Source organism: Quercus robur, chromosome 9 (assembly GCF_932294415.1).
Source record: "Quercus robur chromosome 9, dhQueRobu3.1, whole genome shotgun sequence".
Classification (NCBI taxonomy): Eukaryota; Viridiplantae; Streptophyta; class Magnoliopsida; order Fagales; family Fagaceae; genus Quercus; species Quercus robur.
Genome location: NC_065542.1, coordinates 50,139,880 through 50,211,968, shown reverse-complemented (window position 1 = coordinate 50,211,968; position 72,089 = coordinate 50,139,880). Strand labels below are relative to the sequence as shown.

General features: G+C 36.4%; 2 protein-coding genes and 1 long non-coding RNA gene across 3 annotated transcripts in view; 1 reads left to right on the top strand and 2 right to left on the bottom strand.

The window, feature by feature from the left end:
* The window catches only part of LOC126698909 (uncharacterized), a 7,283-nt gene extending 6,626 nt beyond the window's left edge, over positions 1 to 657 (bottom strand). The window contains exon 1 of the mRNA XM_050396413.1: positions 500 to 657. Coding sequence (XP_050252370.1) covers positions 500 to 517 — 18 coding nt within the window. The 5' untranslated portion in view covers positions 518 to 657. The remainder of the gene's footprint in view (positions 1 to 499) is intronic.
* Positions 658 to 26,872: 26,215 nt separating this feature from the next.
* On the bottom strand, positions 26,873 to 57,920 carry LOC126698907 (uncharacterized). Its single transcript, XR_007646637.1, has 2 exons — positions 57,887 to 57,920; positions 26,873 to 31,406 (listed from the first exon to the last, which is right to left on the bottom strand). It is a non-coding gene; the product is annotated as an uncharacterized LOC126698907 (long non-coding RNA).
* A 13,663-nt stretch (positions 57,921 to 71,583) lies between these two features.
* LOC126698906 (protein FAR1-RELATED SEQUENCE 5-like) overlaps positions 71,584 to 72,089 on the top strand; it is a 5,001-nt gene continuing 4,495 nt past the window's right edge. Inside the window, exon 1 of the mRNA XM_050396410.1 lies at positions 71,584 to 71,634. Within this exon, the coding sequence (XP_050252367.1) occupies positions 71,633 to 71,634 (2 nt within the window). The 5' untranslated portion in view covers positions 71,584 to 71,632. The remainder of the gene's footprint in view (positions 71,635 to 72,089) is intronic.

Below are 72,089 nucleotides of genomic sequence, written 5' to 3'. Positions count from 1 at the left end.
AATTGACACCATTAGTTTTGGTCCAAAATAAAATCGAAGTACCTCTAACAATTTTATTTCAACCCAATCCTTAGGGGGTTAAATGAAACAATTGAAAAAACTTGTGGGACTAAATTGTGATTAGGCCTAACCATAAAGGGTAAATTTTTATGTACAAAATGCAAAATTTGTTAATTCAAACTGTAAATGTAGAAACTCAAAATTTGAAAACTAAATTGTGATAGGTTCAAACCACAACAAATTTGAAGAAACTATATGGTAGTACTTCAAAGGAAAAGGAGGTGTCCTTTTAACTTGTGATGCCCATGAATGATCGCATTATAATAAAAACTGCATTTAGGATATATGAACTCCCAACTGAATTGAAGAACCTATATATATATATATATATATATGTAGTTTTGAGTATATTCATGAACAGTAAATAAATACCCAAAAACAAAAAATGTCATAGTTATGAAACAGAGAGTTAGAGAGTTCAAGACTAAGAGGGTCTTACAGAATTTGACGTCTTCATGTGAACATTTTAGAAGAACACAACAGAGAGCAAATTCTAGAGAGAGATATATATATAGTATAGTATAGCCAATGTTATTAGACTATGATATAATATGAAATAGTCAAATAGATACATATGTTTGTTGTTGTATTCTAAGTTAAAAAAAAAAAAAAAAAAAAAAGTCGTGCAGAAGGTTGAGCAGTGTTTAAGTTACTTGAAGCTACAAAAGTTGCTAACAAAGTAAGGAACCTCACGTGTATCACGAATCTCCAGACAACAACGGATACAACGAAAGGCGCGTGAAGACATAACTCGAGCACCGTTAATTATGTTGTGGTGTGTATATACGGTGTGTATAATTTCTCCTTATAAAAGTTTTTTTTTTTTTTTAAAGAATATTACGTATTTTAATACACACACATAGGAGAGAGGAAAATGCATTAAAAAAACTGACTGTAGTGTATATTCAAAATGGTCTAACTTTTAAATAAACAGCACAGATTTTAAATCTCTTTAACTCACACTTATTTTCCGATGCAGAATTAACTTACTGTTTTTTTCTTTTGGAAATACTAAGTATTTAAACATACACATAAGTTATATTCTTTTGTTTGAGCCTTCTAACTTTGATATATAAAAAAAAAAGTGCTGAAATTCAATAGCTCTTTACCTTGTGTAAGCAAGTGGAATCATTCTCAAATTCACTACAATTCATTTATGGGAAAAGTTAATGGATGCTCTAATGGAATTGATTTAGGAAAAATTTTTAGAAATTTTTCATGGAAAAAAAAACAACTAACTTTTTTATAAAATTTTTATATTTCCCATCAAAGTGATATTTAGACTTTTCTAAAATGATCCATTAACAAATATCCTAAGGGCACCCATTAAGGTACCCTTATTTTATTGTCGTCAATATCAATAAAAGAAACAAAAATGTGTTTAATTCTAAAGAATATTAAAAATAAAAATAAGAAGAGAGAAAAATTAATAGACCGGTCCTTAAAAGTTGGAAAGAAAACAAAACATTCTTCCAAGTGTTTTTATTGCAATATAAGGGTGCATGCAAGGCATAGTAATTGGGTCGTTATGGCTTTAGTATTTAAGGGTGAGAGAGTGTTTGAGGAGATGAGAGTAAGACTATGTAATTACCAAGGCTCAAATTAGGAGAATTATCTATCTCTCTCTCAACAACCTTCCGCATAAGACTCTCTCATTAATTGAGACATCATTATTTACTCTTTCCACCTTTTCTCTTCTCTTCTTTTTTGGCATACCTAAACAATATTTAATGTAAAGGTAAGGATTTGCTACAAACTATGTTGTAACAACTATTACAAAATGCACACATGTCAAGTGACTATTTTGTGAAAAATTCAATTTTAACAAGGAAGTTTTCATTTAAATATAAGTCTGGACAGGTGTCTATCTGAGGCATTGACACGTGCATTTTTGCAGGAGTTGCGGCAACTTAGTTTGCAACAAATCCTTGCCCTTTACATAAACCCATTACTCTTTTCACCTCTTACTATTCTCCTTCGGCTGAGATCTTGAAGAAGCGCAAGGAGTATCTCAACCTTCCCCTACTACAATTTTTTTGCCCTCACAAAAATATATAGGGTAAATTGCAAATTACACTCTTAAAGTTTGAGGATGTTTGAATTTTACACCCCGAAGGTTCAAAATTTGGCATTTAAACCCTGAAATTTGAGGGTGTTTGATTTTACACCCTAATGTTTTAAAATTTGGATTTTACCCCCTAAAGTTTGGGAGTGTTAGGATTTTACAACCCCAAATTCTAAAACTTTTAGAATGTAAAATCCAAACACCCCCAAACTTTAGGAAATAAAATCCAAACACTCCTAAAATTTAGGAGCTAAAATTTAAATTTTGAAACGTTATGGTGTAAAATCCAAACACCCCCAAACTTTAGGGAGTAAAATCTAAATTTTGAAATTTTAATGTGTAAAATTTAAACACCTCTAGACTTTAAGGGTGTAATTTGCAATTTATCCAAATATATATTTGCAAGGGTGTTGTGCAATCCTCAAGAAGGTCTTGTCACTAAAAGCCATTTTCCTTGTAATGTATGCATTAACATATTTTCACATGCTTAACCATCATCCATTATCACGTAATACATATTGAAACACTCTCTTATTATCCTATGTTAATTCATTTTTAAATCATCACTTGTTCATGCATTTCAAGATTTTTGCATCTTATTGTTACTTAAAGTATATGTTAACTTCAATTTAGAATCTAATTTCAATATTTTTCATATTATGTTTTGTCCATTTAATTTTTATTTTTTTTATAATTCGATAGTTACAACGAGGAAGAAGGATTTAAACCCTAAATGTCTCTGTCAGAAATTTCAAAAAGTGCCTACTAATTAAGTTACAACACTCTTCACATGTGATGTTTAGTATATGTCACTGTTCCCTTTTTTTTGGTAGTTTCCTTTTGCTATTCATAGTAATATTATATTTAATTTATGATTTGGATGAGTAAATGAACTATATTGACCAATACACAACCGAGGGGACAATTTCTCCTTGTCCCACCAAAATTTCCTTTGTATTTTATTTTTTATATACAAAGTTTCATCGGAAAAAAAATATAAAGAATATATTTCCTATCTTATCAGTGTTCTTTAAGTTTTGAAAGTTAAACAAGGATAGGCACCCAAAAAAAAAAAAAAAAAGCAAAAGTTTTTATCAAAGAAAAGAAAGTATACTATTAGATTTTAGGATTTTAAAAAGTGTTAAGAGCTTAAATTCTTCTAAAAAAAGCTTAAATTCTTTATATATTATTTTGTTAATTTTCATTAAAATGAATGTATAATTAATAAAATTTGAAATTAGTTGTATAATAAATTCATAATTTTGATATTATTTTTAAATTAACCTCAAAAGGTTTAGACAAACAAATGATTACTCTATGTCTATGGTTTAAAATGGGCAGCTTGGACCATTTCTCCTCTCATCCTTCGGACCTCAAGCACTTTGTGTATGGGGAGGTACCAATTCAGCTACAAGGCTCTAGGTTTAAAATTATTTTTAAAATATTTTATTGCTTTAACAAATGTTGATATAAGCTATACTTGAAATTCATAACTATGTAAAAATGTCATGACACTTCCTGAACTTTGGGATAGTTGCACTTACACCACTTAACTTTTATTTTAGCCAATTTAATACATGGACTTTAATTCATATAGCAAATAGTCTCCCATAACTTTTTCTTTAACCAAATTAGTGCATAAATTTTTATATTGTAGCAATAAGACCCTTTTTAACTCTTTTTTTTTTTTTTTAAATGTGGCCAATTAACCTCTTTTTGCACAAAATCAGAAAAAAAAAAAAAAAAAAAAAAAAAAAAAAAAAAAAAAACCTCTTTTCGCACCAAATCATTAAAAATAAAGAAAATGAATTTTTGCAACAACATAAAAGTTAGAGTGGTCTATTTTTTACGGTGCTAAAGTTTATGTACTTAATTGCCTAAAATAAAAGTCCAAAGTCAGGGTGCAAATACAACTCCAAAGTTTAGGGGATGTCAAGGCATTTTACACCTTATGATTATTAAAAATCATAGCCTTGAACTTATAGGTGGAATATTATTTTGAAAAAGATAAACACCATGTATTTGTATATTAAAAAATCTAAACAAATGAGCATAATATAATTGATATTGTAGACACTTGATTCTGCACCCATGATTTAATCAAGGAAGATGACTAGAGTGACTATTCATATACCCAAAACTCATGATTGCATTACATACATTAATTCATTCATTGCATATCATAAAAATGATTTTGAGGTTCTAATAGTCGCAACAGTATGTCCGATTTCCAAATCGGACCGTCAAATTGGAAGATATCACATAATCAAGTTTGCACGATTTGCGTGCATTTTGTTTAGAAAGAACCAACCACACATGATTAATTTAAATTAATTCTGATTGGCTAGACAATTTGTTGAAATATGAAATTTTCAACATAAAAAGTGGTAACTTAAAAATTGCCAAGCAAAATTTATCAAAATAATAATAATAATTAAAGTTTTGAACGAGTTTATGGGGGTCAAAAATATATGTCCTCTTAAAAATAAAAATAAAAATCAAAGATGGAAGGAAAGCAACGTGGATAAGGAAATGGTTAGTTGCACTTGCAACATGTCACCTAAAAATAAGGGAATTGACATCACATGAGTCCAAAAATATAAATATATATATATATATATATATAAATATATATATATATATATATACATATATATATATATTAAAACAAAATACCTATAAAACCCCACACCTCAAAAGTAGTGGTGTAGCTGCCAACTACCTGAAAAGTTGAAATAAAAGATGAAGTACATCCTGTTACGGGTGCATGCTTCCTTCCTCTCACAAGCTAGTGAGACTCATTAGTCGTGGGTCTCATATAAGCTAGTGGGACCCATCAATTGTGGGTCTTACCAGCTATGAGAGGAGAGAAACATACACCCGTAACAGGGTGTATTTTCTTGAAATAAAAGGGCATGGCTGAACATGAAATTAGGAGTTGCAGAGGAAAAATTGACGCAAACTGCTCCATGAACTGATTAGTTAAGAGATAAAATAGGGAAAAACTGCTTCTAAGTTTCTCTATAAATTAGAGAGGAACACATAAAAAAAAATCAAAAAAAAAAAAAAAAAGACACACGCAAACACAAAAAAATACAACAAACACACAGACAGCAAAAACACAAAGAAAAAAGAAGAAGAGAGACACAAACAGAGATAAAGAGCAACAAGCAGAATAGAAACACACAGCATTAGGTTGGGATTTTATCAGTCCCTTTCTTCTCTAAATCTCTCCCTCTTCTTCTTCTTCAAATCTGAATTTTTTGTTTGGTAAAACAAGTAGGGTTTGGTTTCATGAGGAGTTCCTAACTCCATGCATGAAGCTTTAGATACGACCCTGACTCATAAATTCTATTTGAACATTACCAAATAAAAATTCTTTCAAACTTTGGTTTAGTGTTTTCTCAACTAGAGTCCTTAACTCTACCAAATCAAATCCATCCATGGAGTCCTTGACTCTTCCACATTTTAATGGAGTCCTTGACTCTACCAAATTTTAATAGAGTCCTTGACTCTACCCAATTAATGGAGTCCTTGACTCTACCATATTTTAATTTTTTTAATGGAGTACTTGACTCTACCCAAATCAATGGAGTCCTAGACTCTACCCAAATCAATGGAGTCCTTGACTCCTAAAGTTATGATTCTAATTCCTTAAAATTCCAACATGGCTAAATTTTTTGGGGATTCCTAATTTCTTAATCAAGATTGAAGTTAACAATGCCCAAAATAAAATGACCATAAAAATTTGATTTGAGGAAATTTTCCAATTCCTAAAACATGTTCATAAAAAATAAAATTGCTTCAAAGGAGTTTTCTTTCCCTTAATTAAATTTGGGAACCTCAATCAAAATATCATTAAATTGGGCAAAATCAATTTGGGGATCTTAAATCTAAAACCTCAAATTAAGAACTACGAATTGGCTTAATCCCAGTCAAGGGTATGTAGGCAACCTAAATAAATTATTAGATGCAGCCACAAATAAATAAAAACCCATATCCCCTTAAACATGAAAATAAATAAATTTATGTACAAAGATGACGTGGTTGGAATCAATGGTCTTCCCTTGAAACAAGGGATTGTAATTAAGAGATACATTATCTTGAATGGACACTACTCACATCAATAAAACTTATACACCAAAAGGCCTATGGGTGAAATTATGTTTGATGAATTAAACATAATTTAACAATTCTTGTTAAACATAATTTGACAATGTTTGTTAAACATAATTTGACAACGTTTGTTTAACATAATTTGAAAACATTTGTTAAACATAATCTAATAATTATTGTTAAACATGGGTTAACAATTTTCGTCAACACAATTAAAATTAATTAAATAATTTTGTGATTGGTTCTTAATTAGTGTCAAAACTAGGCTTGCTTGTATGGGAATAAAGAGGATAATCAGATAACAACAAAATTGTGGATAATCAAGACTTTTTGGAGTATTTATTTACAAGATAATTATTGCTGTAGAGACCTGAATCACCAGAAAAGAAGTTAATTTTTAGAATATAGAATAAAAACGCGTTAAGTGGAAGTCCCGGCTCAAAAAACCTCAAAAAATGAATATAAAGTAGAATAAAACTCAAACATGGGACCGGCACCCAAAAGGGCCATTCGACACTTTTGGCATGCCAATTGGCATGAACGCAAGCCACAGCCGAAGGGCATTTGAATTGAGATAAATCTTACCTTTTACGATTTTTTAGAGATAAGGACGTATCCCAATTCATGTTCTGATCATTTAGCTAATTTTTCGAACATCCCAGCCTCTATAAATAGAGGAGGCCTCTCAAAATTCAGCACACTTTTTTCACGCTTTCTATGCCCCCCTCTTTCTGGCTCTTCTATTCTTTTCTTTTCTCCCTTACGTTAAAGACGAACTAGTGGCTCTTGCCTTAGGAATTTCTTTTCTGTAAGCAAAATATTTTAGCTTCAAAGAATTGAATAAATTTCTTTGAATCCTAAAATATTCCTTGACTAAGAAGAGCACACTCATGCAAGAGGTAGTTTATTTCTTTCCCTTTCTTTTTCTGTTCCTTTCTATTAATTTTGTTTGATGATGCATGAATAGGTTTAAGATTTTTTTTATATATAATCACCATGTTTGGTTTGAAATTTTCCTTTAAATATGTTTTTAGATGATTGTTTGTTGTAATCTTTTTCTTAAATTTCAAAATCTGCCAATCATCAAAAATCTTTTTTTAAGCTAAAAACTGATCTGATTCTTTCAAAACTAAAAACTAGTCAGAATTTTCAAATCTGAATTTTTCTAACAGATAAAAATTGATTTGTATTTTCATTAAAAACTAATCTAATTTTTTTTACATATAAAAACTAATCTATATTTTCATTCAATACAGATCTGAACTTTTCTAACCCATAAAAACTTATCTGTATTTTCATTAAATACATATTTGATTTTTTTAAAGAAAATTTTCTATCACAAAATAGCAAATTTTGAAATTTAAAAGAGGAAATTAAAAGTTGAGATGATTTCTGTTTGATGCATGTAACATAGATTTATTTCATGACTGTAGTTCCTCTTCTAAAAGAGTCTTTTTCTTATTTTATTCATAAAAAACAGATTTGATTTTTTTTCTCTACAAATCTAGATTTTCTTATTCACAAAATAGATCTAATTTTTCTTAATGAAAATCACCACTCTTAACTTTGCTCCAAAACAAATATGATTTTTTTTTTAGCAAAAACCTTATTCTTTTTATTTACACAAAAACATATATGATTTTCTTCACAAAACTTTTTTTTTTTTTTTATCTACACAAAAACAGATCTGATTTCTTTTTAATGAATCAATTTTTTTTTTTTTATTTACAAAAATAGATCTGAATTTTTTCTAAAAAAGAGGATATATTCATAAGATAGATTTATGTAAGTAGTTTTGGTCAAGTGTGTCATGTATGTTCACATATCATTCACATCATGCAAAAATGGTATATTAGTCATTAGAGTTTAGAAGACCAGACTCTGTCTAGGCGGAATGGATTCCTAACACCTTCCCATTTCGTAACCTAGCCTCCGAATTTAGTTCTTTTGGATAGGTAGACCTGTGCTTTGTCTTTCCTTTTATCTTTGGGTAGATTATAACTAGGACAAAAACCCATGTATTCTTTTGGTAGATTGTAACTAGGAACCAAAGCCTTATAAGGTTAATTTACCAAAGTTGTACTTTTCTATTCAATCAATGACAATGAAGCATTTTGATCATGTAATTTTGTATTTTCTTTTTTTCCTTTTTTTTTTGTATAAAATAAATAAATGGCAACTTTACACCACTTACCCAAAAAAAGAGGTGCCCTTAAAAGCACCCAAATCTCTTTTTTGAGAGCACCCTTTCTCATTAGAAGTTTGTAGTCTCTCACAGATATGTTATTTTTTAATGAGCTTAATAATATAAAAATACTAAATATTTACATGAGTGACATTTTATTGTCCAAATTGATCTTAAGTATTATACAAAGCATGCACAATGTATGTGTTTATGAAGATATATGTTCTTTAGTTATACATTTTTCCCATTTTGAAGTCAAATCTTATCCTATAGCCATTGTTATTAGTGCAGTTGACCAACATCGTCCCACTTTATAACTTAGTGCCATAAATGTTAGTTCTTTTAATTTTGATTAAAAGTATTTTTTGCCATTGACTTACATTTTGCTTGGAAAGTAATAAGAACTAAATCAGTGAACTCAAAAGAATTGATAACAAAATGATAAATATAATTTTAGCCCTAAACATACAAATACACATGTTTATACATTAAAACATTTTCGGTGAAAAATTCTTGAAAAGCAAGATAATTTCCTATATTTTGTGATCCAAAAATGAAATAAAGGATACAATTAAATTTTTTTTTCCTAAAGGCTTGTATATACATGATGTTAGAAAATTGTTATAGTCGCCTATGCATTGAAAGAGTATGTGTTGGCTTATGTAAGCAAAAATGTTAAGATTTAAAATAAAACAACTAAATTAATACACAAATATCGATATTAGTGAAACAGTGAATACAATGTTTGTTTTTGCTTTTTGTTTTGGTCGTAGGGGGTTTTATGTTTGGTTGAAGTATGTTCCAAGCATTAGCTTTAGAATAGATAATGAGCCTTTCAAAGTCTCTATCTCTCTGGAAAAAAAAAAAAGTGAGTTTTAACCTTTTAAGTATATAAGCTTTGTTATAAGTATCTTACATATCTTGAAATTGTAGATGGCAATGCAAAAATTTACCTAGATAATTGTTCAAATGATGAAGGATGAAAATTTCTGGCTTCATCTATGGTTTAACTATGCTAATATCTGGTTTAGGAAGATCGAAAGCATCCAGAAGGCTATTAAGTTATGTGAACTATCTACGTTTTTAGTTTCAATGGAATTCAACATTCCTAATGTCGAGTTTCACTTTAATTTTTTTAAAATTTTTGCAACGTGACATTTTTTAATTCAAAAACGACACATCAACATTGCCACTGGGCCAGATCTATATCAAAATTGACATGTGTTGAGGTCTAAAAAGGATCATAGTAAAGGAAGCCCAAAAGAATAAATCAAGCCCAAAAGGATAAGTCAAGTCCAAAAAGGAAAAATTAAGCTAAGCCCAAAAGTAGTAGATACAGGAGACCCATGAGGAAATAAAAGAAAGGCCCAGAGGATCCTGAAGCCCAGAAAAAGAAGCATCCAAAAAAAAAGAGGACCACGGCAAGGGATAAGAAGCAAGGATCCTCAGGAACCATCAATAGGCGCGGATCCCTTCAGGCACAAAGAAAAAGGAAGACTGGGACAGCTCGAAAGAAAAAGACAGAAGAAGAAAACAAGAAACAAAAGCAAAAAAGAACGCAAACACCAGAAGAACCCAGCGACCTCTTATGGCACAGACAGAAAAGGCCTCAGGGAACCAGGACAAGGAAGAAGAATGATAGCAAATGACTTTCAAAATGGCAGAACAGGATTCCGCCCAAATAGGAAAGAAAAGGGAAAAGTGGAAGACGCCAGAAATAGGGATGCCGAAAAGGGCATACCTCAGCACGTCCCAAAGAAGATGGCCAACCAGGAACTTTCAAAAGAATCAAAGCTGAAAGAAGGAAAGAATGAGAAAAAACGGAAAATGGACTTACCAAGACGATGAGAATAGGACATGCTTTGTTTGCAAAAAGCAAAACAGGGGAACCAACGGTTCCTCGGGAAGACCAAAAAACTCCATTATAAAAGGAGGGGATGGGTTGTGAAGAAAAGGCAGGGAAAAAATAGAGAAACACTAGAAAGAAGAAATTCTCTAGAAAAACTGTCAGAAAATCTGTGGAGAAGAGAAAATACTAAGGGAAAAACAAATATTGCTTCCCGATATCCTGTAAAAGCCACTATTGCACATACTCAGATTCAACGAGAATCAAACTTTGCAAGTTTTGAAGGCTGAAATAGCCATTCAAGACTGTAATTTTTGAGCTTGACTGAACCTTGTATCACGTCCTAGTGAGCTTTCTGTAATCAAACAGATAATGTATTAATGAAACATGCTTCATATTTCTCAGGATCCCCTCAGCATTAATCTCTTATCGCTTTGCTAATCCTGTTTCTTTCCTTTTGAATTTACCTTGTTAATCTTTGGCACTCTTCGATATCCTTCCTTGTCATTTTTTATATTGTCAGGAACATCCTCTGTATCCCACTTGATTCTTAAACAGCTCGTTAGCTGCGGTGAGTCAAGGCCCGGTTCACCAAATCCTCCTTTTTCATTTAGACTCGAGATCCTTGGGCCTGAATGTCACGAAAAAGGCACTCTCACATTTTGGCGACTCCGCTGGGGACTGGGCAAAGAAGAAGGAAGAAGCAATCCCTTCACAGAGAATGCCTCCAAGACAAAGAAACAGCAAAGGAACTAATGTGCCACCTACGGCCTCCGAGCCCGTAGGAGAAAACGAGGTAGCTTCCAGGCAAGGAGGCGGGATACCCCTGGTAGAACAGGAGGTTGTGTCAGAACAAAGACACGCAAGGCAGGAACCAGACCTCATGGCCAGGATGACAGCAATGTTGAAGGATCTGGAGCAAGAAGTTCGTCTTCTCAAAGAGGGCAGGACACAGGAAATCAGAGGCAATGTTCCCCCTACTGGCCACCAAGATGGGACACAGCCAGAAGGAGGGTCAGCAGTGGGAGGAAGAGCCAACCCTCAGTACTTAACACTGGCAGATGTCAATACCCTCCTGGAGCAAGAAAGGGAAAAACTCTCAGGGATCCCCAAGCAATTCTCTCGGGATCCCCCGTTCCCTCTAGAACTTCTTGGCAAACCATACCCTAAGGGGTACGAACCCCCAAAGTTCCATCCTTTCGATGGAAGAAATGGAAGTGCCGTGGAACATATGAGTAGGTTTGTCCACACTACGGGCCCCTATGCAGGAGACAGAGAATTATGTCTAAGGGAATTCGCCAAGTCCTTAGTGGATAGGGCCTACACTTGGTACACCACGCTGAGACCCGGGTCCATCAAAACCTGGGATGAGATGATGGAAAAATTCTGCGCCAAATATTCCCCTGGTAAAGACAAGATCACTTTCCAGAATTTGCAAATGGTGAGGCAAAGACCTAGAGAGGATCCCGTCCAATTCATTAAAAGATTTGAAGATGTGTCCCTAGACTGCTATGGGGACCATGAAGAAAAGGAGCTCGTGGAAACCTGTGTAGCCAACATGCTTTTTGACTACAAGCTCAACCTTGAAAATCTATGTATCACACAGTTTGCTGACCTGCTACAGAGAACCAGAAGGACGGCACAAACCATGAGGACAAAAAGGCTGCCCGTGTCCCAAGCTATGACAGCATCAGTAGGAGAAAAGAGGAAGAGACCAGATGGGAAGGTGTTCGAGGAACCACCAGTGATCCCATGTATAGCTGAGGAGTTAAGCCATGTCTTAGACAAGTGGATCAGAGATGGGGTTGTTAGGCCATTCACTGTGTCCAGGCCACCAACTGAAGAAGAAAGGAAGAATCCTTTATTTTGCAGAATCCATAATTATGTCAAGCACTCCACCAAGGATTGCTGGACCCTTCGCAGACTCTTCCATAAAAAGTTGAGAGAAGAAACCCTGGAACTCACTCAAAAGGAGCCAGAAGTGCAGAGGAACCCCTTGCCTAACCACAAAGGAAAAGGGGTGGTAGCAGTAGTAATACATGGGAACCCGGCAGAAGCAGGAGAATCTGAAGGATCTTTCCACCCGAGTACAGTCAGGACCCTCCAGAAGAATCCTAAGTTCAAGTCACTATTCAATCAATTAGGATTCGGACCAGAAGCAAGAAGAGTGGCCACAAAGTCTCTCATGAGCATAGCAGCAGATTCAGTGATGGAATGCTTTACAACAGAGTCACATGCTAGTCGAGCTTTCCTAGAGATAACCAATGCAATAACCTTCACTGATGAAGACATGGAGGTTGAGCACCCAGACCACCGTAGACCCCTTTATTTGATGGCCACCATAAACGGCGTTCAAGTCAGAATAGCACTGGTGGACACGAGGGCATCACTCAATCTCATAGCGTTGAGTACCCTGGAAGCTGTAGGCTTAGTTGACAGAAGGATCCTAGGAGCTCCCATGGAAATAACAGGATTTGGAGGATCGGTGGAATCAACAGAAGGATAAGTGCAGCTAACCTTAAGGGTAGGGCCAATAGTAGCCCTGACAAGGTTTCATGTGATTAATGCAGAAGTTTCTTATCATGTGTTGCTGGGACGCCCGTGGCTTCATAAACATCGCCTTATTCCATCCACGTTCCATCAATGCATTAAAGAGAGATTGAATGGGAGGCCCATAAGGATCCCTGCCAACCATAATCCTTTCAGCCAGAGAGAAGTGAACTTTGCAGAAACGATGTTTTATGATGAATTGGAGCCAGATGTTGAGAACCCAGCCCCGAGGACCCCAAGGGCACCTATCCTAGAAGAAGAAGAAGGAGGGAGGGGCACCCGTGACCTGAGGAACCTTCTGGAAAGAAAAAGACAAAAAAGGGAGCCTAGCTCTTCAAGATCCCGAGAATGTGTGGTGGTGCGGGAACCTGGGGGAAGGCTAATCTATCGTTTGTGAAGGTGCGCGGGACCCGAATGCATTGTGCAAGAAGGTCCCGAACCACCAAGCTGCATGATGGCCCAAGAAGAAATTCCAGAAGAACCAGTTAAGGAGGCCCAGATTCAGCCTGAGGAAAAATTAAAGGAAATAGATTTGGGAACAGAACCGGGATCCCGAAAGCCTGTCTTCATTAGCAGTCAATTGGTGGCGCAAGAAAGAGAACAACTAGTAACCTTGCTTCAAAAATACAGAGATGTGTTTGCATGGACCTATGATGAGATGCCTGGTCTAGACCCAGGGTTGGTAGTCCATTCTCTTAATGTGGACCCAAGGATGAGGCCAGTAGTCCAACCAGCTAGGGTTTTCCACACTGAGGTGGAAGCTCAAATAGTTCAAGAGGTCAAAAAACTGCTAACAGCTGGTTTTATTAAACCCATCCAACACCCAAAATGGCTTTCCAACATTGTACCTGTGAAGAAGAAAAACGGTCAGATTCGTTGCTATGTAGACTTTCGCAACTTGAACAAGGCATGTCTTAAAGATGAATTCTCCTTCCCAATATCGACCTCCTTGTAGATTCAGCTGCAGGAAGCTCAATGTTCTCATTTATGGATGGGTATAGTGGGTACAACCAAATCCGCATGGTAGCCAAAGATGCAGAGAAGACGGCATTCAGAACTCCGATTGGGAACTTTTACTACACTGTAATGCCCTTTGGCCTCAAAAATGCGGGGGCTACGTATCAGCGGACCATGACAGCCATTTTCCATGACATGATACATGAGGAGATGGAAGATTATGTAGATGATATTGTGGTCAAGTCGAAAACCAGAACAGGACATCTCCAAGTACTTGAGCAAGTCTTTGAAAGATGCAGGAAGTACAAGTTACGTATGAACCCCATGAAGTGTGCCTTTGGAGTGTCTGCTGGAAAGTTCCTTGGGTTCCTGATACATCACAAAGGCATAAGTGTGGATCCAGCCAAGACCACAGCTATCGCCACAATGAGAAGACCAACTACTGTTAGGGAACTCAAAAACTTCCTGGGAAGGGTCTCCTATATTAGGAGATTTGTGCCTGGTTTAGCCTCAACTACAGCAGGTCTGTCCAAACTGTTGAAAAAGGGGAATGAATTTACCTGGGGGACGGAGCAGCAGGAAGCTTTTCAAAGAATTCAGGGCATCATGAATCATTTGCCCACCCTCCAGGCACCAGTATGTGGGCGACCTCTGTTGCTATACTTAGCATCAAACTCCCAGGCAATAGGAGTTTTGCTGGCACAAGAAGATGACCAAGGAAATGAGCAGCCTGTATATTATGTAAGCAGAACACTCAAGGATACCGAGACCAGGTACCCCAGAATAGAGAAAGCCTGCCTAGTGATCATTTATGCATCCCAAAGGCTGAAGAGGTACTTCTCAGCTCACCAAATCCTCTTGGTAACCAAGTCTCACCCCATAAAAGCACTCTTACACCAACCCCTTCTTACGGGAAGGGTAACACAGTGGCTAGTGTTGCTCTCTCAATATGATATAGGTATAAGAACTCCCAAGGCTGTCAAGAGCCAGGCCATAACAGATTTGCTAGCTCAATTCCCAGGGAAGGAGGAAAGCCCGCTGAGCGAAGAAATCCCTGGTGAGGTAGCAGTGATGGAGATCCTAGGGAAGAAATGGACCATGAGGTTTGACGGGTCTGCTACAGCAACTTCAAATGGGTTAGGAATTGTATTAAGCTGTGAAAATGGGGATATCATGCCCTTGTCTTTCAAGCTTGGTTTCTCATGCTCTAATAATGCAGCTGAATATGAAGCATACTTAATTGGGTTGACTATAGCACTCAGCATAGGAGTGAAGCATATGAGAGTGTTGGGGGATTCCAATCTTGTAGTCTCCCAAGTGAAAGGTGACTTCGCATTACGGGAACAAAGCTTAGCAACATACAGGACTTGGGCACAAAGGCTGGAGATGGAATTTCAGACCTTCAGCATAGAATACACTCAAAGAAGTGAAAACATGTTTGCTGATGCACTTGCCACCCTGGGATCCCAAATACCATTTAATGGGAGAGATACGCTGATAAAAATAGGAAGGCAGGAACATTCTATTGTAAGGATCCTCCAAGGGATGTACCCCGGAGAGTCCAAACAGTGGGACTGGAGGGACGAAGTCAAAGAAAAGATGAAAGAGGCAGGGCCTAGAGGGAACATCAAAGAACTAATGGATTACATTCAGATAGAAGGAGAATTGTATAGAAGGCTGCCAGGAGGAATATTGTCCAGATGTATCGCCAAGAAGGAAGGAAAGTTGAAACTAGAAGAATTACACACCCAAGCATGTGGAGTTACAGAAAAGGTCAGCCTATATAGAAGGATGCAACGCATGGGGTATTACTGGCCAGATATGGACAAGGAAGCAGCAATTATACAAGGGAAATGCCAAGAGTGTCGTTTGGCAATTGATAAAGAAGAAAGCTACGCGGTGTTTATTGTAGAAAATTGGCGGGTTCCTTTCATAGGATACCTAGCTCAGGGGATCCTACCAACCGACAGGAAACTGGCCCACAAGCTCAAAAAGCTAGCGTGCAGGTATTTCCTGCAGAACGACATTTTATTCAAAAAGGGATACCATGGGGATCCCCTCAGGTACCTGGGACCAAAGGAAGCTAGAGAAGTAGTCAGAGAAGTACATTCTGGAGATTGTGGAAGTCACCCAGGGAAGAGAAGGCTGTACAAGCAGTTACTGTTGTTGGGATATTACTGGCCAACGATGAAAAGAGACTCTGAGGAGCTGGTTAAAACATGTCATGCTTGCCAAGTCCTGGGAGATGCAATTCACACTCACCCAAATGTCCTACAGGATATGATGACGCCATGGCCTTTTCATACTTGGGGGCTTGATCTCATAGGGCCTATAAACCCTCCATCCAACGGTTATATATGGATCCTAGCAGCCACGGAGTACTTTATAAAATGGGTAGAGGTCATCCCTTTGAAAAAAGCTACTGGAGCAGCTGTAGCAAATTTCATTCGAGACCACATCATTACAAGGTTCAGGATCCCTAAAAGATTGATCAGTGACAATGGAACCCCATTCATAAACAAAAATATGAAGGGGTTAACTGAAGCATACCACATCAAGCATGGAAGATCTACCCCATACTACCCATAAGGAAACGGCCAAGCTGAAACTACTAATAGGGTAATGTTGAAGATCCTTAAGAAAATGAAGCATGAGTATGGAGGGAAATGAAGTGACCATCTGGCAGATGTGCTTTGGGCATGTAGAAGCTCTGTAAAGACAGCCACAGGATTCTCCCCATTCTCCCTGATCTATGGAACAGAAGCCATCAGCCCCGTGGAGTTAGTCATCCCTACACCACCAAAGGTAGTTCTGGAGGAAAATCAAGGAGAAAGTGAGGACGCAAACAATGAAAAGAGGCTAGCAGATCTGGAAGGGGTAGAAGAAGAAAGAGAGCTGGCCAAAAAAAGGAGCCAGAGATACCAGCAAAGAATGACAAGAGCATATGCACAAGCAGTACGCCCAAGAGTGTTCACTGAAGGGCAATTAGTACTAAGGATGGCGGAACACGTGAGGAGGAACCTGCCAGGGCCTTCCAAGTTCACCCCAAAATGGGAAGGACCCTACATCATCAATGCAACTCATGAGAGTGGTTATTATTACCTTACCAAAGAAGATGGGACAGTCCTGACAGAACCCATAAACGGGAAATGGTTGAAGCAATACTATACATAAGGACGAGGGGATCCCGGTACCTCAAGGTCCTTTTACCAGCTTCACTATCTGCTAAGTTTTTTTTATTTTATCTTTTTATTTCAGCCTTTATCATGAATTCTGGTCTAAAATGATTTTGTTCAGGAACATATGATAGATTGACACTTTGTGGTCAATATTGCACTAAATGATTTTTCTTTGTTCCTTAAAAATGACCATGTTTTAATAAAGTTCCTGTTTCTTCAACATTTAAGTCTTTCTTTAAATATCCAGCATTTTTCTCAAAAAAAAAAAAAAGTCTTTCTTTAAATACTGCAAAGACCAAGTTTAGATAGATTTAAGGAAGGATACCTGAATCAAAAAAAGGTATGTAATACCCTTTTACATATGGCCTAGGATCCACCTCACAGATAATTTCAGATATCCCACAGACAGTTCCAAGTGCATAGGTCTAGGATCACAGATAAAAGTAAAGTATCCAGGATACCTAGCCTAGCACTTGGCAAAAGGGGAATCTGTCAAAGTTCATGAACTGGGACCGTATCTCAAAAAAAAATATAAAGGAAAGGATACCAGTGTACCCAGTTCAGTACTTGCATAATAGATTACCGGGTACCTGGACCAGAACTTACAGTGAAGCCTGTGGAAACCATGGTCCAGGACTCAGGAAAGAAAAAAAAAAGTCATAGAAAAAGAAAAGGCAATATATTTCAAAGAGAAAGGCAGATTCACATACTAAGAAATGAGAAGCAATTTTGAAACACAAAAAAAAGAAACAAAGAGTAGAGCAATGTTCAAAAAAAAAACTTATACAACCCCAAATTGTTTATGTAAATCTAAAATAAGCTAAGGAATAAGGCCGACCAACAGGGAGGCATCTGGAGAAATAACAGGCACAGTCAAAGTAGAAAAGATCCTCTGTCGCTTGACCTTCAAGTCTTGTAAAACCTTGTGAGCATGAGCCAAAGTTTCCTCAGCAGCAGCTATCTCGGTGTCTATACTCTTGAATGATTGCCTCTGAAACAGCATATGAGCCAACTGACGCAAGTGATCCAACAGAAAAGACAAATTGAACTTGGCTTCCAGAAGGTCTTGGATCACCCCTCTCCACTCCAAAATTTTTTCCTCAGACAAAGAATCTACAGAAGAATTCCTCAGGGAAACCAACACAGCACATAGCAACTCCATCAAAATATTGCCCAGAAAAACGCCTCACCTGAAGCCATTGGTGAAATCCCCGTGACTCTTGAGCAGACTCTCTAATAGCGGCAGGCCTTCAACAGGAACAGAGAAGCGCAGGAAGCTGCCATAAGAAGACCCAAAAATATGGAAATGACTGGCAGGAAGACTGTTAAATTCCAAGAGATCAAAGCGAGCCAAGAAGGAGGAAAGCCTTGAATCAAGATCTGAGGCAGCCACTTTCGAGGCGTCCCCCATCACTGTGTCACCACTTGTAGAGACAGGAGGACTTGCAGCCTTTCGCTCTAGATGAAGGTCAGCAACTTGAACGGGTCTCACAATTCCTTCAGGGATAACAGGCTCAGAATCTGCAAAGCCTATATCAATATTCAAAAAAAAAAAAAAAAAAAGGAAGAATAGATTTATTCTTTAAAAAAAAAAAAAAAAAAAAAAAAAAAAAAAGGACAAACCAGTTCTGGCTTCTTGGGGCAGAGCCTTTTCTTCCTGATCCCCTGGACTTCCCCGAGGATTCTGGGAAAGAACATAAGGCAAGTTGAAAAAAAAGTGAAGGACCAATAACAAAGTGGCTAAAAGAAGGAATAGATGCAAGGGGCTTCGCCATAAAAAAAGGGAAAGAGAAGGGCGAAGGGAAGGAAATAAAAGAAAAGGAAACACAATGGGAGCAGCTCGCACTCACCTTCTGAACTTTCTGATTCTAAAGAAGAGGCAACACTGGGAGCGAATTTCTCACTGGTTTGACCGAAAAGGAGAAAGAAAAGGAGGAACTCAAAAAAAAAAAAAAACTGGAAAAGAAAATAAAGATATAACGCTGTTTCAAGGAAACAAGGCTCACCCGTCTGTTTGGATAAAGGAGTGTCTCCCAAAGCGCCTTTATCTAACAAGTTTTGAGGAAACACAGTCCTGATAGGACTAGGAGTGCGTTCAAGATGGGGACTTTGAGATGAAGGGATCCTAGAGGCTTTGGGATCCTGAGAATCCTGGGAACCTTGCATCGGTTGCCCGGTTTCCCCAGCCAGACCACCAGTAGGGGGCTCCTCCCCCACAGTAGGAAAAGCAACAGAAAGAGCTGTGACAGTTTCCTCTCCCAGAGCCTTGCCAGTCATAGGAGGGGATACCTCCACCTAAAGGAAGAAGAAAAAGAAAAAGCAGTGCCAAGTAAAAAACAATGGGGTAATGCTAACAACACAATGTCAAAAAAAAAGGGGAGGGGCACATACCACGTCGTCACCAGAAGATTGGCTTTTGCCCTTCTTGTAATCAGACTTGCGTTTGGACTGCAAAGGAAACCACCACTCGTCAGCAAAAATAGAAATAAGTACAACAAGGTGAACAAATGAAAAAGAGAGAAGAAGGAAAGAGGTCTTGCCCTTCTCTCTCTCTCTCTACAGATTCTCTGGAAGTCTTTTGCTTACTACGAGTACACCCAGAGGGTCCTAAAGGTGGCTGGGATACAAGACCAGAGGATCCTAAAGAACTATGGACTGAAGCAGTCACAGGAACCTGGGAAAAAGAAGACTCTACCTTGGTCTTCTTCCGGGTCCTTGAAGCCAAAGGTTCCCTGTCATCCTTGCCTTCCTGAGATGCCAAGTGTGTTTGAGATTTCTCAGTTTTTCTTCTTTTTGTCTCAGAACCTATCTCCACACTTTCATCGACATCAACAGCTTTCATTTTCTTCGGTCTGACATCCTTACCTTTACTCGGAGCAGTGGCAGCACTTATTGTCTCCATTGCACCTTTCTTGATGGGCACTCCAGAGGAAGCGCCAATGATGAGACTATAACCCAGCCAAGTCTTAAGAAAATCCTGCCCATAAGTCACCCAACCTCCCCTGGAGGCATGCCACTCTGCAAACCCAGCCTTGCTGCTTGCAGCAGCAGAAACAATCCCAGCAGTAGGAAGGGATAAACGCCTATTGGATGTCGGAGCAGAAACAATACTAGGATCTGGGGTTTCCCGAACTGTACCAGAGCCAACATAGCCAACAAAAGACTTTTGTACTCTTCTCCAATAACTGGTATAGCCACTAGAAGCAAAGACTCCTCTCTGGGAGTTAGGCACTGCAAATTGGGGGCTCCTCCGTGACCAATAAGAAAAGGCCTGCAGCCTCAGGAAAGGATCCAAGGAAGGAAAGGATGGCACCACATCCTTAAAGACTGGAGGAATGTCCTGGTCAAAACCAAATTGTCGGAGCACCCGGTGTGCTGAATAATGAGTATATTTTGGGCCACTTGAAGAAGGCATAGGAAGCCAGGAGGGGCTAATGCAGGCAAGATAAGCTAGACTGCCCTCATCACCACGGCGCAAGTCAAAGGTATTACCTGTAGAAGATAAAAAAGAAGACAATACAGAATCACACGCAAAGCCAGGGCCAAACTCACGAGGGGATCTCCAATGTAAGCTCCCTACTTGGTCAAATAACTCTACAAGATTGAGGCCACCACCTTTCAAGTTAATCCAACGAAAGATGATGGGAAAGGCATCGATAGAATTGCCACAAAGACCCTTCACTATGTCGGGGGATCCTTGGAACTTGTCCTTCACAAATTTCAAATTCCTGCACTTGGCCAAAGTAGCTGCAGAACGGTCCCACATAAAAATCTGAAGGATAGCACAGTGAAGAGATGAAGTGATCACATAACAAGAATCACCCTCAGTCTCATCTCCATGAAGCTGGTCCAATTGAGAGTAAACATGACCCAAAAACAGAGGGGCCAAAGGATACTGGGTACCTCGAGCCAACTTGATCGCCAACGAAAAAAAGGAAGACTTAACTCCGTACCCAGGAAACTCACTAAACAAAAACTTACTAAGTCAAAAAGTCAGAAAACCGGCCCACCTCACTTCCTTATCTTTCTCACGAGAGAGGGTCATCACCCATCTCCCCATCCTAGCCGGCTTACCACCAAAAGAGGCAGCGCGACCACCAAAATGACCAAACAATTTATCTTCTACCACGAGATCTTCACCAGAAAGGTTAATATCAAAGGGGCTCTCGTCACCAAACATCGGGAGGAGGAAGTTATTAACCACATCTTCCAAGGTGATTGTCAATTCACCAGCAGAAAAGAAAAAAGTATGAAGGAAAGGGCACCAATGACGTACCAGATGCCTGAGCCCTTTGGCGTCTCTGAAGCCCTCAAGATTTCTGGAAATAGCCACTGCCTTTAGGATACCGGCGCGCTCCCAGCAACCCACAAACTCAGTATCAGACAGTTCCTTGTCAACCCATATAGGCCAGCCCTGAATCTTTCCCGGAACAAAATCAAAGAAGATAGGGACCGCCTCTCGAATTCCTTGTCTAATTTGAAGATCAAAAATCTCTCTAGGGTCAGGAACCTAGGCGGAACCAGCGAAACCCGCTTGGCCAGAAAACATCCAAGCATAAGGGGATGGAGGAGCCTCACCATGCGATACATGAGGGAAAAATAAACTGAGAGAATACCAAGGATCCCGTAAAGGGAAGGCCGGACGTTCGGTAATCTCGCGAGAATCGCTCAGAGCAGAACCAGAAGAACCTTCACCCTCAGAAGGGCTGGGGGTACGCTCTCTCCTCTTTCAGAAGAAGAAGAAGCCATTGGAGCAACACGTACAATGAGAAGAAAGGTGATTGAAAGTGCGAAAAGGGGGAAGACCGAAGTAACAGAGAAGAAGAGAAAAAGAAAGAGAAACTCAAAGAATGAAAAACTCAGAGAAGCAAAGTGATAAGATGAAACGGCTACAATAAAGGCGCAAATAGCAGTTGGAGAAGACAGTAGAAGTTGGAGAAGGGGATCCTACGAAAATCTTAGAAAATCTAAATCACTCACGTGTGGGCTTCAGGCAACCCACGAGCTCGGGGGGCTAAATGTTGAGGTCTAAAAAGGATCATAGTGAAGGAAGCCCAAAAGAATAAATCAAGCCCAAAAGGATAAGTCAAGTCCAAAAAAATAAGTCAAGTCCAAAAAGGAAAAATCAAGCTAAGCCCAAAAGTAGTAGATACAGGAGACCCATGAGGAAATAAAAGAAAAGCCCAGAGGATCCTAAAGCCCAGAAAAAGAAGCATCCAAAAAAAAAGAGGACCACAACAAGGGATAAGAAGCAAGGATCCTCAGGAACCATCAATAGGCGCGAATCCCTTCAGGCACAAAGAAAAAGAAAGACTGGGACAGCTCGAAAGAAAAAGACAGAAGAAGAAAACAAGAAACAAAAGCAAAAAAGAACGCAAACACCAAAAGAACCCAGCGACCTCTCATGGCACAGACAGAAAAGGCCTCGGGGAACCAAGACAGGGAAAAAGAATGATAGCAAACGACTTTCAAAATGGCAAAACAGGATTCCGCCCAAATAGAAAAGAAAAGGGAAAAGTGGAAGACGCCAGAAATGAGGATGTCGAGAAGGGCATACCTCAGCACGTCCCAAAAAAGATGGCCAACCAGAAACTTTCAAAAGAATTAGAGCTGAAAGAAGGAAAGAATGAGAAAAAATGGAAAAGGGACTTACCAAGACGATGAGAACAGGACATGCTCTGTTTACAAAAAAGCAAACAGGGGAACCAACGGTTCCCCGGGAAGACCAAAAAACTCCATTATAAAAGGAGGGGATGGGTTGTGAAGAAAAGGCAGGGAAAAAAGGGAGAAACACTAGAAATAAGAAATTCTCTAGAAAAGTTGTCAGAAAATTTGTGGAGAAGAGAAAATACTAAGAGAAAAACAAATATTGCTTCCCGGTATCCTGTAAAAGCCACTATTGCACACACTCAGATTCAACGAGAATCAAACTTTGCAAGTTTTGAAGGCTGAAATAGCCATTCAAGACTGTAATTTTTGAGCTTGACTGAACCTTGTATCACGTCCTAGTGAGCTTTCTGTAATCAAACAGATAATGTATTAATGAAACATGCTTCATATTTCCCAGGATCCCCTCAGCATTAATCTTTTATCGCTTTGCTAATCCTGTTTCTTTCCTTTTGAATTTACCTTGTTAATCTTTGGCACTCTTCGATATCCTTACTTGTCATTTTTTATATTGTCAGGAACATCCTCTGTATCCCACTTGATTCTTAAACAGCTCGTTAGCTGCGGTGAGTCAAGGCCCGGTTCACAAAATCCTCCTTTTTCATTTAGGCCCGAAATCCTTGGGCCTGAGTGTCACGAAAAAGGCACTCTCACAACATGTTGTTAATATCAAGTTCCACATAGAACTCAACATTAGCAATATCGAACTGCAAAAGATGAGCATTCTCCTAGATTGTTTGAAAATAGGGTTGTTTGACTATATAGTTTAAAAATTAAGGCTATTTAGCCATTTTTCCATTCAGGTTTAGGCTAATTTTTCCACTTCGTTACCACTTATAAGTTTCTTGTTCCTTACTAATGAACAGTGATGGCAATGATAGTGGAGTAGTTCATGCAAACATAGGGAGTACACCCAAAAAAAAAAAAAAAAATGTATATATATATATATATATATAATCAGCACCACACAAGCATAAAGGCAATTTAAAAAATAAATAACATAACATAACATTAAAGTAAACATAAACATAAACACATAAAATAGTCATAAACAAGGGTATGTAAAAAGATAGTATTGCAAATATAAAAACATAAACAGTACCACAATACAAACACATAAGCATTATAAACATAAACACAAAAACAATCAAATATGAGAGAGAGAAGGTTAAAATGTTCAAATTTCTAAGATAATTTTTTATTTCAATCTCAGTCTCAAATTAGATGTTCTTGGCTTTATCGTTGTTTGTGCCACGAATATTTGTTTGAAATAATTTAAATTAAAATTTCTAGAAGAGAAAGAAGGTTAAAATGTTAAAATTTATAAGATTAATTATTTATTTCAATCTCAATCTCAAATTAGATGTTCTTGGCTTTATTGTTGTTTGTCCTACAAATATTTTTTTGAAATAATTTAAATTAAAAATTCTAGATACCGTTATAAGTTTTTATTGCCTTTAACTTATAAGCTCAATTTTGAACTTTTAGTTTTTATATATAACTTTTTAAAACTCTACTTTTTTCCATCTTTTCTCATTTGTTCAAATTTTTTCAAGGTACAAATATACTTTAACATACTTTTATCAAAAAAACATTTAGCAAAAATCTAAATAAACTATTTTCAAACGAACACTAAGCCAAACTCATGATAAAGGTTCTTGTTCCATTAGTTGTTATTACGAGGATTGCATTTCCATCTTTCTCCCCTATGTTTCTTTTTCTTATTTCATTTTATGTTGTTTTAAACAAGCACAGCATTCTTCCATTGGCCTTTTTTACTCAAAACACAAAAGCTAAGCCCAATTTGGCTTAAGAAACTTGCTTTTTTCAAATATTGCGAAATGGTGATAACTAAACACTACTTTATTTCTGCAATTAATTAACCCAACTTAGCCAAAATAAAGGATAAATGGTGATTCCAGATAATTTTCTACAGCAAAGTAGATGTAACATGAGCATATAAAGCATAAGTTTAAGAATGATTACAAAGATATCTCCCCTAGCTTCTTAAACAATTCATAGAATTGTAAACAATTTCAACTAAGAAACAAAAATGTGTTAAGAGTCTAAATATTATTCTTTAAAAAAAAAAAAAAAAAAAAGGCTAATATATTATTCTTGTACCAAAACTTAAATAAATAAATAATTCGTCCTTAAATTTTGTAAAGAGTATTTTTTTTTTTTTTTCCAATAGTCTAGAGACAAAAATAAAGAGAAAAAAAAAATCAACCGTTTGGAAAAAAATTAGTTTAAAAATAGAAAGTTAAATATTTTCAATAGTTAAAAAAAAAAAAAAATCAATAATTTAAAGACAGAACATATTTTTAGTAAATTTTGAGGACAAAAATAATGTTTTAGTCTAAAAATGATTAAAAGAATGGTCCTGAAAAGTTGGGAAAAAATTATTAAAGAATTATGTAGGGTCACGTTCCGAAACGAACCATAATAGTTGTTGTGTCAGGACGTGAATGAGCCCATACAATATCATTTGTAGAGAGTGGGATCGAAAGGCTAAGTCGTGTTTACCCGGCGGTGGTTTTTGTGAAGGTGTTCACACATGGTTCAGGTGTATTCACCTCCGGAACCCTCCTTTTCCTAGTGGGACTGGAGCCCCCTTTTAGGTTACATATTTTTTCTTTTATACTAGCATGCGTTCAATTTCCTTCGTCCACGTGTAGGGTCAACCTTTCCAAGACTGATACTTGTCCCATCTGTCCCAGACCCAAGTCGTTGGGAGTAGTTGATAAAGCTAAAGAACACGGCTCTGTTAGGTGCAAAACTCAGTCTGGGAAAGGCAGTAAGGGCAGCCTTTCCTAGATATTTCAGATTTTCTTTTAAGATTGTCCCTATGCCGCTTTTGCCCCCTTTTCTTGGTGGAGCTTTGGACCAACCGAGGGCTGCACCGTCCTCGGCTGCCTCTCTGAACCCATTTGTGCTTTACACTAATGAGCCTGGACTACCACCTCCTTCGGCTTGGGCCTTAAAGCTTCCCGTGAACAAGTGGGCCTGGCCCATATATTGTTGGGCCCCATAAATTATAAATAAATAAATAAAAAACCCTCTTTCAAAATCCATGTGTTTTTACCCTACAATATAGGTGGATTCAATGTATAGTAACTGAGTTATTATAGCTTAGAATTTTAGGGAGAGACCATTTGTAAATTAAAAAAAATGCTATACTTACAAACTGTTTTACAAATTTTACAACTTGCTATCGTGATATGTAGTTATCGATAAGTAAAATGTGATGTTAGTAATAACTTCAGATTTTACCTATAAAAATTAGTCAAATCAACAATTTGTAAAAATACTAAAAATATTTTAAAATAATTTATGCATGTAACATTATTTTTGCAAATATAACTGTTTTTTGCCTGTTGAAAAGATTAGGCCATAATTACTAAAGCTCCTGGAAGGCAAAATTAGGGATGAATTATATTCCGTTGCAAGATCATTCCAAAGAATAACTAAAAAAGATTTAACTAAAATACAAATTATACCCTTTAAGTTTGAATTAAATTCATTTTAGTTTTCTGAACTTCTCTTTCATTCAATTAAATTCTTTAAGTTTCAAATTTATTCAATTAAAATATTCTGTACAATTTTGAAAAAAAAAATTGCCATTAAATATAACATTTTTCTAAATTGAAAATAACTTAGAAAATTAATAAAAATATTTATAGAATTTTTATGAGATTATTTTTCAACTATTTTTCATTAATTAAATACTTAACAGAAATTTTTTAAATATAATAGCATTGAAAAATGAGGTTGTATTATGATGAATATGAAACAGCCCTCTTACACGAGGCTGAGTCCATTCCACTTAGACCGTAGCTGGTAATCCATATAACATTGGAAGTCATAAATCATTCCCATGTTGGGGAAGCTGTAAAGAGACCCATCGAATAATAATAGCACATCTATGATCTACCACTATTGTTGCTGTCAAAAACAAATTATCGATAGTTATGCCAAGACTCTTTAACACTCAACAAATACCATTTGAGAGATTAATAAGAGACAGAAAAAGGTGTATTCTATTCAAAATGGAGCTGCCACCAATACCAACCTCTAAATTAACATAAATTGAAAAGCATTAATTACTTACAAGTTTCAACCAATTCAAAAGCCATTTATAGCCAAAGTCACAACTGCTCTATCTATTCCAAATTGTATTAACAAGGGTCAATATATATAGGATGCCAAATTGCCAATAAATATTATACTAAAGCAAACTCCGAGTGGCAAAAGGGAACTAAATCAGATTCTTGATGATTGATGTATCAATGTTTCATTAAATGGCTAAAATCTTCCATTTTCTATTCAATCTATAGTAGTGATTACAGACTTCGAAATGCTTATGAGCAAATTTGAGAAAATTGAAGACGAAAAAATATCAAAATAAATAACAAATTGAGTGTGTTTCTGCATTCAAGTAGTTTATTCTAGTCGTGATCAAGATCAAGATCAAGTCTAATATGAATAGGAACAATTTATTCAACGATTAAAAATATATATTCGTGCAGCAGTTTTGTGAGTTAAATAAAATAGCAAGAAAAATTTGACAACAATAATAAAAATGACATACAAAAATTACCAATAATTAAATGAACATTTACTCATTTAGTTAGTTCCTCAAATGGAAATAAAAATTGCACAATGTCATTTTCATAGCTATATCCATCTAAGTGTGTGCTTATAGCTTGATATCTTTTCAGCACAATCATTAATTTTCTCAAAGTTCTTGAAGATCTCAACTAACTACACAAGCATCTTTCATAAAACATGGATTTAATTAAAATAGTAGCAATGTAAGCAACATTATTTGAATTTAAAATATAACATGAAACAAAACACAGTTCTGAATAGATTAATTCCTGTAAATACAACACTATAGAAATACACAACTGTAACATGCAATAAACAGTAGTCAACAATTTATGATAGTGAGTTCAATAATCTTGTGCAAATAAATTAGCAACCAAACCATTTACAATAATCCTGAATAGTTAATCTCATAACCATTAAACCAATGAAAAGAAATAAGTTGATGCATAGAGGACATGAAAGACAATCAAGTTACTTAATTATAATCAATTAATAAAGGCCACAGAAATATCTAAATATTACTTTCAAGTTCTGTGGTTTTTTTTTTTTTTTTAAAAAGCAATGTTCAATTGCTCTACATATTTTTATTTTCTTCTTCCCTATAATTAAAACTGGCATCCTGCTACTCTTGTAGCTAATCATACCATTACAAGACCTTTTTCCTATGAGTAGCAAGAATATATGAATGTCAACATTGTAAAGATATACAATTTGAGAGTACAAAGAAAAATAAAATTATTTCTTAAATATATGGACCATTTCATAGAACAAGTAGGATGGCCAAAATAACTAGAGAAAAATGAAAGATATACAAAAGATTCACTTGAATAGAGCACATATAAAGGAAATCTATGACAGTTTGGCTCAAAATGTTGCCACCCCCAAAGAAGAAAAATTATTTCCCATTTATGATGTTTCATAAATTATTTCATAGAAAAAATCTTTTTACATACTCGCTATTGCATGCTACCTCTGAAAACGAAAGATGAAACCCATTATTTGCACTCTAAAATAGGATACCACCTTCTAATTGTGTCAACCATTTTCAACAACTCACACAACAACTGGCTTCTTTCCAACTCAATTACAATTTTATTCAATCATTTCTGAGCTCTGCATATGCAGCAACTTCTATGATGCAAATGAGTGACAGTGACCGGCACCACTACTTAGAGCTATTTGCAAGGTTATGCCAACCAACTTGGAAAGAAATAATTCTTACACACTAGGACTTTGGAAATGAGATGAAAAGGACAGATTTCTAGATATTAAATCACAAACCTAATATGATCTAAAAGACTAAAACCATCTTTGAAAACAAATGTGAAAACAAATGTTTAATATACCACATATATGCCCTAGCAAAAACAAAGGAAAAAAGAAAAGAAATTTGAACATTGAAAGATTTGTCCATTAATAATTCTATGACAGGCACAAACATGGAAAAAAACATGTAAGACGAAACTTACAAGCTTCTCATTGTCTGCAATCCCTCATTGTCTCATGTGATTATTTGGAGGGAAGGAAACACTGAAATACCAATTTTAGACCTGATATATATTACTCCTTAGATCCTTATCTAGATGAAGGCCACAAGACAATATTCTTTTTCAAAATTTACCTGAACTTCATGTGTTGTGCCCTCCCCAATTGCACTTTCTTAGTAAACCCTTAATATTAAAAATAAAAAAATTTAAAAAACCACCTTGTGTTTGTAAACTGTACAAAGCCCATCTAATGCTTTATAGAGTAGTTATACATTATAATGACACAACCATTGCATGGCTAGAGAGAATGTGTGTGTGTGACCCCTCTATAAAGTCCAACTATTAAGGCAAAACCCAAGAGATATCAGAGCCCTTTAATGTTTCTATAAAATAATTCCTTAAATTACCGAAAATTCCAACAAGAGCAAGTAAAAAAGGATTTTTTTTTTTTTTTTTTTTTGGTTTTTTTTTGGGGGGGGGGGGGGGGGGGGGGGGGGTGGTGTCAACAAACCATGCATGTTTCTTAAAGGGATCACCAGGTAAAATACTTTTTCTGCCTATTCAAAAATATAAAAAGGCTATGAACAACAAAAAAAAGTTGTGTGCAATTAAAAAGCTATGAAATTAATGAATATAAAAAAATAAATTACAAAATGAGCATTAATATTTAGAAAAATTCAAGCCAATTAAGTAGCTGTACCCAAAATGGGATTTCATCTTTCACGGCAGGTTGATCTTACATAAGCCCATATGCATATGGTAAAGATCAAATTACACCAAAGTAACATTTTGACAATGTTACACCACTTAAATTGAATTGATATTTTTCAAATCCCTCTTAAGATCTTTAATTACACCTATAGTAACATTTTGATTTTGTTAATGTTACACCACTTAAATATTTTTCTAATGAATTTCCATTTTTCAAATCCCACTATTGGATTACAAGTTTAACATGTACACCAAAATTATGTGGTAATCAAATAGTATTTACTACCTAATATATAACCTTTTTTATAAGTTTAAAATAATATTAGAGAGAGAGAGAGAGAGAGAGAGAGAGCTTGGTTAGTTAGCATATATAAACTTATATTTTGTGTATAATTTTTTTTTTAAGTTATAGATGAAATAGTTATTAGTAGTTTAATCATCTTGAAATTTAGTAATATTTTGCAAGCATAAGTGTATATAAGAAAACAATGTAATCCAATGATGGATTTTTTTTTTTTTTTTTTTTTGAAAAATAACATACAATAAAAAGTAATTTAACATTAACAAAGCTTACACTAGGTATAACATGAACTTAACACACACACACACACATTCTTAATTGCCATGCCATATAGGCATTATAGATATAAAGTTATACGGATTCTATATTTTGAATTTGTATATTCACACAAACATTCTTAATTTCCATATAGGTTCTATAGACCTAGAGTTATATTAAGTATTCTATATTTTGAATTAGTGTACATAAGAGATCGAAACCACCTGCTACCCAGATGCCCAATAACATGTATACAGACCAAAGAAACCTGCTGCAGTTGGGAAATTGCATGACAACGAGAACGAGCACGCATGTACACAGTCATGACCGTTTCATGAATGCTTACAAGCGTGCTCTCTCTCGTTGTCAATCAATTATATGTCAAAGCTTGAGGAATTCTGCAAAAGATAAGAGAGAACATATAATAGCAATGCATCACTAAATCCAACTACTATGGCATTTTTACCAAGAAAATAAGGGGCAGCAGAAGATATCTACTCTTAAAACAAATAGACATATATGTTCCATGTAATCTGACTAAGTTATACTTAGCTGAAAGCCTTTAGCTTGTAAAGCATCTCTACGAATTTCTAACTTGACATTAACTCCATGTCAAATTTCATCAACTAAAACTATATCATCCCCAAAAGGCATACACCAAAAGACTTCATATTGAATTCATCCAATGAGATAACTAGTTTAAGCTATATCAAACATAAAACTTAATTAATTCCGTGGTCTTAATCAATTTAATTTACTCTAAAGAAACTTGTTTCTATTTTAAAACCCACCACAAAAACCCTCATAGGTACTCTATCATACGCTTCCTCTAGGTCAATAAAACCCATATAAAGATCTTCACAGACTTCTCTACATTTTCTACATTTTTCCATTAGACATATAATAACATAACCTCTATGATAGATCACCTTAGAATAAAATCAAAGTAAATCTCCAATATTGTTATTCTCCCAAAAGTTCATAGTGACTCATAAGCTTAATTGCACATTAATTTGTACAATTTTGAATATATTCCTTATTATTGTACATGGATGTTTGAGTCTTTTTCACCACTCACTAGACAGTTTGTTATCACTTAAAGATCTTTTCATCTCATGACCCAAACACTTCCAAACAAAATTGGTTAATTCATCAGGTCCACAATTCTTATAGGATTCATCATCCTCAATGCGTCATTTACCCGATCATCCTAATTCTTCAAACAAACCTATGATTTCTATCCTCGGTTGGGTGAAACTTGGTGTTCTCTAATCTTTTGTGTGGCTTCCATTAAATAATATATCAAAATAACTTTCCCATCTCTCTTTAATGCATTGAACACATGCAAGTCACTTGCTTTCATTCCATTGTCTTAACAAGTCTATATTCTTTTCTACATCTTTCATCACTGACCTGCTTTATAATCCATAATAAGCCTAAAATCTAGCCTTTTTGACAGCTTTCTTTGCTTCTTTGCCACTTTATAATATTCACAAGCAGGGCACTATCTAGGTAGGTCTCTCTTTCTCATCTAACTACTACTTAAGCCACCTCATTCCACTAGCAAGTCTCCTTAATCAGTTGGCTACATCTTTTTGATTTTCCAAGTGCTTCTTCAGCCCCCTTTTAATGCTAGTCATTCATTATGCATCTTATCAACACCTTTGTCTAGGCTCCACTTGCCTTCTTTAATTAAAAATCTGTAAACACTTGTTTCTCTCCCTTCAAATCCCACCACCTAAATTCTAAGTTCCTCTATCTAACATCTCCTATTTTCCACATTATACTACGAATGTCTAGTACCACGAATTTGTGTTGTGGTTATTCTCTCTCATAAAATCAACTTATAATCTTTACAATATCTACTATCAACTTTTCAAGTAAAGACCAAATCTATTTGACCGACATATTTTTCCACTTCTAATAGTAATTAAGCGTGCGAATCTCTCTTCTTCACCATTTTAAGAGATTTCCTTAGCGAAACTAAAATTTATTGGAGTCTAGCACAATTTTTCTTTCTTTGTTTAGAAAATTGGGAGTCTAGCTAGCTATTAACATGGAAGCTACAACAACATGAAAAAGTGTCAGTAATATTTTTTAAACGTTATTATACTTTATTAAATTTTGGGTGTTCTAAATTGAAGTTTAAAGCAATGGTCATTTAAAGGTCCGTTTGGATAGAACTTATTTTCTTGAAAACTAAAAACACTGTAGCAAAATAATTTTTAAATGTGTGAATAGTGCCGTGTGACCCATTTTTAATAAAATTTTTGACGAAAAAAAAGGTTTGTGGATCTCGTGAACAGTGCACAGGACCCACTGGAAGTACTGAAACACGCATCTCCCAAAAAAAAAAAAAAAAAGTGAAACGCTGGACACTGGCTTTATAAGCTATATCCAAACGTACAATAAGTGTTCCTTTCCACCTAGTAAACCACTAACACCCTAAGCCTACAAAATTTACAACCTATAGCAGTTAACTGACTCTTTTAACCCAGCCAAAGTATAGCTTTCTTTGTCATCAACTTATTCCCTCAAGTCCCCAGCTACTCTTTCAAGTTTCAACCTATTCAAACCTTATCCAATTTACAAAATCCAAGAATCTCAATATATCCCTAAACTTATTCATATCCTACCTTTCAAGGTTTTCTTTTCTCTTCCCAGAATTGGCTTTTGCTGTTTCTTCCCTTTGTTCCACTTTGATAACACTTCCCTTCAACTAATGAAATATTTACTTTCATACATCAAGAATGGATTATTTCTAAGCCTGATGTTCTAACTATGTTATATAATGCCAAACTCAAGTAAAAATCAACTTATTTTAAGATTCAACTTCAAAGATTAAAGATTGAAATTCTTGCTTAGAGGGTCATAGTCGGAACACTTCTTACTCTAGACTTTATCCCACGCTAGTATTCCATTCTCAACAACAACAAGATCCTTCTAACACTAAGCCACAAGCATGTACAAAGAAGTATCACACGCAATTAAACCCTTAAATCTTAACCATAACCCTTGAAACTCCAAACTAGGAGTACATTTTGAACACTAAATAACCAAAACTACCAAAAAAAGAAACAACCAAAATAGACTAAGAATCCATCTTAACCGAATACAAGGCCCTAACTAAAGTAAATCATCATAAAAAAAAATTAATAAAAAAACCAACCACCAAATCAGCACCAATTCATTCCATGAACCGCATAATAATCTAAAAAACAAGCTAAAAAATTATACCCATATTGCAAAAAAGATTATACTTACCAACTCTTCAAAAATCTATAGATTTGCCATACAAAAAATAAAGGATTCACTTAAGTAAAAATAAAAATAAAAAATAAAAAATCAGTAACGCCCAAAGAGATCTTACAGTTTGTCTTTAATTTGTTGTGAAGAGAGAGATCAACAGACAAATCAAAGCAATTTTTTTTTTTTTTAAATCTGACCTTTTCAAGGTAAGATTTCTGGGCTAATTATCCATTGAGAAATGCAAATAGCTTCTTTAATACAAACCAAAACCCCCCACACCATTTTATATGGCTTCCTTGTGCTTTAACTCCAACATTTTTCGAAACACTGATAAAAACAAAAAAAACAAAAACAAAAACCCAAACAAACTAACAAAACAACTACAAGAAATCCAAGAAAAGAAAACCCTTTAAAGGAAATAAAGTCACAAAGACAAGGTATGATAAAACAATAGAACTAATATGAAAAATCCAAAGCATAAAACGCAAAGTAATGAAACCAGGGAAAAAAAAAACAATTTTGAGACATAAACAAAGATTCAAATAGCATTAGAAGAACATTAGCAAAATAAACAAGCTTTACTTGTAAGTGTATAACATATCCAAGACCATACCAGATCTAGAACCGAATCCTCAGACGAAGTATAAAGTCAACAGTCAACCCCAAGAGAAAATAAAGGAGATTTGAAGAAGATAGAATTGTAGAAGAGTAGAAAAGGGCACCCACTACTTTGTTTTTTATGGGAAGAAGAAGAAAATGCTTTCTGGTTTCTAGAGAGAGAGAGAGAGAGAGAGAGAAAGAGAGAAAAGTGAATGCAAGGGCCAATGAAGTTTTTACTGAATTGTTTGGGACCAAAAGTACAATAATGGTAGTCCTTTGGAAATCTATACAGTGGTATTATTATACTTATCTACACACTCTACGAGGACAGATCCACGTTAAAAATGACCCACAAAAATTATGTTTAAAAACTTTCGGAGACTATTGTACCTTAGATTAGGTGTTTTACATATTTTTTTTTCCAATAAAATGCGTCATCTACACAGAAAAAAAAAAAAAAACAAAACAAAAAAAAAAAAAAAAAAAAAAGTTATACTACGTATTGATCATTGTTGTTATTATTATTATTTTTTTTTAGAGATAATACTTTTAATATTGACAATAATTAATTGCTATGTAATCAGGGAAATGAACCTCAAATCTTATTGTTTCTCAAAAAAAAAAAAAAAAAACCTCAAATCTTATTATTTTATTTATAAGAAATTGAAAATTTTCATTTAAATAAGAATAAAAAAAAACATTTCTTAAGCAATTATATATGCTTGATAATACATGAAGTTTCCTTTACCTAAGTGACAAAATCATTCTTCTTAAAAAAATAAAGTGACCATCATAAATGTCACTAACATATTAGGCAGCTGCTTTTTATATATATATATAACATGAGCTGCTTTGTTTCCATTGTGGCAAATATGGATATCGGAATACTTTAGAATTACTAGAGTTGTATATTTCTAAAATCTAAAGATGTTGTGTGAAGTACTTAGAGGAGAGTTTGTGTGATTGAGCAGGGAGTTAATAACACCTTAAAGTGCAAAACATTTTAATTTAAAACAAATTTTCAACTATTGCGTACCATTTACGTGATAATCACTTTATAAGTACAAGTTTTTATAAAATGGATGAGACAATGGTCAGAGTTCAGGTTTTCAAGATAGAATTTTACACACATATACATTTAAATTAGACTAAAGTATAATCTTTATCTCAAATAAATAAATAAATAATATAAATGATAAAATATTATTTTGGACCATAATAGTAATTTGATCGGTCAAGTTTAAGTTTCTATCAGTCGAAAGACTCGAAACTGTAAAATCTTGAACAGATTGAAAAGTCAAATTCCTATTTTTACATATTGAATTCCAGAAGCTCGAGCACTTGTTTAGACATTCCTATTGACTCTAAAGATTATAACAAAAACAAATTTATGTTCACCTGTTTGCCAACACAGATCTAGAGATTTAAATCCTACTACCCATAGTAATGTTTGACTCTTAACAGACAAAATTTGCCGGATAAATTAGGTTGCCTTTGAAAAAAAACCTAAAAGAAACAATAATAATAACCCTTTTTTTTTTTTTGAGACGGACAATAATAATAACCTTATTATAATATAAATATATTAAATTCATAAATAAATAAATAAAAAGAAAATGCATGCAGATCAAACCACGTGGGATTTGGTTCATTCACTCTAAAGTGAGTAGTCTGGCCTTTATTGCCATGATCACGCTCACCTAGCATTGCTGGGTGCACCCAGACCTTTTGTAATTTTTGACTGTTGATCTTTCTAAGGCCCTTTTGTACTCTTTTTTTTTTTTTTTTTTTTTTGGTAAAAGCCCTTTTGTACTCTTTTGTTTGAACCATCTAACTTTGACGTATATATTTTTTTGAATGTTACCCTTTTCACCGCTAGCTATTCTCCCGCGGCTAAGATCTTGAAGAAGCGCAAGGAGTATCTCAACCTTCCCCTATTCCGATTTTTTTGCCCTCACAAAAATATATTGGGTAAATTACAAATTATACTCTTAAAGTTTGAGGGTATTTAGATTTTATATCTTGATATTTCAAAATTTGAATTTTACCTTTAGAGGTGTTTAGATTTAACACTCCTAAATTCTGAAACTTTAGAGTGTAAAATACTCCCAAACTTTATGGAATAAAATCTAAATACTCTTAAAATTTAAGAAATAAAATCCAAATTCTGAAATATTAGAGTGTAAAATCAAAATATCCCCAAATTTTAGGTGGTAAAATCTAAATTCTAAAACTTCTAGATGTAAAATCCAAACACTTCCAAACTTTAGGGATGTAATTTGAAATTTACCCAAATATATATTTTTAAGGGTTTTGTGCAATCCCCCACAAGGTTGTCACTAAAAGTTATTTTTCTTGTAATTTATGCATTAAAATATTTTCACATGCTTAAGCATCATCCATTATCACATAATACATATTGAAAGACTCTCTTATTATCCTATGTTAATTCATTTTTAAATCATCACTTGTTTTTGCATTTCAAGATTTTTGCATCTAATTCTAACTTAAAGTATATGTTAACTTAATTTAGAATCTAATTTCAATATTCTTCGTATTATGTTTCATCCATTTAATTTCTTATTTTTTAATAATTCGATAGTTACAACGAGCAAAGAGGATTTGAACCCTATATATATGTCTCGAAAATTTCAAGAAGTGCATAATAATTGAGCTACAACACTGTTCGCATGTGATGTGTAGTATATGTCACTGTTCCATTGTTTTGGTTGTTTCTTTTTGTAGTTCATAGTAATATTATATTTAATTTATGATTTGGATGAGTAAATTAACTATATTGACCAATAAATAATGGCGGAGTAGGGACCGTGGGGACAATTTCCTCTTGTCCCAAGAAAATTTCCTTCGTATTTTATTTTTTATATTTTTTAATTTATTTTTATATGTTTATTTTATATACAAAGTTTCATCGGAAAAAATTATAAAGAATATATTTCCTATCTTATCATCGTTCTTTTAAGTTTTGAAAGTTAAACAAGGATAGGCACCAAAAAAAAAAAAAAAAATTCAAAAATCAAAAGGAAAATAAAGAAGCAAAAGTTTTAACCAAAGAAAAGAAAGTATACTGTTACATTTTATGATTTAAAAAGTGTTAAGAGCTTAAATTCTTCTTTAAAAAAAAAAAGCTTTAATTCATTATATTATTTTGTTAATTTTCATAATGAATATATAATTAATAAAATTTGAAATTAATTGTATCATAAAACCATAATTTTGATATTATTTTTAAATTAACCTCAAAAGGTTCAAACAAACAAATGGTTACTCTATGCATGTCTATGGTTTAAAACTGACACCTCAAGCCATTTCCCTTCCCCCGGACTCCTAAGCACTTTGTAAATAGAGATATGCTAATTTAGCTACAAAACTCTTGGTTTAAAATTGTTTTTAAAATACGACGACTCCAAAGTTCAGGGGATGCCAAGGCATTTTACCCCTCATAATTATTAAAAATCATAGCCTTAACTTATAAGTGGAATATTATTATGAAAAATATAAACACCATGCATTTGTATATTATAAAATTCTAAACAAATAAGCATAATATAATTGATATGTTATCTTTTAATGAGTTTAATAATATAAAAATACTACTCAATATTTACATGAGTGACATTTTATTGTCCAAATTGATCTGAAGTTTTTATAAAGCGAGCACAACATACACGTTTGTCAGTTATATATTTTTTCCATTTTGAAGTCAAATCTTGCCTAATGGCTATTGCTATTAGGGCAGTTGACCAACATCGTCCCAATTTATAACTTAGTATCCCAAATCTAGTTCTTTTGGATTAATAGTTTTTTTTGCCATAGACTTACATTTCGCTTGGAAAGTAATAAGAACTAAAACAGTCAACTCAAAAGAATTGATAACAAAACGATAAATTATGTAATTTTAACCCAAAACATACAAATACACATTTATAAATTAAAATATTATCGGTGGAAAATTGTTGAAAAGTAAAGATATTTCCTATATTTGTGATCCAAAAATGAAAAAAAGGTTACAATTAAATTTTTTTTTAAAAGGCTTGTTATACATAATGAAATATCAAGAAATTTAATTAGGTTTTGTTAGAAAATTGTTATAATCGCCTATGCATTGAAAGAGTTTGTGTTGGCTTGTGTAAGCACAAATGTTAAGATTTAAAATAAAACAAGTAAATTAATACACAAATTGATATTAGTAAAACAGTGAATACAATGTTCGTCCAATTTCGTTAAAAATTTGTTAATTATAAATATAATTTTCTAAATTGGAAATAGTTTAGAAAATTAATATAAAATTTTTATGTGAGATTATCTTTCAATTTTTTTTTCATTAATTAAATACTTAACAGAGATTTTTTAAATATAATAGCATTGAAAACTGAGGTGGTATTATGAGTAACCATTACATGAAACAACTCTTACATGAGGCCAAGTCCATTCCACTTAGACCGTGACTGGTAATCCATATAACATTGAAAGTCATAAATCATTCCCATGTTAGGGAATCAAATAATAGCACATCTATGATCCACCAGTACCATTGTTGCTGTCAAAGCAAATTATCGATAGTTATGCCAAAACTAGCATTTCAACAAATACCACTTGAGAGATTAGAAAAGGTGTATTCCATTCAAAATGGAGCTGCCACCAACATAAACAAAAAGGCATTAGTTTCAAGTTTCAAACAATTCAAAAGCCATTTATAGATTCTACTAAATTGTATTAACAAGGGTCAAATATTTATAGGATGCCAAATTGCCAATAAATATTCTACTAAAGCGAACTCTGAGTGGCAGAAGGGAACGAAATCAGATTCTTGAAGATTGATGTATCAATGTTTCATTAAATGAAAAAAAAAAAAAAAAAAAAAAAAACTTCCATTTTCTATTTAATTTATAGTAGTAATTACTGACCTGGAAATGCTTATGAGAAAATTGAAGACAAAAAAAATCATAATAAATGACAAAATGAGTGTGTTTCTGCATTCAAGTAGTTTATTCTAGTCGTGGTCAAGATCAAGTCTAATATGAATAGGAACTGTAGGGACACAAAATCTTCAGCGGCCCATCAACGTTGTTGGGCTCGCGCAAGGAAAATCCCTCACAATGATATTTGTAGAGAGTGGGCTTAACAAAAGGCCAGCGTTGGGTCGAGGGGCGGCATCTCGGGCCGGACTACAGGCATACCGACATGAGGAAGAGCTTCGGGCTGGATATTCAGGCCCTTCAATCTTGTATCTAGGAGGATTTGGCTCCTCGGATATGATCCGAGGCGTGAGGGCGCTGTTCCCGGTCACCCATCGGTGGGATTTTAGGTGATGTCCGGCGTGTCTTATCCAGACCCTCACTTTCATCAAGTCTTTCTCCAGAAGCCAGATGGGAGTCCCCTCTTTGGTCACATAACATTCTCTTTTATACTAGCCTACGTTAGTTGTCCTTCGTCCACGTGTAGGGTCGATCTTTCCGGGACAGATATCTGTCCCATCAGTCTAGTCCCAAATTTGCTATAGATGATCCATAAAGCCTAAGATCCCGGCTTTATTAGGGGCAGTGTTATGTCAAGGAAGGGTATTAAGGACTATTTCCATGAGATATTTTCTGACCTCTCAAGCTCGCCTGTATCCCATTTTCGTCAGTGGGGTCCTGGGCTTTCCGAGGACGGAGTGGTCCTCGGACGTGTCTTTAGGCCATATCGAGCTCACTACTTTCGGGCTTGGGACCTGGCCTCCTTTAGTTTGGGGGCCTGTGGATTCCCTATAAGTGAGCGAGCCGGGCCCGTAGATTCTTGGGCCCCCACAATAGCCCCTCGAAACCCTGCTGTCCAACGTCCTGGTTGGAGAGGTGGGTTTCGGTAATTCTGAGCCTTAACTGCGGCTCATTTAATTTCGGCCCTTGATCAACGTTGGTGACTCTTCACCTCCCCGAGGAATGCGCCGGTCTACGAGTCGTTTTTCCTAGATTTACGTACGCTGCCGTTATGCCGCGTGGTTATCCGCAACGTGCCTTTAATCCCTTGCCATTTACGAGACCTTCCAGATGTAACGGTTACTGATGGTGTGGGAGAACGAAGCGACGCGTCGTACTCTGGATTTCCTTGAGGGTCCGAATGTGTCACATACCCTCTTCTTCGTCCTCTATATAAAGAGAGAAAACAGGGGGTGACCTTTTCATATCAGAATCTCTCACGTTCTTCCCAGAGTCCATTTCCTCCTTCTGGTTGCTCCCTCTTCTATAATACTTATTTCTCAGTAATCCACCATGAACAAATCCTTCTTTTCCCAGAAACGCCATATCCCAACAAAACTCGAGATGGCTCGGTCTGGGCAAGGATGGCGGAGGCTTAAGACTGGCTTCCCTATTCTTTTAGCCAAAATCCGAAGCAGGGACTCGTCACACCCCAGTTCTGGTGTGACTGAGTCGAAAACTTCCCTTGTCATCTCCATCTGCTCTCTCACGAGCATACCTAATAAGGCTCCCCTTCTCCCTCTTTTGCTCCTTTTATTTTCTTTTCATTGCTTCACTCTTCTTCTCCTCCTTCCCGCTCATATCCTCCATTTTCTTTTGCCCTTGCATTCTTCAGTAACAAGAGCTTGCTGAAGTGCTTCCATGTGTTCCAATTCTTCTTCCTTCTCCTTCATTATTTTTGTATAAGGATCTTCCCCTGATAGGAGCAGTACCGAGGCATAGATTTCAGAAAGACTTTGAAGACGAATGCAGAAGGCACCTGATGGTTTACTTATTTGTATTACGGATATTGTTACTGTTTTAACAGTAAAAATTTTTTTATATAGGCTTGTTTGAGCCCTTCTTTGTACGTTGTAACAAATTTTCATAGTAATAAAAGTTAGTGTTACTCTATTTCTTATGTCTTATTTGTATATTTTAACAAGTGTGAAAGCGCTGCTCGGCATAATAGTATAGCATTTCAATCTATAATAACTAAGGCCAAAGCAATCCTTGATAAAAAGATGCCACGATAACTTTAAAGAGATTACTATTCATCATAACAATCCAACCAGCGAAGAATGAGACTTATCTTAAAGTTAGCAGTGATGGGTGTTGAATGCTCGATAAAGTGTGAGAGGTATTTTTCCGAGGACATGTTACCCCTCGGATGAATGGCCCCCTTAGGTTGACGATCATTAGGTTGGCCTGCCATCTTCCTGACATGCGAGCCTTAACCTTTTCCAGTGTTTAAACCGAGAAATTTCTTCATTCGGGCAGTCGATTTCCCGCGAAGCCTGAGTCCGAGGACTTTGCAAGACCTGGGTTTTGTCCATGACTTATGCGTTTTATCTTATGTGCTTGATTTTTCCCTTTGGCTTGAGTCCGATACTTGTGTCTTTATCGGTACTTGGTTTTCCCTTTTAGCTTGAGTCCGAGGACCATGCAAGCCTCAGATTCTGTCCGAGACCAATGTCTGCATCTGCACTTGGTTTTCCCTTTTAGCTTGAGTCCGAGGACCATGCAAGCCTTAGGTTCTGTCCGAGACCAATGTCTGCATCAGCACTTGGTTTTCCCTTTTAGCTTGAGTCCGAGGACCATGCAAGCCTTAGGTTCTGTCCGAGACCAATGTCTGCATCAGTACTTGGTTTTCCCTTTTAGCTTGAGTCCGGGGACCATGCAAGCCTTAGGTTCTGTCCGAGACCAATGTCTGCATCAGTACTTGGTTTTCCCTTTTAGCTTGAGTCCGAGGACCATGCAAGCCTTAGGTTCTGTCCAAGACTTTGAGTTCAGATCTTCCCTTTCATTGAGCATTTCCCGAGGTGCCAAACAGGGTGTCCCTAGGCCTTCACGCCAAGAACCCGCGGATCAAGATACATTTCTGCAAACTCTGGCCACGCAGTACTTCTCTGACGCCCCAGGGATCGAGGCGCGCCTTCACGAGGCTTCTTGAGTCTCTAGACTACAGTTGACGTTGGAAGTTGAGCCAAAGCCACTTTGTCTGTAGTGTTCCTTGGGACACCGCGTGAGTTGACTGCCATCATCTTGTCTTTTCAAATAAATAGGAGGGAGAGAGGGTTGCTTTATATATACACCCATCCTTTTATTTTTCTCTCATATCACGCTCCCCATATCCGTAGCTCTCCTTTCTTGGCATAACATGTGGAAAGCGAGGGTTGGGAAGAAAGAACCTTCTCCGCCGCAGAAGCGCCGTGTCCTCATGAGGCTTATAACAGTAAGGTATGGGCACAGGAAGCACAAGTTCAGAAGAGTACTCCATCTCCACCGAGGGGGAACGGCGTCTCTCCCTCTTTTAGTCAAAATCCGAAGCAGGCTCTGTTCATGCCAGCACTTTGGTATGTCAGAAGAAAGATTCTCCGCCATCAGCGCCTCTGCTTAGCAGCAGGCGAATATTTAGAGAAAGCCCCTCAGTTTCCCACTCCCTGCATCTTTCCTTCAACGGTGCCAGGCTCAAGTTGGGTTTCTTTGGCTGCCTGAGTTATGGGCATGTAGGAGCGCGGGGGAAGAATAAGGTCTCGGAGCTGTAGCCAACCTTTCCTCCGACATACCTCCTCGGCTTTCTCCAGCTTTCTTGTATTTTTCTTTTTCTTGCTTCTGTAGTAAGCTTTGACGTAGGCTGATTCCAGCTTTTCATTGTACTCTGTACTATTTCTTCGTTGTAATAAAAATGGAAATTGACTTACATGTTTTAAGCGTTGATCTATTGGGCAATACCACTTTGTGAACGAATGTGCTCTATGTATGCGTTGTTTTGAAAATATTTGTAACAAAGCTATTTTGAAGTATAATCTAACCAACTCTCATCTACCAGCACTATCAGGTATTACATCGATAATTTGTAATAAATCGAACTTAGGAAACTGACCGAGATATCAGTTGTGTATTCTGTGATGAGCGCATGAATATCGTCCAAGGCTGATGATTTCTAAGCAATCCATCTGAGCAATTGACTGGGACATAGGGGACTCCGATGACGCTTTCTTGTATTCGGTTTCCCCATAGGCTTCGGTCCGAGGACCATGCAAGGCCTTGGTTCTGTCCATTACTTTTAAGATGTCCTCTTTGTACTTGGTTTCCCCACAGGCTTGGGTCCGAGGACCATGCAAGGCCTTGGTTCTGTCCATTACTTTTAAGATGTCCTCTTTGTACTTGGTTTCCCCACAGGCTTGGGTCCGAGGACCATGCAAGGCCTTGGTTCTGTCCATTACTTATAAGAGTTCTTCGTTGTACTTGGTTTCCCCACAGGCTTGGGTCCGAGGACCATGCAAGGCCTTGGTTCTGTCCATTACTTATAAGATGTCCTCTTTGTACTTGGTTTCCCCACAGGCTTGGGTCCGAGGACCATGCAAGGCCTTGGTTCTGTCCATTACTTATAAGAGTTCTTCGTTGTACTTGGTTTCCCCACAGGCTTGGGTCCGAGGACCATGCAAGGCCTTGGTTCTGTCCATTACTTATAAGATGTCCTCTTTGTACTTGGTTTCCCCACAGGCTTGGGTCCGAGGACCATGCAAGGCCTTGGTTCTGTCCATTACTTATAAGAGTTCTTCGTTGTACTTGGTTTCCCCACAGGCTTGGGTCCGAGGACCATGCAAGGCCTTGGTTCTGTCCATTACTTATAAGATGTCCTCTTTGTACTTGGTTTCCCCACAGGCTTGGGTCCGAGGACCATGCAAGGCCTTGGTTCTGTCCATTACTTATAAGAGTTCTTCGTTGTACTTGGTTTCCCCACAGGCTTGGGTCCGAGGACCATGCAAGGCCTTGGTTCTGTCCATTACTTATAAGATGTCCTCTTTGTACTTGGTTTCCCCACAGGCTTGGGTCCGAGGACCATGCAAGGCCTTGGTTCTGTCCATTACTTGTAAGAGTTCTTCGTTGTACTTGGTTTCCCCACAGGCTTGGGTCCGAGGACCATGCAAGGCCTTGGTTCTGTCCATTACTTTTAAGATGTCCTCTTTGTACTTGGTTTCCCCACAGGCTTGGGTCCGAGGACCATGCAAGGCCTTGGTTCTGTCCATTACTTATAAGAGTTCTTCGTTGTACTTGGTTTCCCCACAGGCTTGGGTCCGAGGACCATGCAAGGCCTTGGTTATGTCCATTACTTATAAGATGTCCTCTTTGTACTTGGTTTCCCCACAGGCTTGGGTCCGAGGACCATGCAAGGCCTTGGTTCTGTCCATTACTTGTAAGAGTTCTTCGTTGTACTTGGTTTCCCCACAGGCTTGGGTCCGAGGACCATGCAAGGCCTTGGTTCTGTCCATTACTTATAAGATGTCCTCTTTGTACTTGGTTTCCCCACAGGCTTGGGTCCGAGGACCATGCAAGGCCTTGGTTCTGTCCATTACTTGTAAGAGTTCTTCGTTGTACTTGGTTTCCCCACAGGCTTGGGTCCGAGGACCATGCAAGGCCTTGGTTCTGTCCATTACTTTTAAGATGTCCTCTTTGTACTTGGTTTCCCCACAGGCTTGGGTCCGAGGACCATGCAAGGCCTTGGTTCTGTCCATTACTTATAAGAGTTCTTCTTTGTACTTGGTTTCCCCACAGGCTTGGGTCCGAGGACCATGCAAGGCCTTGGTTCTGTCCATTACTTATAAGATGTCCTCTTTGTACTTGGTTTCCCCACAGGCTTGGGTCCGAGGACCATGCGAGGCCTTGGTTCTGTCCATTACTTATAAGAGTTCTTCGTTGTACTTGGTTTCCCCACAGGCTTGGGTCCGAGGACCATGCAAGGCCTTGGTTCTGTCCATTACTTATAAGATGTCCTCTTTGTACTTGGTTTCCCCACAGGCTTGGGTCCGAGGACCATGCAAGGCCTTGGTTCTGTCCATTACTTTTAAGATGTCCTCTTTGTACTTGGTTTCCCCACAGGCTTGGGTCCGAGGACCATGCAAGGCCTTGGTTCTGTCCATTACTTATAAGAGTTCTTCGTTGTACTTGGTTTCCCCACAGGCTTGGGTCCGAGGACCATGCAAGGCCTTGGTTCTGTCCATTACTTATAAGATGTCCTCTTTGTACTTGGTTTCCCCACAGGCTTGGGTCCGAGGACCATGCAAGGCCTTGGTTCTGTCCATTACTTATAAGAGGTCCTCGTTGTACTTGGTTTCCCCACAGGCTTGGGTCCGAGGACCATGCAAGGCCTTGGTTCTGTCCATTACTTATAAGATGTCCTCTTTGTACTTGGTTTCCCCACAGGCTTGGGTCCGAGGACCATGCAAGGCCTTGGTTCTGTCCATTACTTATAAGAGTTCTTCGTTGTACTTGGTTTCCCCACAGGCTTGGGTCCGAGGACCATGCAAGGCCTTAGTTCTGTCCATTACTTATAAGATGTCCTCTTTGTACTTGGTTTCCCCACAGGCTTGGGTCCGAGGACCATGCAAGGCCTTGGTTCTGTCCATTACTTATAAGAGTTCTTCGTTGTACTTGGTTTCCCCACAGGCTTGGGTCCGAGGACCATGCAAGGCCTTGGTTCTGTCCATTACTTATAAGATGTCCTCTTTGTACTTGGTTTCCCCACAGGCTTGGGTCCGAGGACCATGCAAGGCCTTGGTTCTGTCCATTACTTGTAAGAGTTCTTCGTTGTACTTGGTTTCCCCACAGGCTTGGGTCCGAGGACCATGCAAGGCCTTGGTTCTGTCCATTACTTTTAAGATGTCCTCTTTGTACTTGGTTTCCCCACAGGCTTGGGTCCGAGGACCATGCAAGGCCTTGGTTCTGTCCATTACTTATAAGATGTCCTCTTTGTACTTGGTTTCCCCACAGGCTTGGGTCCGAGGACCATGCAAGGCCTTGGTTCTGTCCATTACTTATAAGAGTTCTTCGTTGTACTTGGTTTCCCCACAGGCTTGGGTCCGAGGACCATGCAAGGCCTTGGTTCTGTCCATTACTTATAAGATGTCCTCTTTGTACTTGGTTTCCCCACAGGCTTGGGTCCGAGGACCATGCAAGGCCTTGGTTCTGTCCATTACTTATAAGAGTTCTTCGTTGTACTTGGTTTCCCCACAGGCTTGGGTCCGAGGACCATGCAAGGCCTTGGTTCTGTCCATTACTTATAAGATGTCCTCTTTGTACTTGGTTTCCCCACAGGCTTGGGTCCGAGGACCATGCAAGGCCTTGGTTCTGTCCATTACTTATAAGAGTTCTTCGTTGTACTTGGTTTCCCCACAGGCTTGGGTCCGAGGACCATGCAAGGCCTTGGTTCTGTCCATTACTTATAAGATGTCCTCTTTGTACTTGGTTTCCCCACAGGCTTGGGTCCGAGGACCATGCAAGGCCTTGGTTCTGTCCATTACTTGTAAGAGTTCTTCGTTGTACTTGGTTTCCCCACAGGCTTGGGTCCGAGGACCATGCAAGGCCTTGGTTCTGTCCATTACTTTTAAGATGTCCTCTTTGTACTTGGTTTCCCCACAGGCTTGGGTCCGAGGACCATGCAAGGCCTTGGTTCTGTCCATTACTTATAAGAGTTCTTCGTTGTACTTGGTTTCCCCACAGGCTTGGGTCCGAGGACCATGCAAGGCCTTGGTTATGTCCATTACTTATAAGATGTCCTCTTTGTACTTGGTTTCCCCACAGGCTTGGGTCCGAGGACCATGCAAGGCCTTGGTTCTGTCCATTACTTGTAAGAGTTCTTCGTTGTACTTGGTTTCCCCACAGGCTTGGGTCCGAGGACCATGCAAGGCCTTGGTTCTGTCCATTACTTATAAGATGTCCTCTTTGTACGTGGTTTCCCCACAGGCTTGGGTCCGAGGACCATGCAAGGCCTTGGTTCTGTCCATTACTTGTAAGAGTTCTTCGTTGTACTTGGTTTCCCCACAGGCTTGGGTCCGAGGACCATGCAAGGCCTTGGTTCTGTCCATTACTTTTAAGATGTCCTCTTTGTACTTGGTTTCCCCACAGGCTTGGGTCCGAGGACCATGCAAGGCCTTGGTTCTGTCCATTACTTATAAGAGTTCTTCGTTGTACTTGGTTTCCCCACAGGCTTGGGTCCGAGGACCATGCAAGGCCTTGGTTCTGTCCATTACTTATAAGATGTCCTCTTTGTACTTGGTTTCCCCACAGGCTTGGGTCCGAGGACCATGCGAGGCCTTGGTTCTGTCCATTACTTATAAGAGTTCTTCGTTGTACTTGGTTTCCCCACAGGCTTGGGTCCGAGGACCATGCAAGGCCTTGGTTCTGTCCATTACTTATAAGATGTCCTCTTTGTACTTGGTTTCCCCACAGGCTTGGGTCCGAGGACCATGCAAGGCCTTGGTTCTGTCCATTACTTTTAAGATGTCCTCTTTGTACTTGGTTTCCCCACAGGCTTGGGTCCGAGGACCATGCAAGGCCTTGGTTCTGTCCATTACTTATAAGAGTTCTTCGTTGTACTTGGTTTCCCCACAGGCTTGGGTCCGAGGACCATGCAAGGCCTTGGTTCTGTCCATTACTTATAAGATGTCCTCTTTGTACTTGGTTTCCCCACAGGCTTGGGTCCGAGGACCATGCAAGGCCTTGGTTCTGTCCATTACTTATAAGAGTTCTTCGTTGTACTTGGTTTCCCCACAGGCTTGGGTCCGAGGACCATGCAAGGCCTTGGTTCTGTCCATTACTTATAAGATGTCCTCTTTGTACTTGGTTTCCCCACAGGCTTGGGTCCGAGGACCATGCAAGGCCTTGGTTCTGTCCATTACTTATAAGAGTTCTTCGTTGTACTTGGTTTCCCCACAGGCTTGGGTCCGAGGACCATGCAAGGCCTTGGTTCTGTCCATTACTTATAAGATGTCCTCTTTGTACTTGGTTTCCCCACAGGCTTGGGTCCGAGGACCATGCAAGGCCTTGGTTCTGTCCATTACTTATAAGAGTTCTTCGTTGTACTTGGTTTCCCCACAGGCTTGGGTCCGAGGACCATGCAAGGCCTTGGTTCTGTCCATTACTTATAAGATGTCCTCTTTGTACTTGGTTTCCCCACAGGCTTGGGTCCGAGGACCATGCAAGGCCTTGGTTCTGTCCATTACTTGTAAGAGTTCTTCGTTGTACTTGGTTTCCCCACAGGCTTGGGTCCGAGGACCATGCAAGGCCTTGGTTCTGTCAATTACTTTTAAGATGTCCTCTTTGTACTTGGTTTCCCCACAGGCTTGGGTCCGAGGACCATGCAAGGCCTTGGTTCTGTCCATTACTTATAAGAGTTCTTCGTTGTACTTGGTTTCCCCACAGGCTTGGGTCCGAGGACCATGCAAGGCCTTGGTTCTGTCCATTACTTTTAAGATGTCCTCTTTGTACTTGGTTTCCCCACAGGCTTGGGTCCGAGGACCATGCAAGGCCTTGGTTCTGTCCATTACTTATAAGAGTTCTTCGTTGTACTTGGTTTCCCCACAGGCTTGGGTCCGAGGACCATGCAAGGCCTTGGTTCTGTCCATTACTTATAAGATGTCCTCTTTGTACTTGGTTTCCCCACAGGCTTGGGTCCGAGGACCATGCAAGGCCTTGGTTCTGTCCATTACTTATAAGAGTTCTTCGTTGTACTTGGTTTCCCCACAGGCTTGGGTCCGAGGACCATGCAAGGCCTTGGTTCTGTCCATTACTTATAAGATGTCCTCTTTGTACTTGGTTTCCCCACAGGCTTGGGTCCGAGGACCATGCAAGGCCTTGGTTCTGTCCATTACTTATAAGAGTTCTTCGTTGTACTTGGTTTCCCCACAGGCTTGGGTCCGAGGACCATGCAAGGCCTTGGTTCTGTCCATTACTTATAAGATGTCCTCTTTGTACTTGGTTTCCCCACAGGCTTGGGTCCGAGGACCATGCAAGGCCTTGGTTCTGTCCATTACTTATAAGAGTTCTTCGTTGTACTTGGTTTCCCCACAGGCTTGGGTCCGAGGACCATGCAAGGCCTTGGTTCTGTCCATTACTTATAAGATGTCCTCTTTGTACTTGGTTTCCCCACAGGCTTGGGTCCGAGGACCATGCAAGGCCTTGGTTCTGTCCATTACTTGTAAGAGTTCTTCGTTGTACTTGGTTTCCCCACAGGCTTGGGTCCGAGGACCATGCAAGGCCTTGGTTCTGTCCATTACTTTTAAGATGTCCTCTTTGTACTTGGTTTCCCCACAGGCTTGGGTCCGAGGACCATGCAAGGCCTTGGTTCTGTCCATTACTTATAAGAGTTCTTCGTTGTACTTGGTTTCCCCACAGGCTTGGGTCCGAGGACCATGCAAGGCCTTGGTTATGTCCATTACTTATAAGATGTCCTCTTTGTACTTGGTTTCCCCACAGGCTTGGGTCCGAGGACCATGCAAGGCCTTGGTTCTGTCCATTACTTGTAAGAGTTCTTCGTTGTACTTGGTTTCCCCACAGGCTTGGGTCCGAGGACCATGCAAGGCCTTGGTTCTGTCCATTACTTATAAGATGTCCTCTTTGTACTTGGTTTCCCCACAGGCTTGGGTCCGAGGACCATGCAAGGCCTTGGTTCTGTCCATTACTTGTAAGAGTTCTTCGTTGTACTTGGTTTCCCCACAGGTTTGGGTCCGAGGACCATGCAAGGCCTTGGTTCTGTCCATTACTTTTAAGATGTCCTCTTTGTACTTGGTTTCCCCACAGGCTTGGGTCCGAGGACCATGCAAGGCCTTGGTTCTGTCCATTACTTATAAGAGTTCTTCGTTGTACTTGGTTTCCCCACAGGCTTGGGTCCGAGGACCATGCAAGGCCTTGGTTCTGTCCATTACTTATAAGATGTCCTCTTTGTACTTGGTTTCCCCACAGGCTTGGGTCCGAGGACCATGCGAGGCCTTGGTTCTGTCCATTACTTATAAGAGTTCTTCGTTGTACTTGGTTTCCCCACAGGCTTGGGTCCGAGGACCATGCAAGGCCTTGGTTCTGTCCATTACTTATAAGATGTCCTCTTTGTACTTGGTTTCCCCACAGGCTTGGGTCCGAGGACCATGCAAGGCCTTGGTTCTGTCCATTACTTTTAAGATGTCCTCTTTGTACTTGGTTTCCCCACAGGCTTGGGTCCGAGGACCATGCAAGGCCTTGGTTCTGTCCATTACTTATAAGAGTTCTTCGTTGTACTTGGTTTCCCCACAGGCTTGGGTCCGAGGACCATGCAAGGCCTTGGTTCTGTCCATTACTTATAAGATGTCCTCTTTGTACTTGGTTTCCCCACAGGCTTGGGTCCGAGGACCATGCAAGGCCTTGGTTCTGTCCATTACTTATAAGAGTTCTTCGTTGTACTTGGTTTCCCCACAGGCTTGGGTCCGAGGACCATGCAAGGCCTTGGTTCTGTCCATTACTTATAAGATGTCCTCTTTGTACTTGGTTTCCCCACAGGCTTGGGTCCGAGGACCATGCAAGGCCTTGGTTCTGTCCATTACTTATAAGAGTTCTTCGTTGTACTTGGTTTCCCCACAGGCTTGGGTCCGAGGACCATGCAAGGCCTTGGTTCTGTCCATTACTTATAAGATGTCCTCTTTGTACTTGGTTTCCCCACAGGCTTGGGTCCGAGGACCATGCAAGGCCTTGGTTCTGTCCATTACTTATAAGAGTTCTTCGTTGTACTTGGTTTCCCCACAGGCTTGGGTCCGAGGACCATGCAAGGCCTTGGTTCTGTCCATTACTTATAAGATGTCCTCTTTGTACTTGGTTTCCCCACAGGCTTGGGTCCGAGGACCATGCAAGGCCTTGGTTCTGTCCATTACTTGTAAGAGTTCTTCGTTGTACTTGGTTTCCCCACAGGCTTGGGTCCGAGGACCATGCAAGGCCTTGGTTCTGTCCATTACTTTTAAGATGTCCTCTTTGTACTTGGTTTCCCCACAGGCTTGGGTCCGAGGACCATGCAAGGCCTTGGTTCTGTCCATTACTTATAAGAGTTCTTCGTTGTACTTGGTTTCCCCACAGGCTTGGGTCCGAGGACCATGCAAGGCCTTGGTTCTGTCCATTACTTATAAGATGTCCTCTTTGTACTTGGTTTCCCCACAGGCTTGGGTCCGAGGACCATGCAAGGCCTTGGTTCTGTCCATTACTTGTAAGAGTTCTTCGTTGTACTTGGTTTCCCCACAGGCTTGGGTCCGAGGACCATGCAAGGCCTTGGTTCTGTCCATTACTTATAAGATGTCCTCTTTGTACTTGGTTTCCCCACAGGCTTGGGTCCGAGGACCATGCAAGGCCTTGGTTCTGTCCATTACTTGTAAGAGTTCTTCGTTGTACTTGGTTTCCCCACAGGCTTGGGTCCGAGGACCATGCAAGGCCTTGGTTCTGTCCATTACGTTTAAGATGTCCTCTTTGTACTTGGTTTCCCCACAGGCTTGGGTCCGAGGACCATGCAAGGCCTTGGTTCTGTCCATTACTTATAAGAGTTCTTCGTTGTACTTGGTTTCCCCACAGGCTTGGGTCCGAGGACCATGCAAGGCCTTGGTTCTGTCCATTACTTATAAGATGTCCTCTTTGTACTTGGTTTCCCCACAGGCTTGGGTCCGAGGACCATGCGAGGCCTTGGTTCTGTCCATTACTTATAAGAGTTCTTCGTTGTACTTGGTTTCCCCACAGGCTTGGGTCCGAGGACCATGCAAGGCCTTGGTTCTGTCCATTACTTATAAGATGTCCTCTTTGTACTTGGTTTCCCCACAGGCTTGGGTCCGAGGACCATGCAATGCCTTGGTTCTGTCCATTACTTATAAGAGTTCTTCGTTGTACTTGGTTTCCCCACAGGCTTGGGTCCGAGGACCATGCAAGGCCTTGGTTCTGTCCATTACTTATAAGATGTCCTCTTTGTACTTGGTTTCCCCACAGGCTTGGGTCCGAGGACCATGCAAGGCCTTGGTTCTGTCCATTACTTATAAGAGTTCTTCGTTGTTGATAGTCTTTTCTCTATACTGACTTATTCCTTGAAGGTCAGCCCCTAGACCAGAGAGGGAAGAGTTGGCTCGAGGCCGCAAGCCCCTAGAGCTGTCCACTCCGTTGGCAGTGCACGGCGCAGCTCCTAGCGGTGGCTCATGGCGGAGTAACAACCGTACGTCGCCGGGAATGGGAAAAACCCGTGAGCCTCTGTTTGCTGGAGAGCTGACTCGTGCGCCACCCGTGCCAACGCGCAAGCCCTTTCCCACAGACGGCGCCAATTGTAGGGACACAAAATCTTCAGCGGCCCATCAACGTTGTTGGGCTCGCGCAAGGAAAATCCCTCACAATGATATTTGTAGAGAGTGGGCTTAACAAAAGGCCAGCGTTGGGTCGAGGGGCGGCATCTCGGGCCGGACTACAGGCATACCGACATGAGGAAGAGCTTCGGGCTGGATATTCAGGCCCTTCAATCTTGTATCTAGGAGGATTTGGCTCCTCGGATATGATCCGAGGCGTGAGGGCGCTGTTCCCGGTCACCCATCGGTGGGATTTTAGGTGATGTCCGGCGTGTCTTATCCAGACCCTCACTTTCATCACGTCTTTCTCCAGAAGCCAGATGGGAGTCCCCTCTTTGGTCACATAACATTCTCTTTTATACTAGCCAACGTTAGTTGTCCTTCGTCCACGTGTAGGGTCGATCTTTCCGGGACAGATATCTGTCCCATCAGTCTAGTCCCAAATTTGCTGTAGATGATCCATAAAGCCTAAGATCCCGGCTTTATTAGGGGCAGTGTTATGTCAAGGAAGGGTATTAAGGACTATTTCCATGAGATATTTTCTGACCTCTCAAGCTCGCCTGTATCCCATTTTCGTCAGTGGGGTCCTGGGCTTTCCGAGGACGGAGTGGTCCTCGGACGTGTCTTTTGGCCATATCGAGCTCACTACTTTCGGGCTTGGGACCTGGCCTCCTTTAGTTTGGGGGCCTGTGGATTCCCTATAAGTGAGCGAGCCGGGCCCGTAGATTCTTGGGCCCCCACAGGAACAATTTATTCAACGATTAAAAAAATTTTAGTACGGCAGTTTTGTGAGTTAAATAAAATAGGAAGACAGATTTGACAACAATAATTAAGATGACTTACACAAGTTACTAATAATTTAATGAACATTTAATCATTTAGTTTGTTCCTGAAATGGAAATAAAAATTGCATATTATCATTTTCATAGCTATATCCATCCGTGTGTGCACTTATAGCTTGATATCTTTTCAGCACAATCATTCATTTTCTAAAAGTTCTTGAAGATCTCAACTAACCACACAAGCATCTTTCATAAAACATGGATTTAATTAAAATAGTAGCTATGTAAGCAACATTATTTGAATTTAAAATATAACAAGAAACAAAATACCGTCCTTAATAGATTAATTCCTGTAAATACAATACTATGGAAATGCATGACTATAACATGCAATAAACAGTAGTCAACAATGTATGATAGTGGGTTCAATAATCTTGTGCAAATAAATTAGCAACCAAACCATTTACAATAATCTTGAATAGTTAATCTTATAACCATTAAACCAATGAAAAGAAATAAGTTGATGCATAGCGGCCATGAGAGAATCAAGTTACTTATAATCAATTGTTTCTCAAAAAAGAAAAAGTTACTTATAATCAATTAATAAAGGCCACAGAAATTTCTAAATATTACTTTCAAGTTCTGTGATTTTTTTCTTTCAAAAAAAACAAAATGCAATGTTCAATTGCTCTACATATTTTTATTTTCTTCTTCCCTATAATTAATAGTGGCATCCTGCTACTCTTGTAGCTAATCATACCATTACAAGACCTTTTTCCTATGAGTAGCAAGAATATATGAATGCCAACATTGTAAAGATATACAATTTGAGAATACAAAGAAGAATAAAATTATTACTTAAATATATGGACCATTTCATAGAACAAGTAGGATGGCCAAAATAACTAGAGAAAAATGAATGATACACAAAAGATTCACTTGAATAGAGCACATATAAAGGAAATCTATGAAAGTTTGGCTCAAATTGTTGCCACCCCGAAAGAAGAAAAACTATTTCCCATTTATGATGTTTCATAAATTATTTCATACAAAATCTTGTTACACACTTGCTATTGCATGCTCTCTTTGAAGATGAAAGATGAGACCCATTATTTGCACTCTAAAACAGGTTATCACCTTCTAATTGTGTCAACCATTTTCAATAACTCACACAACAACTGGCTTCATTCCACCTCAATGACAATTTTATTCAATCATTTCTGAGCTCTGCATATGCAGCACCTTCTATGATGCAAATGAGTCACAGTGACCAGCACCACTACCTAGAGCTATCTACAAGCTTATGTCAACCAACTTAGAAAGAAATAATTCTTACACACTAGGGTGCGGTTTGGATCCGTGTTCATGTTTGTGCGTTTGCACGTTTTGTGTTTTCTCTTCTTTTTTTTTTTTTTTTTTTAAATGCTTATGAACAGTAACTGGTACTGTTCATGCATGTGATTACACTATTGCGGGAGACAAAGTTATTGTTCATACACTGTTCATGTGACCCACAACTACTTTATTCATAATAACAAAAAAAAAAAAAAAAAAAAAAAAAAAGATCCCACGACACTATTCACACATTTAAAAATTATTTTGCTATATTTTTTTCAGTTTTCAGTCAAATAAGTTATATCCAAATGGACCCTAGAACTTTGGAAATGAGATGAAAATGATAGATTTCTAGATATTAAATCACAAACCTAATATGATCTAAATGACTAAAACCATCAACAGTTACAATGGCAACTTTAGGGGATGTGCCACCCCCAGCCTTCTCCAAAGTTTTAATACTAGTATTTAAATCTCAAACATAACCATTTTCAACATGACTTGTATTTTCCCCTTCGAAATTGTTGCGTTTCTTGCCCCCAACACCCACACCTTGAAAACAAATGTTTAATATACCACTTATATGCCCTAGCATAAACAAAGGAAAAAAGGAAAGAAATTTAAACAGTGAAAGATTTGTCCATAAATAATTCTATGACAGGCACAAAAATGGAAAAAAAAAATCAATATAAAAATAGTGGAAGTCTGGTAGTAAATATTAGGATATGGGGAAACAAAGCCTTATGTCTATAGAGAACCCTATAGGCAAGACAAAACTTGAAAGCTTCTCATTGCCTGCAATCCCTCATTGTCTCATGTGGTTATTTGGAGGAAGGGAAACACTCAGAACTTCAAACAGTGTGAAAAACCAATTTTAGATCGACCTGATATTATTCCCCAGATCCTTATCTAGATGAAGGTCACAAGACGATATTCTTTTTTAAATTTACCTGAACTTCATGGATTGTGCCCTCCCCAATTGCCCTTTCTTAGTAAACTCTTAGTATTAAAATAAAATATTTAAAAAACTACCTTGTGTTTGTAAACTGTACAAAGCCCATCTAATGCTTTATAGAGTAGTTAGACATTATAATGACACAAACATTGCATGGCTCGAGAGAATGTGTGTGAGTGTGTCCTCTATAAAGTCCAACTATTAAAGCAAAACCCAAGAGATATCAGAGCCCTTTAAAGCTTCTATCAAATATTCTTTTTGAAGTTCTAAACCATAAATTACCTAAATTCCAACCCACCACAAGAACAAGTAAAAAAGGATTTTTTTTTTTGGGGGGGTTGGTGGGGGAAGGGGGGGGGGGGGGGGGGGGGTGGGGGAGTGTGGTGTTAAAAAATTCATACATCTTTCTTAAAAGGATCACCAGGTAAAACACTTTTTCTGCCTATTCAAATATATAAAAAGGCTATGAACAACAACAAAAGTTCTGTGCAATGCAGAAGCTATGAAATTAATGAAAATAACAAAATAAATTACAAAATGCACATTAATATTTAGAAAACTTCAAGCCAATTAACAAGCGGTAGCCGAAAATGAGATTTCATCTTTGGCGGCAGATTCAATGCCACTTGGGTGTGACCGTGTGAGTGATCTTACATAAGCCCATATGTATATGGTAAAGATCAAATTACACCAAAATAACATTTTGACAATGTTACACTACGTAAATTGAATTGATATTTTTCAAATCCCTCTAAGATCTTTAATTACACCTATAGTGAGCGTTTGGTTTCAGCTGAAACCAACGTTCACGTTTTCATTTCCGCGTTTCTGTCCTTTTTTTTTTTTTTTTTTTTTCAACGCATGAACAGTAAATTTACTGTGCAGAGACAAAAATTACTGTTTATGCACTGTTCACGTACTGTAGCAGCACTATTCACGCATTAAAATATTAAAAATGGATCCCACAGTACTTTTCACACATTTAAAAATTATTTTGCTACAGTGTTTTCAGTTTTCAGTTTCAGCAACAATAAACTCAATCCACACGGACCCATAGTAACATTTTGATTTTGTTAATATTACACCACTTAAATAATTTTTTATTGAATTGGTATTTTTCAAATCCCACTATTGGATTACATGTTTAGCATGTACACCAAAATTATGTGGTAATCAAATAGTATTTACTATCTAATATATAACCTCATTTTTTTTATAAGTTCAAAATAATATTAGAGAGAGAGAGAGCTTGGTTAGTTAGCATATATAGACTTATATTTTGTGTATAATTTTTTTTTTTAAATGTTATAGATGAAAGAGTTATTAGTATTTAATCATCTTGATATTTTGTAATATTTAGCAAGCATTAGTGTACAAGAAAACAATGTAATCCAATAATGGATTTTTTTTTTTCATAAATAGCATACAATAAAAAGTAATTTAACCCTGACAAAGCTTAAACTAGGTATAACATGAACTTAACACACACATATACACATTCTTAATTGCCATGTAGGCATTATAGATATAAAGTTATGAGTACTCTATATTTTGAATTTGTATATTCACATAAACGTTCTTAATTTCCATATAGGTTCTATAGACCTAGAGTTATAAGTATTCTATATTTGAATTTGTCTACATAAGAGATAAAACCCACCTGCAACCCAAATGCCCAATAACATGTATACAGACCAAAGAAACCTGCTGCAGCTGGGAAATTGCATGACAATGAGAAAAAGCACGCATGTACACAGTCACGACTGTTTCATGAATGCTTACAAGCGTGCTCTCTCTCATTGTCAAGCAATTATATGTCAAAGCTTGAAGAATCTGTAAAAGATAAGAGAGAACATATGATAGCAATGCATCAAAAATTACTATAGACAAAATAAATCCAACTACTATGGCATTTTTACCAAGAAAATAAGGGACAGCAGAAGATATCTACACTTAAAATAAATAGACATATATATTACATGTAATCTGAATTTTCTAAAAGCCTTTAGATTGTAAAGCATCTCTAAAAATTTCTAACTTGACATTAACTCAGTGTCAAATTTCATCAACTAAAACTATATCATCTACAAAAGGCATACACAAAAGGACTTCATATTGAATTCATCCAATGAGATAACTAGTTTAAGCTACATCAAATATAAAACTTAATTAATTCCATAGTCTTAATCAATTTAATTTATTCTAAAAGAACTCATTTCTATTTTAAAACCCACCACAAAAACTCTCGTAGGTACTCTATCATACGCTTCCTCTAGGTCAATAAAACCCATATAAAGATCTTTACGGGCTTCTCTAAATTTCTACATTTTTCCAATAGATGTATAATAAAATAACTTCTATGATAGATCACCTTGGAATAAAATCAAAGTAAATCTCCACTATTTTTATTCTCCCAAAAGTTCATAGTGTGACTCATAAGCTTAATTGCACATTAATTTGTACAATTTTGATTATTTCCCTTATTCTTGTATATGGATATTTGAGTGTTTTTCTCCACTCACTAGACATTTTTTTATCACTTAAAGATCTTTTCATCTCATCAACCAAGCACTTCCAAACAACAATGGTTAATTCATCAGGTCCACAATTCTTCTTGTTTTCATCGTCCTCAATGCGCCATTTACCTGATCATCCTAATTCTTCAAACAAACCTATGATTTCTATCCTCAATTGGGTAAAACTTGGTATGCTCCAATCTTTTGTGTGGCTTCCATTAAACAATATATCAAAATAAGTCTCCCATCTCTCTTTAATCTCTTCTTCCTTTACTACTAACAAACTTTAATCTTCATTTTTAATGCATTGAACACATTCAAGTCACTTGCTTTCATTCCCTTGTCTTAACAATTCTATATTCTTATCTACATCCATCGTCACTAACCTGCTCTATAATCCATAATAAGCCTTAAATCTAGCCTTTTTGACTCTCTCTCTCTCTCTCTCTCTCTCTCTCTCTCTACTACTTAAACCACCTCATTCCACCACCTAGTCTCCTTAATCAGTTGGCTAGATCTTTTTGATTCTCCAAGTGCTTCTTCAGCCCCCTTTCAATGCTAGTCATTCATTATGCATCTTATGCAACACCTCTGTCTAGACTCCCCTTGCCTTCTTTAATTAAAAATCTGTAAACATTTGTTTCTCTCCCTTCAAATCCCACCACCTAAATCCTAAGTTCCTCCATCTAACTTCTCCTATTTTTCATGCTATTCTACAAATGTCTAGTACCATGAATTTGTGTTGTGGTTATTCGCTCTCATAAAATCAACTTATAATCTTCACAATATCTACTATCAACTTTTCAAGTAAAGACCAAATCTATTTGACTAACATATGTTCCACTTATAATAGTAATTAAGCATGTGAATCTCTCGTCTTCACCATTTCAAGAAATTTCCTTAGCAAAACTAAAATTTATTGGAGTCTAACACAATTTTTCTTTCTATGTTTAGAAAATTGGGAGTCTTGCCAGCTATTAACTTGGAAGCTAATCATTTCTAAGCCTGATGTTCTTACTATGTTATAATGCCAAACTCAAGTAAAAATCATCAACTCATTTTAAGTTTCAACTTCAAAGATTAAAGATTTAAATTTTTGCTTAGAGGGTCATAATCCGAACACTTCTTACTCTAGACTTTACCCCACGCTAGTATTCCATTCTCAACAACAACAAGATCCTTCTAACACTAAGCCACAAACATGTACAAAGAAGTATCACATGCAATTAAACCCTTAAACCTTAACCAAAACCCTTGAAACTCCAAACTAGGAGTACATCTTGAACACTAAAAAACCAAAACTACCAAAAATAGAAACAACCAAAAAAGACTAGACTCCATCTTAACCGAATACAAGCCTCGAACTAAAGTAAATCATCATAAATAAAAAAAACCAACCACCAAACCCTTTGAAACCTTGTAGAAAACCAAAACCAGATATCTCAGAATTAATGTTTCCAGCATGAAGCTTAAAACAAGAAATCCAAGCCAAATCAGTACCAATTCAACCATGAACCGCATAATAAACTCAAAGACAAGCTAAAAAATTATACCCATATTCCAAAAAAGAATATACTTACCAACTCTTCAAAAATCTAAAGATTTTGCAACCAAAAAATAAAGGATTCATTTTTAAATTTAAAAAAAAAAACAAAAAACAAAAAACAAATCAGTTTACATAATAAAGCCCAAAGAGATCTAAAAGTTCGTCTTTTGTTGTGAAGAGAGAGAGATTAATAGACAAATCAAAGCAATTTTTTTTTCAAAAAAAAAAAAAATCTGACCTTTTCAAGGTAAGTTTCCTGGGCTAATTATCCATTGAGACATGCAAATAGCTCCTTTAATACAAATAGAAAAACAAACATTTTAAACCAAACCAAAACCCCCCCCACATCATTTTATATGGCTTCCTTGTGCTTTAACTCCAACATTTTTTGAAATACTGGTAAAAAAAACTCAAACAAATTAACAAAAAAACTACAAGAAATCCAAGAAAAGAAAACCCTTTAAAGCAAATAAAGTCACAAAGACAAGGTATGATAAAACAATGGAATTAATATTAATAATCCAAAGCATAAAAACGCAAAGTAATGAAACCAGGGAAAAAAGAAAAAAAGAAAAAAAGAGAGAGATTAAGAAAGATTCAAATAGCATTAGCAGAATATTAGCAAAAACAACCTTTATATGTAACACATCCACGACCATACCAGATCTAGACCCGAATCCTCAGACGAAGTATAAACTCAACAGTCAACCCCAAGAGAAAATAATGGGGATTTGAAGGAAGAACGAAGAAGATAGAATTATAGAAGAGTAGAAAAAAGCACCCACTTTTTCTTTTCTTTTTTTTCTTTTTTAATGGGTAGAGGAAGAGAATACTTTCTGGTTTCTATGGAGAGAGGTTTATATAAAAGACTTGTTTGGTACCAAAAGTACAATAATGGGTTTAGTCCTTTGGAAATCTATACAGTGGTATTATTATACTTATCCACACACTGTACGAGGACAGAACAACGATAAAATAAAAAATAAAAAATAAAAAAAAAACGGACAAAAAAAATAATGTTGAATAACTTTGGGAGACTCTCTTGTACCTTAGTTTAGGTTTTATACATATTGATCTTTTTTTTTTCGTTTTCTTTTTTTAAAAGATAGTAATTTTAATATTGACGCTAATTAATTTTTTGTTTTTTTGTGTAGGCAAAAAATAAACTTCAAATATTTTTTTAATTATTTATAAGAAACTAAAAAATTTCATTTAAATGTGAATAAAAGACAATACATCTTGAGTAACTATACATTTAGAATCTGTTTGGATACTGCTTATTGTTGAAAACTGAAAACACTGTAACAAAATAATTTTTAAATATATAAATAGTGCAATGAAACTCAGTTTTAAAGTTATTTTTGCTAAAAAAAAACTTGCGGGTCCCGTAAATAGTACACGAAACCCACTAAAAAAACGCACCCGTTGAGAAACGCGCAAAACGTGTTTCCCAAACTCACACCTAATAATAAGTGGAGTTTCCTTTATCTAAGTGACAAAATGGTCCTTCTAAAAAAATAGTGACAACATAGTAAATGTCACTAGCATATTGGACTAGAACATGAGCTACTTTATTCCGTTGCAGCGAACATGGGATATCTAAATACTTCAAAATTGCTAGAGTTGTATTTGAGACCTAAAGATGTTTTTTGAAATACTTAGAGGAGAATTTGCATTATTGAGCAAGGAGTTAATAACCCCAAATCTCTTATTCTATGGCAATAGATTTTACTAGAGTTTTATCTTTACTTTTTGGTGTTTTTTTTAAAGCTTATTAAAAATTATGCTGATATATATATATATATCAAAACCAATTTTATAATTTTCACTAACAAATTAAATATGAATACAACCACGTAGTTGAAGTTAATTGGAAAACCTAAGATATATTACCTACAAAATTGTAGTTGAATCAAGAGTCTTTTTGTTCAACTTACTCCTCTTAGTGTTTTTAACAAAGGCGTTCAGAGTTTAAATCTCTCTTCTCCGGCTATCAAATTATCACAAAAAATGTACTTGAATTTTACCTTTAGAAATTTAATGCATTTATTTATTTATGAATTTATTTTGTTTATATTATAATAAGGTTATTATTAATGTTTATTTTAGTTTTTATTTTTTTTTCAAAGCAATGTAATTTATTGGGCAAATTTTGAGTATTAATATGATTGGAATTTGGAACCCATGTAAGTTTGTCAATAGAGTGGAGTAGGGAGAATAGGACAAACAAATTTGATTCCAAAGCTAGAGGGATGGTTTTCAAGATTTTAAGTATAGATTTTATTAGTTTTTGGTGTAGGCATGGATCGAATACTAAATCTCTTATTTAACGATAAGAGACATTATTAGTTAACCTAATTGAAACCTACTTGATTGGTTGAAAGTTGAATATGCTTATTTTATAAATAAAAAATACAGCTCCCGAGGGCCTGAAATTGTATTGGTTATCTATATATGGCTGGTTTTATTGTTTTACCATTTAGAGCCATAATGTACCATACTACCATTTCAGTTTTAAGGGTTAAAAATGTAATTTAGTGTGTGTATATATATATATATAAAAAGAGGCATAAAATTCGAATGGTATGCAAGGCAAAGATATCTTTCATTTTGAAGGAAAAAGAACAGGATTCGTTGAAAGAGAAAAAGGACAAAAGGAGAAAATCATCAAAACCCTGGCTTGAGTTGTTGAATTTATCGGTCTTTGTAAATAAAAATTTCATTGGAAAATTTTGAGTGCTACCATTTTAGTACTTGGTTAAAATATTAGTAGTATTCCATACGATACATGGATTAATTGAAACTTTTATATAAATAAAAAATAAAAATAAAAATTCCACTCCAATTAAAAAATTATTATAAAAAATTTCAAGAAACTAAAATTAATATTTAATATATTTTATAATTGTAAGGACCCGAACTTGAGTTCCTTGTCCAGCACATGGATAGACTTTGGCCCAAAAGGCCCAAAACAATGAATTTGTAGAGGACTAGGTTAAAACACTAGGCTTTAGTTAAACAAACAATGTAATAGATAGGCTTGATGACAAAAAGATAAACATGGACTATTATGAAATGAAGAAAGGACGTCCTCAGCGAAATCCGAGGACAATAGTTCTAATATATTGTTCTTAGAAAGTGTTACAGATTTGATTGTGGATTGTTACAGTATTTTTTCTCTCCAATTTTCGATCCCCCTCACTGTTCTTTCTCCTTTTCTTTTATACTCCTCTCCTTTTACCTCAACCGTCCACCTGTATGCTAGATGGTTAGGGCTGATATTTCTACCATCAGTCCTTCTCATAAGTCTTCAAGTAGTAGTTGTAAGATTGAAATACACTGTTCAGGTATCACTTCTACATTAATGCGGTCAAAGGATTAGTTGCAATGCATTTAATGCGGAGGCAGCAGCTTTCTTCTCATATATTTTGGGGTTCATCCTTATCTCATATCTCTGCAATGCTTATCCACCCCAAACGAATTTCAGGAATTGTCATCTTTGCTGTCAATCTATTTTCCAAGACCTCGGCCAAGTTCGGCCGAGGAAGTTTTCATCCTCGGCACACTTTCCGGAGCCTTTAGGACCAAACCCCACCTTTTATTCATCAATGCAATCTCCTTTGATGAAGACATCTCATCCTCAGGCGGATCTTTGTCCTCGGCTTGGGTCACAGGCCTAACATATGAATAAATAATGCACTTCTGGGCCCGAGGACCCTACAATAATAATTTATCAAAATTTTGTATTTTAATATCATAAAACTTGGACATTACATATTGTCCGTGCATCAAGTGACTCAATATATGTAATGGACCATGATAGTAAATTTAGAATTTCGAGAGGTTCACTAATTATTATGATAGTTATAATTTGTAAAATATTTTTTTTGAAACTAAAATATCATAGTTCTACCTAAATAAAACTAACAATTAATGATATAAATTGAATTTTTCTAGAGACAAAGATTAATAGAATTTTAGTTGGACTAGAATTTTTAATTTCTTGAAACTTAGGTCATAAATATTTTGTTAAATGAAAATATCCTATCGAATAATAATGTGATATACCTGTTGAAATTAAATTAGTTAAGTGTGTGATATTTGGGTATGTGTTGTGTCCCACATCAGGTATAATTGGGTTAATTTAGGCTTTATAAACAATTACAATAAGTTTCAATTATGACTAAACTGGTCATTTTAGAGTATAGTGCATTTATAACTAACGTTTTTCCTTGAATGTTGAAAACTATATGAATATATTTCTTCTTAATTTTTATTTTATATATATGTAGGGACACGATTATTTTACGGCCCAATAATGATGTTGGGCTCGCACATGAAAGATCCCTCACAATATGATTTGTAGAGAGTGGGTTTGAAAGGCCTGGCTTTGATCACGGGGCGACGGTCCGATCCTGATTTCAGGGGGGGGGCTCATGTAGAAGGGAGTTCGGTTTGAACATCCAAGCCCTACGACGATGTAGCCTGAAGGGTTGGACTCCTCGGAATTAGTCCGAGGAGCGTTAAGTTCTTCCCCGTTCTCCTCCTCTTTTTTCCGCCCCCACTCTTTGAGGGACTCCCTTACATTATATAGCTCTCTCATTCTTATCTGAACCTTACACTTGTTGATCATCTAAGCCCCCACCTGAGCACCTGTCCTATCAGACACCTTTATCACTCCTTTGTGAGTTGCAGTGGCCAAGGTAATACTGTTCAGGGGTCTTTTCCTCATTAATGCGGCCAAGAGAGTGGTTGTGGCACATTTAATGTGGTGGTAGCAGCTTTCCATGAGATATTTTGGGTTTTATTCTTTTTTATATACTCGGAGGATGAGCTGCAGTGGTTGGGGCGAGCTTTTTCATCCGGACTTCGTGGTGTCCGAGGAGGTGTTACTCCTCGGACAGTTTTATTTTACCGCAGTTGGGCTTGAATAATGTCTTGGCTATGACTTCTCCTTGGGAACGATGCTTCTCGGATGGGCCTGTATTTAACTAGTCCATTATTTTGGGCCGGGCCCCACAATATATAAGGACAAAATTTAGTTACAAAATTAGTTGTAACTTAAGATTACAAACTTACTTAATAAAATAAATATTACAACATATTTTGAAAATCTAACCGTTGAATTGCATGATTTTATGCTCTTAATACACATGTTAAATTTTGTGTCAATCGGATATTATTTACTATATGATTTATAAGCTTATATTTTGTGCATAATTTTAAATTATAAAAACTTGTAATTTAAAAAATTTATTGATGACATAGTTATTGATCTTTAATTTTTTTGAAATTTTGCAAGCATGGAGGATATAAGAAGAATATGTAATCCAATGGTGAATTTGTCAAAATTCACCTCCAATAAAAAGATATTAAATAAGTTTGTAACCTAAGGCTATAACTAATTTTGTAGTTAAACTTTGTCCTATATATAAATAGAATTTAATTATAACTCTACATCTAAAAGGAATAAATATCACAACATTAAAAGATAACTATTCTCAAAAAAAAGTTCATTTAAAAAAAAAACCATATTGAACTATGACATATTGTTTAGTTAAACTATTTGCAATGTATATTCTTATTCTTGGAAAACAATCTCTTTGTATGGAGTAATATTTAAGTGGTTATAATATATTTTCTCAAAAAGAAAAAAGTGGTTATAATATATTAAAAATGAAATAAAATATACATATTTTATTGCCACTTTGATTATTTTTTAATCACACCCCATGCATCTAATGTTTTAAAGTGCATCTAATGTTTTAAAGTGATTCTAGTCAGTTCAATTAGTAAAATATCTATGCCAACAAAAGCGAGCTTAGTGCGGGAGGACAATTATTGATGATCTTCTTTGTAACTGCTGCCATGAAGCTCATGAAACTCCTTTGCAAGCTCTTTGGCTGTGCAAGGAGGTTGATATGGTTTGTAATGATCGCAAACTATGGTCTTGATGAAGGCAGGTTCATTTCCTTAACTTCAAAGAAGTATTATCTTGGATGATTGTGCAGCAAAACAATGCTGAGCTCTTTGCTATGTTGACATGGTCGACTTGGACTCAAAGCAGTGGCGAAGCTAGAAATTTATATTTGGGGGGGCCAAACATAAAATTAGACAATTGATTATTTATGTGTATATATCAATTATATCCATACTAACAATAATGTACATACAATTTAATAATCAAAACCCAAAAGTGTATTATTTCTGAATTACCATCTCCTAAACTTATCCATGAACCTAGATTTTTCAAATTAAATTATCACCCATTAAATATAATGACTAAAATTTTAAAAAATACTAATGATTTAAAGATTTTTAAATAAAAGACAAACAATCATTCAAATTTCAATATATAAAAAAAAAAAAAAAAAAAGCTATAACTGCAACCAAATACATGTTATATTATTTTATATATAAATTAAATGATAGAAATAATATATTTTAATCATATACATTTATGATGTTATGATACATTGATTATTTTAATATTTTAAGAACAAAAAAAAATATGAGAATGCGAGAGTAGCCTTCACAGCTACGCACCTGCTTTTGCAGGAAGTATTTTAACCACACACATGGTTATGCAGTGGAGGAAAATAATTTAAATGCTACTTCCACAATATTTTTACAACAATTTCACAATAAATCCTAAGTGGTAAGTTGTTATTAGTTCTAATTTTAATCCACAACTTAAATAATTTTTTTTCACACACGTAACAATCAATAATAATTTGTCACTTAAAATTTTTTGTAAAAATATTGTGAATATAATATTTCTTTATTAAAATAACTCTACTATATATATATACTAATTTTTTCAAATATTGGGGGGGGGGGGGGGGCCTTGGGTCCCAATGTGGCTCCGCCACCGACTCAAAGGAATCAAGTCCGGCTCAACCAAGTTGCCAGCGCTGTCCACTAGATTGCCCAACAGTCCAAAGATAAGTATGCCGAGTTCCTAGTCTGCCAAGCAACAACGACAGCTACATCGACTGAGAGACGCACAAAGCAGAAATTTCTGGAAAGCTCCACCGGCGGACATGGGAGAAGATTAACTTCGACGGGCCTGTCTTCTCTGGTGAGAACAATTCAGGTATCGGTGTGGTAATTATAGACAGTTCGGGATTAGTAATTGCTTCTTGCTCCAAGAAATTTCAACAAGCCTTTAGCAGTACTGAAGTTGAAGCCCTAGCTGCTACTTCGGCTTTGTCATTTGCTGCTGATATTGGCATTAACAAAGCAATCTTGGAGGGTGACTCTCTGGTGGTTAACAAAGCACTAACTAAACCCGACATCCCACTGTCCTCAATAAGCCATTGGATTGAAGATGCTAAGATCTATTCTAATAGTTTTATTCAATTACTAAGTACTCTCATACAAGGAGAGAATGTAATAGTGTTGCTCATAATTAGATAAGATATGCAATTCATTCCAGATTTTTTTCATATGGATGAAGGATATTCCACCACATGTTATGGCTGTATTATCGGTTAATTTAGCTGGGTTAATTTAATGCATTTCAAGTTTTTTCTCTCTCTCAAAAAAAGGGGTAAAATTTTTGATAATTAAATAAGAAATCTGGAATTCAATCCCCGCTTACACCAAAAACTAATTGGTGTTTTGGTCTGATAATAAAGAACTATCATTAGAAGCGGACGCTATAAGTTGAAACTGTCTAATTTTTTTTTTTTTTTTTTATATAATTAGAATCATTTAATTTATGATTTATTTAAATCACACAACTTTCATCCATTGATATATCAATGTACTTACAAATCAAAGTATGCGATGTCATCATTATTATTTTTTTATATTTAAAATTATTTAAATGATTCATTTATATTTTTTTTATGTTCATATTTTGAGATTTTTTTTAAATATTAAAGAAAATAATATAAGTGAATATATTTTTTCATAAATCACATATGATGTGGTCAATGATTTATAAGCCATGTGAATATTTTAAAATTTTCTTTATAATTTACTGATAGCATATTAAACAAAGGTTGTGATTAAAACATTCTTAACTTGTAAAAATGTGATTTTAACATCATAAGGACTTTGACATATATTTTGAGATGATTATGGTATAGTTTTTTGGGGTATTTTCTATAAATATACTAATACTAACAAGAATATAAACATTGAAATTTTTTGAGGGGCAAGTATTATTTTTCTCAACTATCACTTGTAAATATATATCTATATTAGCATAAGTAATCTTTTTTTTAAAAAAAAAGTTTGGGGTCATGGCCCTAGGCATCTATGTGGATTCGCCACAGAGCCTAATAAAAACACTTCATATATATACATAGTAGTTGAAATCTATAATATTCAATCCATAATAATTATTTTATCATCAAGTTAAGATATTAATAAAATTATTTTTTTGAAGCATAAGCAGGATTTGAACCCACATTCCTTATTCAACAACATTAAAATTCACATTTGATTTGCGCTAATAAGGACACTTGACCATATTGGAAAAACAATTATAGCGACAATTCTTCTTTACAATAAAAGTGAGGTTGCTCATCAAAACTTCTCACTTGAACAAATTGTAAAATATTGCGTTTGAAGAGAAAATATAAAGATACAATTTTAGTGCAAAAACTTTTTGCTATAATTTGAATGTGGTTAAATGTGAGTGTATTTGAAAAATAAAAAAATGAATTCATATATAAAAATGAATGTTTGTAAGTCACAAAGGAACATTTGTGACAAAATTGGGACACCATGCAGTAATTAGCACCACGTGCAGCACGTGGTACTGCATGTGGAAGTTGGCAATTATTGTCTTGCCCCAACCAAGGCTGTGGTGGGTGTGGCTTTGTCCTTGCTTTTGATGATGATTAGGACGTCACCGACAATAATATAATTGTTATCGCAACTTGTCACATGACAAATTATAAACATTAAAATTATGGTAAAAGCTATATAAATATTTGTGGTCATAATATTTTTCACATGGAGGATGATTTGATTGATCGAAATTTTGAGTACTACCAATTGTGACATTTATTGTCAAAATCCGTGTGGTCTAGACTTTTATTGTCATGATTTTTGATCTCTTTCCATATGATATGAGAGTGACGAAAGTGCCAATTAGCTAAGAGCCCTTTTGACATGACATGGGCTATCAGTTTTGGTGACTTATATCTCTTTCATGGGCCATACCCAGTACATTACTGCATATGGCTGGCAATTTCTTGACTTCTCTGGAGAAGTTTTACAAAATTATATAAACTGTCTCATTATTTCCCTTTCAAGAGCAGTTTACAGTTTTACACGTCATTATTGCTAGTCATATGACAAAAATCACACCGCATCCCAATGATTCTTAGCCAATAAATTAGGGCTCAGCTTCTGTCCAGTGGCCAGTGGTCACTGGACACGTTGGATACGCGACACTGTCCAGTGGCCAGTGGTCATTGGACACGTTGGATCATTGGCCACTGGACAGTGTCGCGTATCCAACGTGTCTAGTGACCACTGGCCACTGGACAGAAGCTGAGCCCTAATTTATTGGCTAAGAATCATTGGGATGCCAATGTCGCGTATCCAACGTGTCCAGTGACCACTAGCCACTGGACAGGAACCTTGCCCATAAATTATTATTTTCTGATAAATACCGTCACATTTTAACTTATTGACAATTTTTTTTTTTTTTTTGGGTCAAATTAACTAAAACTCACAAAGTTTGGTTACAAATTTATTTGAAATTAGAGGTGGCAATGAGGCAAGTTTGGTAGATTTTGTGTTGAATCATAAATGAGTTAAGTATATAATTACCCAATTAATCATTTTCTACCAAGTTAAATAAAAATTAAATACTCATTAGTCACCTAACCCATTTAATACCCATTTAATCCTTTTTTTTTTAAAGCCATTTAATCCATTTATTAAATTCACATATACTCTCCTTTAAAAATAAAAACTTAATTATTTAGATTATTTTTTAATCTAAAGCTAAAGTGCTAACACCAAATTAATTTCATAATAAATAAAAAATACATAAAATTAAAATGACAAAGATTAGCTACAAAATTTAATGTAGCCTAAGGTTATAACTTTACTCAATAAAATAAATATTACCGCATATTTTGAAAATCTAATCGTTGAATTGCATGTTCTTTACTCTCTTAATACACATGTCAAATTTTGTGTTAATCGGATATTATTTATTATATGATCTATAAGGTTATATTTTATGCATAATTTTAAATTACAAAAACTTGCAATTTAAACAATTTATTGATGACATAGTTATTGATATTTAATTTTCTAGAAATTTTGCAAGCATGAAGGATATAAGAAGAAGATATAATCCAATGGTGAATTTGTCAAAATTCACCTCCAATAAAAAAATATTGAGTAATTTGTAGTCTAAGGTTACAACTAATTTTATAGCTAAACTTTGTCCAAATTAAAACGTGGTATCTTATTTATAAAAAATGAAAAATTCATAAAACTGTTTCAGATTGCATTAGTTTTGAGTTTGAGGAATTAAGAAGAAAAACAAATATGAAAAAATTTCTTTTCTTTTTAGGTTTTCTCAAAAACCAAGCAAAGCCCAAAGCCGAGAAAATCATTAATTGATTTACTCTAGCAATCACAACAAAATCAATCATCAACAACTACATTGAAATTTTTTCATCTACTTTCCTATGGTTTCTCAAGAACCAAACAGGAGAGTGAGAGAGCTAGGAAAATGGAAACAATTTCATGAAGGAGAAGAGTACTTAACAGATGAACAATGAGGGAGAGATTGATATCATTGTTATTGGAAAAGGTGGAGGGGGAGTAGCAAATCAAAATCTGGTATCATTGCAGTTGTCATCTTCATCAAAGGTGCCCAACAATGCAAAAACCATAGCTAGGAACAAAGCTCAAGAAGTGGATCTTGGTGTTTGGGAGGTGGGAAAATAAGAGCAAAACCTAAGAAAATCATTAAGAAGAAAAAAGAGGAAAAAGGGAGAGAGGAAAGGAGGTTGGCGACTGGGAATAGGTTAGTTCTTTTTTGTGTGTGTTTTATTTAATGTATATGGGTAACTCACTAGACCCAGTGGATTTATCCATTAAAACTCATTTAACTAGTTTATCCAATAGGTTTTTACCCATTTAACCCAAATGTTTAATTGGGTTAGGTCATGACTTACCCAAATTAGATGGGTCATGGGTGGATTAATGAGTTTGGTTATAAATTGTCACCCCTAGTCATAACCTAAAACCATAACTTAATCAATATCTTTTTATTGGAGGTGAATTTTAATAAATCCATTGTTGGATTACATTTTCTTCTTATATTTTCTATGCTTGCAAAATTTTCAAAAGATCAAAAATTAATAGTTATGTCACCAATCAATTGTTTAAATTTAAAGTTTTTGTAGTTTAAAATTATGTATAAAAAGTAAGTTTCTAAATCATATAGTAAATATCATATAATTAACGCAAAATTTGACATGTGTGTTAAGAGGCATAAAGAACATACAATCCAATGATGACAATGGTAAAAGAAATAACAATGGCAAGAGGTGGTAACAATGGTGGCTGTCGAATGACGTGATGGGACCATGAGGGCGAGGTCGGATAAGGACAACAAGAAAATGCAGGAGAAAGAACTTGGTGCCATGCCATGGTGTCTATGGTTCTGAAGTCTTTTTCTCCCTCTCTTTCTCCTCTTTGTAGGTTAAACCTAGGTTTTTCTTCTTTCTCTGTTGGGTTTCAATTTCATGGGATTGAGTTTGTTTTTTAAATTCCAAGTGAGTCTTACATGACCAATTATTTAGTACATTAACGATAGAGTCAATGGAGTATTGATTTGGTAGCTGTGTAAAGTTGAGGGAGTAAATTGGCCAATATAAAATTTTAGGGGGTGTCTTGGTCACTTGTCCAAAGTTAAGAGGGTGTATGGCCATTTTTCCCAATTTAATTTTTATTAGAAAGTATATTTGTGTTACATTGGTTATTGCATCCAAATGAAAAAGAAACGAAAATATACTTTTGGCCCTGACAGTATGAGATTATTTTCATTTGGGTCTTGTATGTTTGATTCCATTTTCATGTTAACAATGTCATCCATTTTTATTAATAATTTGACTATTATGTGCTAAATAAATGCTGACTATTGAGACTCGTTATCCATATAAGTCAATTTTTGTTAATAATTTGATTTTTAAGTTTTAGATATGTGTTGTTTATTAAGTATAAATATCATCAACGTTTATTAAGACATATCAGTATATCACCCGTATAATGTCAATTGTCAACATATAAGATTTATAACAAAAATACAACAGAGCAAAACAATGAATGGGCCAAAGGCCCAAAGTGAATACAGCCTCTATTTTTTATGATCAAAAGTGTACTTCACTAAAATTTTGAAAAAAAAAAAAAAAAAAAGGTTTTTCTGCACAAACTTACAACAGTTTCGAGAACTCAATTGCCTGCGTGAACACTGGAGTCTGGAGTGGACAGTGGATTTCCCAGAACAGGGAAAGAATCTTGTGAACTGAAACTTTCCTCACTGTAGAGAGAGAGAGAGAGGGGAGGGCATCATCATCATCATGATGAGAAGGAAGCTATGTGAGTCTCTCTCTCTCTCTCTCTATAAAGAGTAAAGATAGAATTGTAAAACTTGCTTAGATTAATACGGGGTTTTGGTTGTGGAATTTACGACTTTTTCCTTGATGGGTTTAAATTATTTTGTCCAACTGTTTGAAATACTTAGCTTAGTTTGCTTTAATTTTCTAGTTTGGAATCTTGGACTAATGGGTTTAGTTTCAAAGCAAAGTGAATTGTTGAATTGTTTATCATTCAATCTTGTCAACCGAATGTGTATCTGCCCTGAGCCCCTGTTGCATTTATTTTCTATAACATAAATAATAAGAAATAAATTAGATGATTACAAACTGATTTTTTTTTTTTTTTTCATTTTTTTTTTATATTGATAAATTATTGTTTAAATGAGTAGATTAGATTTTACCACGTCATTAATGTAAACCATTGATTATGGTAAAGTTAAACTGAATTTCTTTTTT